General features: G+C 40.0%; 2 protein-coding genes across 3 annotated transcripts in view; one reads left to right on the forward strand and one right to left on the reverse strand.

Moving 5' to 3' along the window:
- The window catches only part of snf8 (SNF8 subunit of ESCRT-II), a 9,200-nt gene extending 8,618 nt beyond the window's left edge, over positions 1 to 582 (reverse strand). For both annotated transcript variants that reach the window (XM_036547717.1, XM_036547709.1), the window contains exons 1-2: positions 414 to 582; positions 275 to 325 (exon numbers count right to left, since the gene is read on the reverse strand). In XM_036547717.1, coding sequence (XP_036403610.1) covers positions 275 to 325; positions 414 to 467 — 105 coding nt within the window. In that variant the 5' untranslated portion in view covers positions 468 to 582. The remainder of the gene's footprint in view (positions 1 to 274; positions 326 to 413) is intronic.
- Positions 583 to 12,563: 11,981 nt separating this feature from the next.
- On the forward strand, positions 12,564 to 59,345 carry LOC118778075 (insulin-like growth factor 2 mRNA-binding protein 1). Its single transcript, XM_036529411.1, has 15 exons — positions 12,564 to 13,123; positions 14,407 to 14,467; positions 46,506 to 46,554; positions 48,624 to 48,675; positions 49,051 to 49,114; positions 50,326 to 50,616; positions 51,401 to 51,535; positions 51,972 to 52,094; positions 52,619 to 52,754; positions 55,955 to 56,077; positions 57,129 to 57,245; positions 57,587 to 57,661; positions 57,986 to 58,117; positions 58,437 to 58,550; positions 58,899 to 59,345. Exons 1-15 carry the CDS (start codon positions 12,949 to 12,951, stop codon positions 59,055 to 59,057), a joined length of 1,806 nt encoding a protein of 601 aa, XP_036385304.1. The 5' UTR covers positions 12,564 to 12,948; the 3' UTR covers positions 59,058 to 59,345.
- The last annotated feature ends 12,744 nt before the right edge of the window (positions 59,346 to 72,089 follow it).

Raw genomic sequence — 72,089 nt, forward strand, 5'->3', positions numbered from 1 at the left:
CAACTAATCTGGCTGGGCGGCATTCAACCTGGTCCTGTTGATTTTACAGGGCACAAACACAAAGCCAACTTGTTAAAACATGAACAGTGACAGGGACCTTGGGCATTCCACAGACATATAAAAACTGGCTTTATCTAAAGTGCAAACATAGAGAGAGAGAGGTAAAGAGAGAGGTAAAGAGAGAGGGAGAGGGAGAGGGAGAGGGAGAGGGAGAGAGAGAGAGAGAGAGAGAGAGAGAAAGAGAGAGAGAGAGAGAGAGTGTATAAGAATTCACCTGCACGATTTGATCCTCTGCAAGAACCGTACCCCTCTCTTTATATTTGGCCTGCAAACCGACACATATCGTTAGCTGCACTGTAAAGCTGAACTCTTAAAATCATTAATTAGCACGCTGGCTAATTCGAGAAAATTACCTCAGCAAGCTTCTTTTTGGCGATCGCCCCGGCTCCAACTCCCCTCCTGTGCATTTTGAGTCCGCGATCGAATATCGTCAAAATTAAAGGCTATATTAAATTTCTAAATGCAATTAATATTCAGCTTCGACCACTAAACAGCTCGGCAGTTAACGAACCTAGCTAACGTTACTTGGGATCGCTAATAACCAATCTAGTCTAGTTAGCCATGTTCACTCCATCATTGAGCTGAAATCTAGTAAGCTACCTAACTAGAGGAGCTCCTAGATAGCAGTTTATCGATTGCTATGTTTTATTAGAAACATCTGTATCAACTTTCCTCTCCAAAGGTAAAAAGCAAGATAAGTTTAAATGCTCATAGCACGGCTTCTAAAACTACATACGATCTCTTCTGATTGTTTCCTGTTCTTCTTCGTTGGTGTTTTAACTCATATCCGGTTATAAGTGTTCCCAGGAAAAGAATGCTTTCCAGTTGTTTTACAATGGCGCCGCCTGCGGTTGAATTACTCATTGCATCGACATTGTGCACCACTCGTCCAGCCAACCCAGCATAAAATGAAGGAATAAGTAGTAAAAATACATATCAAACACCAAATCAAATCCAAAATGGCTAACCAGTGCTGGCCATTTCAATATTAAGGGCACATTCAATAGAAAATAGAAACAAAAAGTACAGCCGACGGTGCAAAACACAAATTAGATAAAAATGAAATTTTATCTGTGATAGCATTATATATTATACTATTGAGCTCAGTTATATCAAAAGTAATGTGGGATAAGCGTTAACCTGCACCATACTGTTTAATAACTTTATGGTGTATTAAAATAGCTATGATTTGCAGCTTTAAGGGGCAGTTTGACAGCCATAGTGTATGATACATTTGTGTAATGATTTCAATGAAATTCACTGGAGTGCAAACCAAATGAGTGGAAACCAAAGCAGTGTACATACAATCATGCATGTATAAATATGTAGTGCAATATAAAATATATGCATACAAATACGTGTGCATCCATATATGCAGAGTAAACACTAAATACAACTATGCATGAATACATACAAAACAAAGGTCTTATATGATAATGTTAATAAACAATTACATGTATCCATTACATGTTACAGAAAGTACCCTTAACAGAAATTACATTGAACAAGTATTCAGAACTTTTGATTCCTGCTGTGCAAAATCCAGTTTGTGCCCCTTATAGTTGTTACAAGTGGCAACATATTGACATGACAATGGCTCTGGTAGCCCCTCTGATAGCAGATATTCCTCTTGCATGTGGGTATAGGGTTTAGAAAAATAAATGTCTATCCAGACTGCTCTTGTTTCACAGTAATCCCAGAGTCTGGATTACCGAGCTAACCATATTTGTCTGTGCCAGCCTTTTTCAATGGCCAGGCTGCATTTGCTGAGATGGTATTTGATAAGGATCTGCCTTTGCTGTGCCTTTCTGACAGTGATGAGCTATTGTGCATGTATGTGACCTCTTTTTGAGGTCTGATAGCTTTCCATTTTTTGTGTATTTTAGTGGTCGAAATAAGAGCGTCTGTGGTATTTTTGTACTTATTACCTAAATTCATAATGCTAATTTTTCGCTAAACTCAGGACCAAGTTACCAATCAAGCAACAGATCATAGGGTTTTTGTAAGCTTAAAATGTTTTTTCTGCTCTATCTAGTTACTAGAGCTCAGTTTCTAGCACTACTATGTCAGCCACCAAACTGTTAGAGTGGAACTTACGGAACCTGCCGTGCACTTGTTAGAGTGACAAATACAAATTAATTTAGATTCCTTAATGCTTAACTAACTACCCATTCATTCACTGCAGGAGGCAAAGTGTAGATTTACTGATCTGTGAACTGAGAACACAGGTGGCCTGATTCAAAATATAGTCAAGAGACAATCAGTCCAGTATACTAAAAACACCCATATTCCTATAGCTCTGCACTGTCTGCCTATTTCAGGGGGGCAGCTAAACACATAGTTAAAACATTCATTTGAGCCTTTGATTCAAATGTATAATTTTTTCACATTGCACCTTGAAAAAAGGAAAATGACAGCACACAGAGAATATTACTTTGCTTAAATCAATTAATGATTTTATTTTGTGAAATGCACTTTAGTTACAGTGAAGTTGATTCAGTAGAAGAGTCAAATGATTGACCTCTGTATGATGATATAGGCAGTAGCGGCTGAGCTCCTGGATTATATACTTTTTAACCAATGATTGACTTCCCTCACCACTTCACCACTGCAGCACAACGTTATTGGGTCCTGTGGGGCATATCAAGAAAGCAATATTAGTTGGCATTTCATCTTATTTTTTTCACTTCTCATAAACCACACACACAGACACACACACACTACAGTATAGCTCAACAGTTGTTAGAATGTTGTACAAAATCTCACCTGGTTCTATCGCCCTTGCTATGGACCCACTGGGTAAACTTCTGTTTTAGAAGTTCATAGAATAGCTGAGTCCCTGCCTCCTCGGGCATCACAGTGGGCCTAAAAAAGAATTTGTTAAAAGCCATCTAGGCTGGTGAGAAAAACTTAAATTTGGGTAGAGCGTATAGATGGGGACATGAAACACTCAGAAACTAGACCTGTAAGGCCATTGACTTAATATGTGCTTAGTAAGATTCAACATTCAACTCTTTCCCTGAGGTTCATTTTCAAATACTTACTGACTTTTTCTGATCAAAGTTCAGTTTAATTTCAAAGTCCAAAAACATGGACATTTTATATGACAATTGTGAAGTAAATTACTGATTCTTTCCAGAAGGAAAAGGGTGAGGTATACATTAATATATTACATGATGAGATGGATTTTCACTCTTTTTCCTCTCCAAACCCCTAACCCAGCCCATTCAAGATATATTTCCATCTGTTACTCACTCGCTCTTCTTCTCCCTCTGGGTGAGCAGGAAGTTGACAAAGTTCTTCTGCACCATGGAGTCCACGATCTTGCTGATGTCACTGGCTATAGTGGACTCTGCATACCGCCGGCTCATCTGTTGTTCATCCTCTGACAGACTGTCCATACACACAACTGTCACGGTACGTAGAACACCCATCTACACCAAGTTTTTTATCATTTTCTGTTGTACACTATATTGTACATATTCTTGAGATACAATGAATTAACAAAAAATGTTAAATATTTTGTAATGATTAGAAAATGCTGAATTAGAATCCTGGCACACTGAAGGGGCCGGCAGTGGATCATAGTAGTTAAGGAGCAGGGCTTGTAACCGAAAGGTTGCTGGTTTGAATCCCCGCTGGAGCACTGTTGCTGTACCCTTGGGCAAAGTACTTAAACCAGAATTGCCTCCCAGCTGTATAAATGGATAACATTGTAAAAAAAAATGCAACCAACGTAAGTCGCTCTGGATAAAAGCGTCAGCTAAATGCCAGTAATGTAATGAAGGTGCTGTACAGTAGCAATTGCACCTGTTTTCTGCAGATTCTCCATTGGCCAACACCACTGGCATGCCAATAAGGCAGGAAAACAGCAGGACACATACCCCTACCTTCATGTTTCTCTGGAGCCTGGACAGAAAGAGGCACAGATGTTAAAGCAAGGGTTTAGGGAAAGAAAGAAGGATCTGAGTGAAGGAGCTGCTTAACACAGCATGGGATTCTTGCACAGTAGGTTACCCTTAACATGCAGAGTGAGCGTAATAACAATACTAACTACCCCTATGAATCGCTCACATTAGCAAAACAAAACTTAACACATACACAAACGTCTGGACATCAAACTCTCATGTAAATGAACTGAAATCGTACTTACCTAAACTTAAGTCAGAAGATGTAGGCTATAGCATTTTTTCGTCAGAACAGCAATGATCTTTTTATACCGTTGTACACCTGTGCTCCTTATCACAACCGGAACAGCAGCGTGGGAAAACACTTTAGTTCTGCTACATTGGTGTTATTAATATGTTTGTCGATATGCATTTGTAAACAGTGATAAGACGGCTCTTCTGCACATTAGAAAGTCTTGTGCTCACGTTGTTTTAACCCTGTTGTAACTTTGACTGCAGATTGACAGCCTCTCGTCTGGGGTAGATGCTCCTGTATTGTAGAAAAAAGAACACCAGCGTCTTAAAATATGGGTAGATGTTACAGACTGATACGAACCTGTCATTAATGTTGAACTGAAGGGCTACCGAAAAATCGGTAGATGGCTCTTTACACTAAACGAACCGAAGAGCTTAGACAGGTTGCCAATGACAAGCAACAGAAACGAAAATAAAAGTCCCTGTAGCGCGCTTGTACATCAAAATGGGTGATGTATAAGAAACTGCACTAGAATGTTACACTGAATTCTTTAAGGTTGTTGAAAATGGTGAACTAAAGTAAATGGCATGGATCACGTTAATATTTGTCTCAATATTTTTCTTTTTTCTTTTCTTTTTTTTTTCCCCAGAGTTTCCGGGCACTACCTCGCGCTTCGTTGTCCAGGAATAGACAGAACGGCTAATGACTCAATCAAAGACCTTAATGGAGCTTTTTATCGCAACGCCAACCAGGCGCAGCACCTGCATGTTCCGTTGATCTCGTAATTGAGCGTATCATTTCTGTTCTAATGAAATTGACTTTAGTAGAGCGATCACATCATGTGGTACACATTTTTGACACATTATAATGTGCAATTTTCGTGGGAGCCCATAAGAAAAGGTGCTGAATATAGTTAAATAGTGACCCAAAGTTAATTTGCAATCTTTCATAATGTATTGTTATTACTGAGACGAAAATTGGACCACAAATGATCAACGTTATTATTATTATTTTTGTTAGCATTTTAAAGTTGTTTTTAATTCGCTGTATAATTAAGTGATAGAGGATGCATTTCATAGTTTTAGAAAGTATTTTATAACTTCGTCTGTTATATATAAATGGTATTTAAGTTGTATATCAAAACGATTTGATAATAACCTACCTTATTGAAATCAATCAATCGGGAGTATGTATATTTGTTTTTGCTTGCATATTTTACATGACATTTGTGACATTTTTTTCATTTGTCGAACGAGTATTGAAACGAATATTGTTACAATACGATGTATGCAAATGCACGGCAGAATTATTATATCCATCAAATGATCATGTCAGCACTGGAAAATTATTTTAAGCTACTTCTTAAGACTGTAATGGAATATAACATTAATCAAATCTGGGGATATTTCGCCGACTGTTAATTCTATGTAAATATTGCATTACTTTTTGAAACACTGAATTGTGTAGCTAGCAATATCTATGAAAGAAAAGCGTGAATCTTTTGGCTTCGTGTACATTAAGCCTTTTTTTATCGCGTGACATTTTTTGTCACCGCCAGGAACATGCATCTTACATGTGTATCTTTTTGGCATTTGAGTAATTACCCTCTGGTTCATGTTTGGTCACCCCTGAACCAAAACTGTTTTGTAAGTTGTTTGTGATGTAGGCCTACTGATTTTTACAAAAGTGATTTAAACTAAGCTGTTGTTAATTAAAAGAAATACCAATTTCTCAACGTCCTCTTCAAAATATTTTGCTTAAAAACAAATACTGATCTATTTAATAAAAGTTGAAATGATATTTGAGCTAATTATTTTTGCAATCATTAATTTTGCTACCTCTCTTTTTATCACGGTCTGAAATTCGATTTAATATTTTGGTCTCTTTACATTCTCTTGTCAATCACTGTCAATCCAGTGCACGTTCTCATAGTTTTGGTTCACATAAATCAATAACAGGCGACCTTATTAAAGGAATTAAAATCTAGAATATGATATATTGAATTATTTAACCATGTTCTTTGGTTCTCTTCTCCCTCCCAAAGGCTCAAATTCCTTCCTACTTAGCATTAAGATAAAAAGTCTACTTGGAACCACTATTTGAGTGAGTCGAGATGAATGTCAGGTTAAACCTATATGAATGTACTAAATACCAAATACTAAAGCTTTAAATCGTGTCAGTCTAATATCACTGAATTCATTATGATGAATGTGGCCGCAGCTATACATTTTCATTTCCAGTCCATAAAATAATCGAACAAACCTGCTCTCAAAAGCTGGGGCGCATTTCCTTCTTTTGTCCACACGGTGGTAGCAGGCGCGAGCACAATGGGGGTTTGTTACTTTGGACGTGTAGCTCACTGGAGTCATTAACGTTTTCACTCATGCAACCATGGAACAAACGGAAATTTGATAAGTACGTAATTGTATTTTTGGATGTGACCACATATCGGTATAAGTTCTAGCTAAAACACGATGGCGCTGAAATCCTTTACTGATCTTTCATTTGCTTATTTATTAAATTATATAATCAATGTACTGTGTCGAAGGCTGGTTTCCCCATTGGGACTTCTTAGAGGAACGAGCCATTCTGAATGAAAACCTCCTAGCGCCCATGCGCGAAACAAGATATTCGTGGTAAAATATTTACAGTGGCGATGGCACGAGCAAAATGGCTTATACAAACTCACAAATGTTTCCAAACCGGTGTTTTAAAAGTTTCCCTTCGTACCAGAGGGTTTCCAAAACGTGTCTATTTAAAAAAAGATGTATCTGCCTTTAAAATGGACGTGCATACATACATACATACATACATACATGCGTCATACTGAAAAGTGCCGACACCCATCTTACATTTAATCTTAAAATGCTAGCAAGTTATGTTCTCCAAGTCACTGTAACAAAAGTTTGACTTGATGAATGTTTGACCAAGCATTTTTGTTGAACTAAATTAAGTGGGGTCACCTGTAGTGAATGACTTACATGCATTTACAAAATTGTTCTTTTGCGTACACAGACTACATCAAAAATAATATACGTATTAGGTACGATATTCTGTTTAATAATATATCATATATTACCATCTTGCCCCCCGTGGAAGCGGTTTTATTTCCCGAAAGGCAAACACAAGGGCAATCTATACGTATTTTAAATTAACCACAGCTGCAGACATCGTAGACATTGACTCATTTACAGGATTCTTTTGAATACGAAAGAAACTTTTGCTGATGTATATGACAGCCTGACTCATTTCATTTTGCTTTGATTTAGCATAACAAAGAACGGACCAAATAATCTGCAACGAGGTCTTCCAAACATAACGCTTCTACTCTCTACAGGCTCCCCTGCTGCGATACTTAGAACAAGACTTGTGCGGGAATTCCGAGGTTTTACAATTTATCCTTTTATTTCCAATGCATCCAAAAGGCAGCCTACTTGATATTTCATTGCAGTTAATCTAAAATAGTCTCTGGAAGTAACTGATTAAACAATGAGCACTGGCACACCATTTCTTTTTCTTCATGTACTTCCTGCTGGAAAACTTAAAAAAAAAAAAAAAACAGGTAGCTATCACTGTGTACAAAAAACACTGGCCACCTTTAAAACAAGTTCCGCAAACTGATTTTGGAACCAGTATAAAGACAGGAGTTTGTGCTGATTGTCAACTATGGCAGTTCCCAAGAAATGTCAGATATCCTGGCCAATGAGTATGAATGTTTAAAAAAAAGTGTCCATTTTGTGGAGACATTAATGAAATGTGTAATTCTGATACATAATTAAGAACAAACAAATATTGTATTAATAAACATCATTCTGTCATTGCGCCCAGCGGATGGGTTTTGCTTGTTTCTCAGTATATTCAGACAGCCATGTTTTTTTAGCCACAGGTCTAAGTTTATCAGTTCCAGCTCCTCCCTGCCAAATAGGTTGAATACCAATCTACAAGGCCATCACTTAAGTCATTTCATTCTTAAACGAAGCCAAATGGCTCCTACTGAGTGGTCATTAACACCTTCATTGTTCTCCATCTTGTGTCTTTGTTTTATCTTTTTATGAGTAGTTTATTAGCCTTTAAACTGTAACGATCAAATATTCTTCATTACAATGTCAACATAGGCATACTGTATAAAATTGTGGATTTTTTTTTAGATATTCTGTAGTCTCAATGTTAAACTTCAGTTCCTTTTTTGTGATTTTTGTTTGGGTCAGACAAATATCCGCTTTGCAAAAAATTTAGCATGTTTCCAATTTGGTCTCATTCAAAGAGAAAATCAAAAACTCACCCATGCTCACTTCTCAAAGTTACACAGTTGTTTCTATACACATTTATTAATATATTATCACAAACCAATATTTTTTCATCTGAAATCCCACATACAAACACATAATATACATATAATAATATAACATACAGACATAATGCACAAAGGTTGTAAAATCTTCTTAACCTACACAAAAGGTGTATTACCAGATATTACCTGTCTTTGTGTGGGCAACCATTCCCATAAAGGTAACTGTATGTTTTAAAGTGAACTTAAGGGTTTAAAAATATATCTTTGTACTTTATTGTTTGTCCTTGTGTTTGCGTTTGATATTAATTTCCTGGAAAAGTTTCCATTCTGAGGCACAATAACCAAAAAGTAGTTGTGTGAATCAAAACATTATTATAATGCACATCTAAGCACCTGTTACAAAATAGCATTCATTTATCTTCTGCCTTACAGACAGACCAATAAATCAGTTAATAAAAGTACTTAAAATGCACACCTTCTGTGAAGGCTTCTCCCCTGTAGTATTAGTTTATTTCATATAATAAAGAGTGTGATGCAACATTTTGAATGACACAGTGATGCCACATACAATATCCATGTACATATCTACAACAGGGTAATCTACCGGAGCAGCACGGGAGTTAAAGTGAACTAAGATTTTAATTAATCTGGATTAAGTATGTTCTTAAAACAGGGCAGATTATGTAATATTCCTGTTGAGACAGCACCAAGCAGCTAATATGCTGACTATCAGGGTTATAGGTTAGCCCCTGAAATGTTCATGTTTCTTAGTGGCTCAAACTGCTGTGGGCATCCTCAAATAAAAATTAAATTTAAGGCAGAGATAATTGCTGATTGGCAAACTTGTACAAAAATTCATTTTAAAAACCATACAAACCTACAGTTTCTTGAGATTTGGGGGGGAAAAAAACAAAAACAAAACAGTTTACTAAACACCTTCCAATACAAGATCCACTTTTGGTAAAGTGCAAGGCCCAAAGTGTTAATTGCCATTTAAAGGAGGAGATTGTGGGCTGTAAGTCTAATATCTAAATGCTAGTGGAATTGAAATTTTACATGAGAAACAAATGCTTTCATCTATATCCCCATCTTGATACTTCTAAAATGGTAATATCTTGTGACTTCAATATCTTTTTTTCCTATCCATGATTTGTAACTAAGTGCTTGTATCCACAATTATTTGCTGTCTTTGTCTTTCTCTCCCAGTGATGTAGAGTATTGCATTGATGTCTGAGGACTTCACTCAGATTTTTTCCATACAACGGTTAGAGCTAGGATTAGGAACAGGGTCTATTCAGTTCTGGGAAGATACTGTATCTGTTGGTGGAATCTGAAAGGGGTTCTGATTACCTGATGTAATGCATTCTGTTCAAATTTGTGGACATAGAAGTCTTCAGCCATGCTCCTTCTATTACTATATTGATGAGATGGTTTTATCACCCTTCCTTCACAGCATGAGCAATATTTGAGTTCTCAACAACATGTTTGCTCCACTCTTAAAAGATTTAGTTATTTCTGAGAATTACACAACTCCATAAAATGGGTCTCTAACGGAATGTTGCAGGTGGAAATTGAAGTCCTTATTCTACATATTATCTAAGTTATAGTTAGTATTAAGTTAGTATTAAGAAGAATACCATTTAGCATCAGCAAGTAGACTACTAACACACATCTTGGAAGTGTAATAGCAAAATCACCAATTTGCTTAACCAGTGTACAATGAATTTGGTTACATACCTGCCTATATGTGATAAATACTTGTTACCACTGGCGTAAATATCGACGGTGGAACCAGTGCAGCACACCAGGGCCCAAAAGCTGTCAGGGGCCTGTGTAGGAAGGTGATATTTTACTGCTTTACTATTATAGGTGGGCCCTCTCGTGCATTGACCGTTTCACGCAGTCTTCAAAGTAACTATTCAACGATATTACTAAAATTACTTGTAATTGTGATAGCTATATATACACCACCTTCCAACCTTGTGTATAACACTCTCCATGGTAACATAGCAATTGTCTGCTTTACAATTGTCTGGAGTGGTTGTGTGTGTGTCCATGCGTGTGTGTGCGCACTAGCGACTTGAACCATGACAGATGAAACATTAAGTGCCAAAAGATTATGTAGTTATGCTGCTTTCAACAATTTTGTGTCCCAGTGAGTAACTTAGATGATGATAATGCATGCTGTTCCATACATAAAGTGTGTAGTGAGCTTTCAAAATGGAGTTAAACTTCCAGCAATTATTGCTTAAACTATGTTTTTGAGACCTAGTTGGCCATAAAAAGGTGTGTGTGTATGTTAACGTAAAACTCATTATTTAGTTTCACAACAGTAACAGTTTAATCACTATTTGACCAGCAATATGGTTTCTTTATCGTAAGATATCAAAAATATCGGCATTAAATCATGACGTAATTATTTAGTATTGTGATTCACGCATGTGGGTATTTTTTCAGTCGCCGAACAATTTCGTTACAGAACAGTGGATAGCTATTTAACAAGAACTGTAACATAAGATACTTACCATTAATTTAAAAATGCGAACATATTTGTATTAGAGGCATTTGCGACGTGCAAGGGCCAGTAATGCTAGGTCTACCTCGGTCTACGTTTTCTTTAAATCACTATCTCTTTGCACACAGCTATACAGATCTATTACAATCTTTATGTAATATCCGGCAACGTTGTCTCACGAATCAAATCACAAATCTGTGTTTTTCCCCAGCAATGTTTCTCATGAATGCACTAGTCTACGAACAAGAAACGACCTGTTGGAAGGATTCACCCTAAATGGGCTGTAAAAACAAAAGAACGAACATATTTAGTTCGCTTCAACACGATCTAGTACCCCATCTTAATCCATGTAGTTTAACCACACGGGCAAAAAGGTTAAAATTTAAACGCTGAGCACTGTCTGTGTTCCTCAAAAACATGAACATGTGTTTGTTTTCTTACATGAGCTGGTAACCTTGCATACAGTAGGCTACTTCGAGGCCTAATGCGTTACGTATGATTATTTTGAATTACATAAACATGCGAAACGCATCGGACCACTTTATTCAGATGTTACTGAGCTATTAATGGCGTTAGGCCGTGTGTTTGAAATCCAAACGAAAGAGGGGGCGAAGGGGAAGAAATCGAGCTCTCCTAACCCGCAGTACCTCTCCGAATGCCGCATATCCCTGTACCTTGATCGGCAGGCCTATGTAGCAGGCTTTTAGCCTGGTGGTAACAGTGTGTCTTTAGAAGTGGGGAAGTGGGAGAGGCCATTTAAGAGGACCGAGTGGGAGCGTGTTCTCAGATGACCAACTGCACACAGTCAGACGTGAAAGCCACCATGTTTCAAAGATAAAAATAGTCTGCGCACCGCCAACCTCCGTTTTCAAAATTTCGAAAAATGCAGCGCTTCCTAATAAATGTCTCTGTTACCACCTATTTCAGTGTGTTTCAGTACATTAATCACTTACGTTTTAACGCATTGTGCCAACTGTTGGTAAATATTACATTGACAGTATGGCTTAACTTCCCTAACGACCTATACTCTCAACCATGTACTTCAAACCCAAAACAGTATCAGTGGTGGCAGCAGTCGACCGGAGATGGGTCGTATATGTGCACAGGATATGATCCTCAGCCATTTAGTGTTTTGTACGTGGAAGGTAATTGATTCTGATAGACCCCACCATGTAACCCTGAATCTCCCCCACCCCCCGTTTTTTCAAAGCCAACACATGATTCGGCGTTTTCTAAATGAAAAGCCACACAGCCCACTGCACTAGAATACTCAGCGCGCATGAGAACGCACCCTCGTATGTGTAGGCTACGTACGCAGTATATACCCTATCTTCATACATTCACTTCAGTCGTGAAGCCTGGCTTGTCTTTGGGCTCCCATCCGCTCCTCAGCTTCAGCGGGCCGCCCCTCTTTCTCGGTTTCGCTACTCCAAGACCACGTGGTTTCCTCTTTGCAAACAAAAAAAGAGTCAATTTTTTCCAGGTCGGTTTAGAGGCGGTGCCATCATCAGGCAGAAGGATCTGTGACAGTGCTGGGTACAAGTCGAGGTTTGGGGCAGAGAGAGGAACATTTTTTTTTCACCCGATCCCGCCATAGTACCACTACTCCAACCACCATCACCGTCGGATTAATCCAAGTTTAAAAATATTGATACAGTGTGTGATCATTAACTGGGGTTGTTGCAGTGTCGATTTCTTCGCTTCTAACTCTACGATCTCATTTAATCACAGTACACTATCAGCAACACAACTTTCTTCATCTTCATTTTCAGTTTTAAATTTTATTTTCGTTACGATTGTTCACCGCAATTTTCAACTGCTTTTTGGCTTGGGCAAGCACCCCATTTTCAGTTTTGGTGCGTTTTAAAAATAAGTTTTTTTTTTTTGTACTTCTTTTTTATTTTATTGCCGGACCTTCATAGCGCTGTCATTCTTCACCATGAACAAGTTATATATTGGAAATCTAAGTGAAAATGTGACTCCAGAAGACTTAGTAAAAGTCTTTGAAGATTGTAAGATTCCTTTCTCTGGGCAATTTCTATTGAAAACTGGCTATGCGTTTGTTGACTGTCCGGATGACCAATGGGCTATGAAAGCTATTGAAACATTTTCTGGTGAGTAACTGAATATTAATAGATTTCGGTCTTGCGTGCAGTTTTAATTTTATTCTATTTAGTGGGAAAGCCGTAAAACGCCTTTGCTAACTTTCTCTAGTAGCTTACCCTAAGTGGAATTTCCACTTTGTTTTTTGAAGATGATGGGATGGATGGATGAAAATTTAGAGAAAATGTATTTCAGTTAAGAGCTGCGTGTGTAAAATCTACGAATGACCTGGGCAACGAGAAACTCAACTTTTAAAGGGAGAGGGGGCGTACCGAGTGATCGAATCCCTCTGTAAATATGAAGATATCGCATACATCGAATAAATGCCTTCATCATTTGGATGTTTGCACGATGGTACTGAAGTATCTTAGTGGGCTGTTACCATATTGCACAACCAAATCCATACATTTTGGTCGAATATTTGCGCTTTAACTGTAGCTGTACACGCTGAATCAACTCTGAGGCATTGCAAGACTAGCTTCTGTATATTCTCCTTTGCTCTTATAGCGTTAAGAGAATACCCCTCCCCCTTGAGGGTAACAGGCCATTAGCTATAGATAAGAACTGCATTAGCTATATACTAGGTTTGTTTTCCAAATTCCGCAGATCATGTTGATGTTTCGTGTTTATTTTAATTTGTGCTTTAGGTACCTGTCAATTCAGAGGTGAGGTATACGTTGCAACAAGGGGTATGACTTCATAATATGTACTTCCATCATTTTCAGCATGTATAGACTCTAGCATAGGATAAGTGTTCCTTATAGCGCGAAGGTCGCCATGCTGTTTGTGTGTTACCATACAGCTCACTGCCAGAATTCAGGGTCAAGCAGCTGTATTACATATTGCTGTAATAAAGATATTGTCACATTGTATTTTCCTGGGAGTAAGCTCGCGAGACAACACTTCTGTAAATACATCACCAACACTAAAGCATTCAAAAGTTCTTCCTCTCGATGTGTCTTCGTGGATTATTACACGACAACAATTCGAAGACAGTAGTGTAGGAAAGGCATTCTATATGTGAATTTCCGCCTTCTAAAGGTTAGTCAGAGGTTACAGTTATTGTACGTTCAGTCGATAATTTAGAGTAAAGCTTTCCATAAACTGTATTCAACGTGCCACATGGGATTTGGTTAATGTTAAACATAATTCAACAATACAATAAACATACGTACAACAGCAATATGCACTTATAAACTTGAACTTTATTGGAAGTTTTATGTCATACCTCGACGATCGTTGTTTTCAAACGAATGGATTGTGTAAGTTAAATCTATAACATTTGCCTTTTCAGGTAAAGTGGAACTGCATGGCAAACGTATTGAAGTCGAACATTCTGTCCCCAAGAAGCAAAGGTACTGGCCATGAGTTTCATTATATTTTCTGCACTTAAATTTTTGCTCTATGCGTTGGTGTTTTGCGGTAGGCCTATGTAAGTTTTAAAAGCGCCAGTTGTTCCTTACTTTGTATAGTTTAGGTCCCAGACCAATCAGTTGTAAAATATATATTTATATCCAGTACACAGTTACCTTTTAATAAAGACAGTCAGCTGCTTAATTGATTTTAATGGTGTGTTCATCCTTTATGTAAGCTACGGTGGCTGTATTTACGGTGGAGGTATTTTTCTATGTTAAATCTTAGCACACTTCAAATTTACATACATTTAAAACGAATAAAAACGCAACTTCACCAGCTGTGTGTAGATCAGACTGATAGAATCGCTTATCAGTTACATGTCCATGTTGTTGCAGAGGCCTAGTTAGGAAGGTTTGTGGCGCTGGTAGTTTTTCGCTTTAAAATTCTTACATCTTAAGGCGTTTCCTCTCGCTGAAAGTCTAAAGAAGATTTAACCTATGGTAAAGTTCAGATGCTGTCCTACAGCACACTTTCTAAAGTTGGTCCTACTTTAATTTAAAATGATATATTGAAAAATGTAGTCCAAAACGAGTTGTCCATATGGCACATTCCACATTCTACTGTTTTGACCTAAACGCTCGTTTTCAAATTTGTTATTTTTGCCATTGTTATGGGAATTCGCGCTTAAAATGATCTTGCAGATATAAACCTTTTCTGGTCTTGTGACCACTTAAGTCACGGCTCACGGTGCGAAAAGTACTTAAGTAAATCTTTACAAACTTAAATTATCAGGTAGACATACATTTTGCCTCTTACTCGCACATGGTTTATTGAAACGAATAAGCTTAAAACTATGATACCACTAATACCGTAGAATTTGGTACTTAGTATGTTCTGAAACAATCGTGTTTTTATGGAATAACGTCAGATCGATGGCAAATGTAAAAGTCTTAAATATTTAATATAACAACTAAGTTATGGCCTCCCCCTCAATTATTTGTACTGTTCCCTCCTCTTACTGCTCTCCCCCACCCCCTCCCTGTTGCTCTTCCCTGATGATTTTTGTTGAAAAAGTTAATGGAGAATGGGAACCCTAACTGCATACGAACACCGTACTGATATATGCCCACATTGCCCTTTTCTGTGTGCCCATGACATCTTGCCTGACGGGGAAGAAAAAGGATCATTACAATAATAGATCAGAGTGCCGATGGCCTTAATGCTATTCAAACAATTTATGGAACGTAGGCCGCCATTTTTGAATGACAACAATATGCTCTGCCCCAAAATATAGGCCTAATAATCACTCGATTACAATTTCAACGATCGCAGCTATTTAGATGCCCTTTAATAGTAGAGGTTAGTGCAAAACGTTTTTATCACATTTTTTTTGGATAGTTTAGTTTATCACTGATTTCGACCACACAATTAATTTTTGTAAATGAAATAAACCACAGGGTAGCAGAGTTTGCTTATGTTTGTCTGAAAATAGATTGACCGTGACAATGGATCGGATGGACGATGTTTAATTTGGGAGGTAAAAATGGAAGAAATTGCTTGCTGTTTACCACTTACCTTGCATAGCTTGGGCACTATACATCTGAATTCGTTGAACAAGGTATGCACATTTGAAATTGATTTTAAATTCCATTTCTCTACAGTTTGGGTAGTCATTACAATCAAATGGGCTTTGACATAATCAGCCCAGTATTAAATGCCTAAACGTAGAATTTTATACTTTTACAAAAGTGGATTGTTTCATTATGCAGACTACTTTAAATGTAAGTTATTCAACGAGCTCCACGTGTTTGCCTCTGAGTCGAGGAGTCAGATAACGTCACTTATGGAAAAAAAATGGCGTATTTACGTTTTGCCGTGGACCTGGGTTTTCTTTGACACATATACACTAAAAGCCTGTCTTGTGGTAATTGTACACAGATAATTGTTGTGATATGTTTTATTCTCAATTGCACTGGTATTATAACGTTAAATATTTAAATGCTGAAATCAGTATAAACCCCTACCATTCTAATTATATGACTGGTGTAAAATAGCTTCATTTTTAAAGGAACCATATCAATAACATTTGGCACATTATCAGTTTATAACAATGTGACCTATAGGTAACTTTTAAAGGCTAATTTCATATATTTAGAAACACAGAATGGATCATGTTATTGAGAGTTTAATGTTTTAAAACAAGTTATTTCATAGAGTGTGTAAGGCACAAGGTAGCTAGAATGTCTTGTTGTATTGTTGTGAATAACCTGTCCAGCTGTCCTTGTTTTTTACTATCCTGCCACTCATTTAAAATCTACCTTTGCTGTCCATGTTGTGATGTTGTCTCCTGTTTGAATGATATGAGATTTCTTTGCTGTTGTGTTGGAATTAATTTTTGAAGATAATGCGTAATGTTTAAGCTTGCACATTGATTGTGTAAATAATATAATTGCTGATTTGTGTTGCATGGGCTGCCTTGCTCCAATATTTCTGCTGATTGTGGCAGAAAGTGTTGCCCCACAACTTCAGCCTCTTTACATAAACATGATGGAGTGCATATGGCTGCCCACAGACTGATACTGTACCAAGTGAACTCTGACCTGCTTCAGAGGAGACGGTTAGATATAAGGAAAGACATGACAATACGGTGGAGTCAGAGAGCCTCTCTTCCTGTACAAGCCCTGTATATTAAAACCATTCCTCCTCACATAACTAGATGTATTGGAAGGGAAAAAAATCTGAGTTTGTACTGACAAGAGCATCAGTATCAGGAGGCATTGCATATGTGAGTCCTCATCTTGGACATAAAATTTACATTTTTACTGAGGATGGGGACGTGCTGAGAGTAAAAGTGTAAGTTGTCAACTTACTGTTTTAGGTTGCGCACCAGCAATTTGTTAAATATAGAATGCAGGTTAAGTGAAAAACAGTAGACTGTACTGTCAACGGTTGTGAGATTGTTAGTTAGTGGAAATTGATTTTATGTGGTCTCAGGGTGATCCACATTTGACTCTTCAAAGACAAGCAAAGTCTCCATTTTTCAAAGTCTCTGCCAGCAGTAAACCTGCATGTAGTGTTGGTAGGATGACTGTCTGAGAGTTAGTATCATCTATGTTAAATTAGCACATTTTCTTGCAGTTGTGACTCTGTAACCTGACATTGCTTGCTGTTTGACTTTGAGTATGACTGAACTCATAAGGATGACAGGATTTCTATTAGGTATAGCCCCCATTCCCATTTGTCAAAAGTCAAAATCAAGTTTTTTTTTTTTTTTTTTTGCATGTGATTGGATAGAAGGATATGACTTGGGACTGTGAAGCCAGGTAGACAGGCATAAATCCATTCCCAACTCCCTGTTTCCAGTGTCTACATATTTTGTCTACAGGAGTGATCTAAATAGCCAGGGTTTTCACACACGTTGAAGTCTTCAGAGAGATGACAAAGAAAGTGCTAAGTTTTACTGTCTGCCTTTTTAACCACCTTTTAATTTTTTTTTAATTTGGGCACAGCATTACTTGTTGATTTTAACAGGTGGTCTCTAGAATTAGTTTGTGACTGTCTAATGTCAGCTGGAATTCTTCAGAACCTATTGACACATCTTCAGTACTGGGGGGTGGGATGTTTGCAAAGCAAATCAGACAATGGGAGAATGCTCTTGCCTTGTTAGCTGTTCATTACTGTAATTGTGTTTGTCTTTTTAAACTCTGCAGTAACTGCAGAAGTTTGTCTCCCAGCCATCACGTATGATTTTAGTTGGTGGGCTCTCAGCAAGGGCATGTAAGTCACAAACTGGTGGAAACTATTATGTGCTGTAGAACAAGGCCAAATGGGAGATCTTGATGATTGGAAAGGCGATAACTCGGCATTTGTTGTGTAAGCAGGAATGGACAAGTATCTTTTACACTGACTTTTCTCACCAGTCTCATTGCTTCTGCTTGCACTAGTAAATTGCTCTCTATTTTAATTGTAGATGTGTAAAAGATGTATGTCCAGCTATTAAAAAAAAGGAATGGCTAAGGAGACACTGAACGCCATGTATGAAACAAATAAGGTGAAAAGCAAAACTGTGTCATACATGTGCTGCTTGATGCATTCAGATTTGAAGTCTGGTTGGCCTGCAAAATGTGATGAAATGCACAATTACACACCAGACAGGCTTTCAAGTATGCACACACACATAAAATTATATGACTGGCCTCATGCAGGGCAGATGATGTGTCATTGTTGACTTGAAGCTGTGGTGTTGCATGGGAGTGCCTCCTGGTACACTTTGCCATTGTTGTGGAGGAAATTCTGAGACAGACTCTGCATGCACACGCACACCTATCAAGAGTGGGTGCTGAGGAAAAGTGCTCTGTCTCTTTAAGAAACCCCCAGCCCTCACAATGTGCCTTCTTCCTTCTCTCTGGTTTGAACCATCTGTCCTGTTTTTAAAGGGGCTCAGTCCTAGATCCCCAGCCCCTCTTCTCATGTAGGGAGGCGGCCTAGCTTCTGGCCATGCCATTGCCACAACCACCCCACCTCCCCCCGCTCCGCTCTTATGAGAAGGGCAGTGGCATGGCGACATGTCTCATGAAATTTTGTAGACATTTATGCGCTGACCTGGAAAAAAGAAAGAGTAAAAATATCTTTGGTTGGGTCTTGAATGGAGGGGTCTTGGTGGCTGAGTTGAGTAATATGAATTTGCCAAACAAATGCAAACTGAACAGAACCATGTCCCTTTCACTGCTTACCCAGATTAAAGAATTGAATATCTCTAGAATTGGTAGAGATATTCAGTCCAGAAAAATGTAAACTACCACTGACATCTAGTAGCCTGCTACAAAGCATATTGAGAATTGTCTTTCTACACAAAAGGGGAACGAAAGCATTTTAATCCCAAAGCCTTTTGGGGAGCACTGATTATATGAATGTATGCTCATACTGAGAAGAAATTCTGTCTTTGAAGTTTGGAATATCTTTGGTATAGCTATATGTCACTCAAGAAAAGGAGTATCACTTCCAAATGAAGCTAGAGTTGGCTTTGTTGTGGCGGCAGGCTAATGAAGGAATTCTGAGAATATGAGGCTTGATGGATTATTCAGGCTGCTGTATGATCAAGTGATGGCGTTTTCATGTGTATACCAGCTGCATTTGGAATTTATGTATTTATGTAATAGAAAAAAGTAGGGTTTTCAGAAGGTTTCCAGACCAAAGCAGCTTTACACTGGTTAAACACCATTTTTTATGTGTATGGAAGTGTGTTTTCAGTAGGACTTCTCAAAGTGTTTGCTGGTAGGAAGCAGTGCAAAATTTTCATGTATTTTGTGATTGTTTTTTTACATACTCATGCATGCAAGTGAGAGATTGTAAATCAGAGAATTTTTTCATCTCTTAACAGTCTCTATGGGAAGACCCCATTGTAATTCATTAGTCTGCCAGGTAAAAGGTTTTAGACATATCTAATCTTGCATAAATTTAGTATTAGTATCTCTCAAATGCAGTATTTCATTATTTGATCAAAATTGTGTAATGTTTGGAAGGGTAAGAAGTTGATTCTGTATTTTCAGAAGCATCCAGAACAGCATCCACTTAAATTAGTTGGAGCTGATCTACCAGGGAGCGCAACCCTTACCTTGCTCCAATATACAGTAATCTTGTACAGTACAGTATCTTGCCTAAAAAGGAGGTATTGATGAAATAAAGTAAAACTTGTCTGTTTTGAAGCAGTCTTCTTGTTTGGAAGACTGGAGTGGTTTGTCTTCTAGACAGACCCAGAATATTTAAGTGAAAACTGGGTTTACTCAAGATGTAGTATTTTTAGTTAAAATGAAAATTGTTTTTGAAGTGACTAATATTGCAAGTTAACTGCTCCCTAAATGTGAAGGAATTAAGAGGAAATACTTAATCACAGCCCCAGAAAAAAAAATGTCTGAATCACCCCATAATATATCACTGTGAAATTACACTTCCTGAAACAGTGTGATGGAAACTGAAAAGCTCTAAAGCTTTGCCAGACTGGCAGGGAATGTGTTAAGTTTTCATTAGATGAATGAGTTATTTGTATGAAAGTGAATAACTGCCTGGTCTTGATAAATTATAATTTGAATTTTTTGATATGGTCCTCTCTTCACTTGTTTTTTAGGTTCTAAGTGTCTACTCAGAATGGAAAGAGTTAAATGCATTTTTTTTTTTTTGTAATTTCACATGTGGGATGTGTAAAGATGCAAACAATTCTTAGCAGTTAATGTATGGGCAAGCTAATGTCAGAAAAGTGATGGCAAAGCTTACAGACTCATGGTGGTCAGCTGAGGTATTGTGGATTTCTTCTGTCAGTACTGCAGGAACACTTACATTCCTTTTTATATGTTTTAGCTTTGGGGTGAAGCATTGATTGAAGCGTGAGGCAAAATCAAATCATGTCTAAGTTTTTCATACATTTATTATTAATTATCCACCTGAATACTTTAAACATTAATTTTGATTGTCTTGAGCTGGTATTTTACAAAGGATCAGTTCTTCAGTTCAGTTCCCAGTGAAAAGTGTATCTTTGTGTATGTGTGTGTGTGTGTGTAAGGTATTTTTCAGAATAGTGTTTTACCTTTTCTCTGCTGTTGTGGCAGATCAGTTGTACAAAGACAGTGGGGTCTTTAAGTAGCAGAAAAGGACAGCAAGGTTTCCCCTATGGCAGAGGGGAAAAGTAGAGGTGTAACACTTGGACCCAAAAGGATGAAGCAGAGGTGTAGTGTAAGACCGAGAACTCTGCGGTACCTTGTGCCCTTAATCCCAGCATGCTAAAGCTGGATTCTGTGGCACTAAGTACATGAGGCGTGTCAGTGAACCAGCATGGACAAACAGTCCCTTCAGGGTCACAGAGGGGGATAAGAGGCACTCCTTGGCCGGAGCAGGCTGTCCCACTCCACTTGCCTGTCCCCATCCCCCTTCAGCCACTCCCAAGTGTGAGGTGCCTGCTTCAGGAAACCAGGGTTGGGGGGAGGGGAAGACAACAATGGTTCCGCTCTCTCTGTTTTACTATCAAACGAATTCCACGGCTGCATTTTGGAGACTTATGAGGTAGCCTTCAAGGGAGCCTACACTGCAGTGCCACGGCTTTGAGAATTTGAGTTTTCAGAGGCCTCTGGTCAATCTGGTCAATTCTGGTCAATCGCATTTAAGATTGTATTCTTGAAGGGTACTTAAAAAGACAGAAACAAATTTAAAATTAAAAAGTAAATTCCAAGAAATGAGGATGATCAAAAGCCAAACACCATGCCATGGTTTCCTTGCCCACAAAGACACTTCACTGTGGAAAAGGAGAGAGAGAGAGAGAGAGAGAGAGAGAGAGAGAGAGAGAGAGAGAGAGAGTGTATGTGTTTTAACTCTGAGTCACGTGTTCTGACCTGCACATCTCTGGGAATTGTTAGGGGGAATATCTGAGAAAATATCTGCAACAGAAATCGTGGAACCTGTTTGTGACCAAGAAGTGTTTCTTGCTACACATTTTCAGAAAGACTGCCACATTTCCAAATTTTAAATTATCAAAAGTGTTCAGTTGCATCAGTTAGGTTTTGATTACAAGTTTAAAAGCTGATTTAGATTTTAACAAATTTTTGTTCTACTTCACCATATTGTTGGGAGAGTTGGAAAAAGAATGCCTTAAGAGAAGGCAATAGATATTTGAAGGAGAGATTGTAGTGGTTTTGTTGCATAATAGGTTGTGGGTGACATTGATGAGAGTTTGAAATAAAAAGGTGGAATGTGTTATCAAAGCGCGATCATTTCTTTCCCGTCCGCCCTCCCTCTTTTGAAAATCACCTTTTAATTTTTTGCTTGTGTGTGAAGTCAGCATTTTCAAATCGAAAGTTTAATTATTCTGCCTGGGCAGATCGCATGATGGTTTGCATCATCATTCTAGCTGTGCCGATTGGTTAGTTAAAGAAGCGTTTATCTTATAAGTTCAGAACTCGGTAAACTTTACAGCACTCCTGTGGTGATGTGAAAAAATACTGCACTGAAGCAGCTGGTGCTTTCCATTTGGAAGGAGCATTCCACATGTTTTCCTTTCATCTGTTGATTACCGGTAAATGGTGCGCTCAGTAATGTCCAATTAATATTGAAGCATACTGTTTGATGGTGAATATACTGTTTCTTCCCAAGATGTTCAGTTTTCATTGGAACTTGTCCTCCTCCTGTCAAGGTATTCCTATTTATTTTATTTCCCACTAAATGGGAGTACCTTGCACGTGCTGTTTGAGTCGTAGCTGTGTTAAATGCGCGTTCATGGTGTATGGGGCTGTTAAGAGGTAGCTGAGGAAAAAAGCATTGCCCTTTGTTGAAATGTATGCAACAACCATTGTAGGTTGCAGTAGCGTTTTAACTAGAGTACTGCATGCTTGCACTTAACAGTCTTGTATGGCCTACTGACCACAGAACAGAGATTCAATAAGTGTTATGTCTACATATTTAGACTTTGTTCAGATTAAACATGGTTTTTCAGAAAGTTTGTCTCTTTTTCAATGACTCAAAAAGCTGAAGTCGGTTTAGGGCAGGATTCAGTTGAACCAAAAAGAGCTTTGCTTTTTACTTGGTTTGATATTCAAGAAATATAGCATAAACATGTTTTGATTATTGAAACTAACCAAACATGTTGTGTGAATAAAAAACCTTACTCTTGCTTCTATCTGTTACTCAAAGGCAAGAACAAAGTGAATGGTATCACATATCGAGTGAGCCTCCATTCATTGTTTTAAGTTAGACTGACATTAAAAGTCAAACTGTTAAGTTGTGTATCTTGAGAGTGTGACCATAATACACCCCAAGAATGTTCCATTGCGATGGCTGTAATGACCTGCTGTAGCAATAATGTGGCAAGAATAACTCACATTTTATTTAATGGGTTAAATCAAATAAATCAATAAAAGGTTTTTGTCTATTCATTACATGAAAACCTAAAACTCAGAAATTAAACTCTGAAAATAAAAATGAGTCATTTATTATGTAATGCTAATCAATCGTTAATGATACTATACCATGTCATTTATATATGCACTAAAATAAGTTTGATGGGTAAAATCAGCATTCTGGGGACACTTTTTACATTTTGAAAATCATTTCCATTGAAAATGGTTTTGCCCCTGAATCTCCTCTTTTCTGTTTGCCAGTAATAGTGTGTTGGTCCCAGTAGTGTAGGTTGCTGTGGGATCCTGTAGTTTCTTCAAATAGCAGCCTCTGCTCCTCCAGGCCCCAACCCCTCACAAACAAATCAAACCAGGGCCCCTCTCCCACCCTCTACCACCTTGCTCCAAACTCCACAGTGAAGCCAGGCTGTGTCCGGTGACCCCCCCCCCCCCCCCCCCCCAAATCCCCAAGCACTCTCAACTCTCATGAGAAACTCACAGGTTGCCCAGCCAAAAACCCTGTGCTTGTAATCCAATCAGGTCAAAGACAATGCAGCAGTTTGTCACTGTGGTTTTATATGGTCACAAAAAAGGGGAAATATTGTTTAACAGGAAGCAGAGTGACTAAAAAGCTTGATGCAATAAAGCACACCACATTTTCTTAAAGAATACAACAGGGCTAGTGCCTCTGCCAGTCGGTCTCCCTGAAATCACTGGAGAAAGTGTGCTGTGTGGTCTGTCAAAGCAAGCTGATGGGGGGGGGGGGGGGGGGGGGAGACCAGGCTCTTTACCCTCGTGCACATGGTCTACTTTTAATTTTGTTATATCAGATAAAGCACAGAGTTTTTTGATTATTTGTTTTTTTTTGTCTGCCTAAAACTGGTCACTTACGTTTCCCTGTTTTCTGCTTAAGCTATCTGTACTTGACTGTAAGACCTGAATCTGTGTGGTGTGCATTGATGAAGCTGAGACTTCATCTGCATGTGCCAGACCATGTGTCACAGAGGTGAAGTATGGTTTGTTGGATTAGGCTATGACCAGGACAGTCTCAGGCAACAGGTTATAAGGAGTGTTGTGCCCTGGACTCAGGCTTCTGCTTATTAAGGAAATGGAGACTTCTATGTTTGTGTCTTTGGACCTGTTTCTTTGCAGCCACTGAGCATGTATGTCTTTAACATTGCATAAGGTTTTAATAGACTGTTAAAGTCTTAACAAATGTTTTTATATATACATTTACAGTCACTGTAGTTCAATAACTGAATTTAACAAAAATGTTTTGTAAAAAAATGAAAGTAATCATTGTTTAATGACAAAGAGGAGTAGTGTTACATTTAATCTGTGTTATTGTCTACACTGAGTTTTATATTAAATATGCAAATGTATATCAAATAAGGGAAATGAACATGGATTGAAAGGAAGGGGTTAGATTCACTCTGAAAACCTGAAACGCATTGTTGTGAATGATTATGTGAAAATGGCTCTCATGTAGAACGCTAATTAAATATGATTGAAAAGACACAAAAACAGAGTGAGTCAATTCCAAGTCTAAGTGAGTACTGACCATTAAAACCAGCACAAAAGACTACAGAGACCTTAAAAAATGAATATGGATTAAGATAATTTGCCATTCAAATGGAAAACAGGCTCTTTTGTCAATCCCATGAAAGCAATGGGAAATGCTTGTTGTGGCGTAGGTTTAGGTGACTGTCGTGGGGGTAAATCACAGGGGTCTGTGTGTGCGTGCATGCGCATGCGCTGGGGCCGTTCGGGAGGCAGTGCTGGTTAAAATGGAGCCTCTGGGTCACATGTCTGCCAAACAGACATGTGCGGTGGTATGGCCACACCACCTTGCACACACTACACGCCAGAGAAAGAGGGAAAGAGAGTCGCCCCACCCCCATTCCAACCCTCCATCCGTTACCACGTGAACCCCTGTTCCTCTCCCTACATTTCGACCAAGCCTTGCACAGCGCACCCCTCATGGTAAAGCTGGCCTTGTGAGTTGTTGGTAGCCGGTTGTCGGTCACTCATTTGTGTGTGTGTGTGAGAGGGAGAGGCAGGGAGAGTGAGCCTTTGTGAGCGGGTGGATGAGTGAGTGGAAGGGAGAGAGAGACAGAACATGTCTTCTGTTCTTCACTTTTGGCCTCTCATTCCTTTTCTCTCTAAGTTTATTGTTATGTTCATTGTTCAATTTTTTCTCATGTTCGCACATGACTGTACTGTCTGTGGGTAAAGCCAAAAAAGATGTAAATAAGCTAAATATAAGTATGAATAAATGAAATAGATTGGGTGAAAATAAGCAATCTCTTTAAAGTGACTTTTATTTGTCTCTCATCAAGGTAGAACCACCATTTCCATTAACTTGGCCTGAAATGCATCTCATTTCAGTGACCTTTTATCACCATTGTATTAAGTATTGTAAATCACTGCTATAGCACTAAGTAGAGTGATTACAAAGTGGATTTTTCAATAACAAACAGGAACACTTTCAAGAGCTTTGCTGTGTGGATTTTAAGTATCAGAATCCACTAGTGGTGGTCTTTGGTCATCGTTCACGCAATACTCCATATATATGTAATATAAAATAAATATATGTGTGTATATAGATATATATAAATGAACATTTTATACCTGTATAATTATATAAATATAAAAAATTCTTTTGTACATAATAACTCTGGTACAAGTTAACCAACTTACTGATTCAGAAAAACATATTCTAGAAATGTGAATTATTAACAATTCAACTCAGTCATTGGAAAATTATTTGTAGTTAAATTATCACATTATCACAACAATCAAATAAGGGAAATGGCCTGCATCATACAGTAATTAATGTAGCAACATAAGCATTTTATTGTTTAGTATTTTCGGACTCAGGACACAGTGAGTTTGTATTTTTTAAATGAATGGCTGTGCAGAGTTTATTGTAAAATTGTAACTTACAACTTACAGTCTTGTTTAATGTTTGTTAAAATGTCCTAAAATGAATATTTGGTTCACATTAATCAAGGCAGAAGATGTTGTGAGGGTTATATTCAAGCAATGAATATCAGGCTGTAACAATCATTATAGTTTGCATGTACAAACATTAGCATCAATATTTGTTTGTGTACAGCTAAGCATTTAAGTATTTTGCTAAAAAAATATTTTTGGCTTTAAACATAGTATTAAATGAACTTAATGCTGGAAAAAAATCCAGAAGCTTAAATGTATGGTAACAATTTTTGAACTGATGAAATAAAGGAAGTTTACTGAGATCATTTGACAATGCAGTCCTTTACATTTTTTTCCTCTTCTGAAGACAATTTTATTTAATATCTTCATCTACATTGTAATTTATTTGTTTTAAATGAAACTGTTTCGATGAAATTGGAGATTCTGCACACTCCTAAGAGCAGGCGCTCTACTTAGTTTTCAGCTGAATTAGTACCATATTAATATTTGGAGCTGGATGTTAAGAGAGTTTGTCAGTCAGGTCTGTGCCATTAAAAGTATCAGTAGCCAATTACCATACAGTGAAGCACTATATTCTGGATATTCTATGGCTCCTTGGGGTCATTCATCCAATCAGGTCTAACAGTGACATCATTTCCACAGAGGAGGAGTGGAATACAATTCAACTGAATATTCACGCTCAGCAATGTTAGAAAAGGGGATGTTGAGAGATTTATTCTCAACAGATTAATTTTGTGTTGGAAAGACTTCAGTTTTTCATTATTGGGGGGGGGGTGTTTTAGAAATGTATTATTAAATCTAATCTTTAAAATCTTTATTGTTCAACCTGTTTTAAGACCTTTTTATGTCACTGGATGTAGCTGGTAGTACAATGTGCTTTTAAAATGCATTCTATAATGAATAGAATTTGTTTTTAAAACAATATTTTTGATAAAGCTGCTGTACAAAACAGCCTGAAGGGTTGATCTTGATAACATAGATAAATAGATCTTTGTCACTTTAACCTGTCAGTGTATACTTATCAGGTCTGGTGAGTTGGGTCTGCATGCATCCCGAGTATGTTTGCTTGGATGTGTGATGTCATGCAAACATATAAGGTTTCATTATAATTACTGTTGGATTATATATAACCTTGGATTATAAGATGTATGTTAAATCAGAAAAGAGTTGTAAAAACACAGAACTGGTGAAACCAAAAGTTGGCAGTTGTAAATTCTGTTGCAGAATTTAGAAAATCACATTAGCCTAAACTGAGGAAAATAGTTTTAGAGGACACACTTATTTACTAATACTGAAAACCTGAATGCAATAACCACTTTAGAAGTAATTAATAATCATATACATAGGCTTACATTTCAAGATGTTTTTTAAAAAAAAAAAATTCATTGAAATGCATGGGTTATGGCATTCTAGGGCAAATATTCAAATAATCAAATCTACCCCCAAGCAATAAGTAAGATTAATGTTTTTTTTTGTTTTTTTGCCATTAGTTAGTGCAGTGTTTTAGGGTCTCCTTTGTAAATATAGGGAAAGAATCAAGTTGGCTGAAAAGTTTAAGAATAAAAAAATGAAATTAATGCATATATGTAGTTATAATTAGTACAGTTAGACTAACAGTAGTCTTAATTCCAATTTACATGAAACACACTTCAATTATCTTCATACGATAATTGTTCAATACAGTTTACACAGAGTCTATGCATCAACACTTGCATATGTAATACATGGAGAACTGTACATATGTATTGTAAGTGCAATAAGATTATATGTTCTTTGACCATGTAAAAAGTTACATCAGATTCATACCCCATACATTATAGAATGTTTGACTGTGTTTTTTTCTTGAATTTAGAAATTGTATTTTCAGTTAGGGGTTTATAAGAACTGTAATCCCATATTTTGAATATCAGATGTTGTTTTCTTACTGTCATACTCATTGTGGTTGATACAGTTTTACTTAATGATTCCCACAATGGTTGCCTTGCCCTGTATCCAAATCACAAATCTCATATCAAATTTCAGTGTGACAGGAATAAATTAGTCTGCTCTGCCACACGCTGGGTACAATGTAGGGTTAAAAGATTGAAGGCGTGCTGGTACATTAAAATTTGTATAAATGCACATATGAACATATGGTGTCTAAGATTACTGAGTTTTCATTAAGACAATAGTAAGTTTGGTGGTGTCTAGAAGTCTTTGAATATGTGGCTATTCAGGTCCTTTTCCATTGAATTTATTGGGGTCTGGCAGGACTCAATGCTTATGTAAGTCCTATGAAACCAGTGGAAGTAGACCTGTTCAGTTAGCATTCTGTGGAAAGATCTCTGGACTCTGCAAATAACTATTCAGTTGTCCTTTGGCTGTATGGTTTTATTTAATAATTTAAGAAAGCAGAAAAGGCCAAGGATTAGTCTTTTTATATTTTTAATATATTTGCTGTGCGGGTAAAGAGAATCTCATTCAGGTCGTATTTAGATTCTAAGGCTTTGTTTTCAGATCACGACAGCACATGCCATTTGTTACGATGTAGCTGTACATAAAAACGTAAAAGAAAGGGGGTGTGAACAAGTTAATGTAGCAGGCATTCACATTATTTGCTGAAGTTACCTTAACCCTTGAAATTGCCTGAACTGTTAGTATTTACCAGATTCATTCAATCAAAATTAAGGCAAATATAGCCTTGCACTTGAAAAGCTTGAAGTTATTATATGTTATTTTGTTATCAGCTGTCAAAGTTATTTTGTCAGTGAAATAAGAACATGGATTGTTAAAACTGCTGGTTAATATTTAAATTTGCAGTGAAAATTGTATATATATATAACAGCTAAAACAGCACTTGCAGTGATAAGATTTGCAAAGTTTACGCATATTAGGGGGGAGTGAGGAACAACTTTTTCATTTTAAAATTATAAGCAGGTTATGTAAATAAACATCCTGCATACTGTGTGTGTGTGTATAAAATTATCTCTTTATATTAACTGATCTATATTTTGTATATTAATATTGAAATAAGTTTTCCTTTCAGTGTACTTTACTTTCCTTTCCTTTCATGTGTACTTTATCTCTTTAGAAATGTTCCTTATGAACTTCTTTTTGAGTTCCTGTCATACGTTTTGATTAGACAGCCTTGCTTGACACGTTAAAGAGGTTCTTTGTTATGTTTTTTCCTTGGTTTTCTGATTCGTAAGGGATTCTGCATAGAATAGTCAAACACTAAAGGTCTTTCGCTAGTTAAATTTCCCCAAACAAGTGTGGCAATATCTTTCAATTCTAATGATCTTTAAAAACACATAGAATCACTGAGTGCATTGTCATTTTATATGATATTGTATTTTCCCCTTTAGCTACAACTTTACAAAGATGAATGAGGGCTGTCTTTACACAGCACGGTACGACAGTGGATACACAATGTCAATAACATATTTCATTCCTTGTGAAAATTTGTGATTACTGTGTCCCTCAGCATATACGTTTGATTGAATTCGATTTATGTCTCGAAACGGTCAATGTCTGTTTTAAAAGTAAAGGAATCGGTGCCGATTTGCGTTTTGTTACCATTGGGAAATCATGTCTATTGAGTTTGGCATTTTAACGTTCGATTACGTTACAGTTTGGGAGTTGCACGCTCATTTCAACTAACCATTGAACGCATTTTAAAAGACACTTTCAAACCATAACACCGTGAAAAATGCATGTTATTTCTCTGTGCTGTTGTTTTCTATAAAAATGTGAACAACATTTTGTAGACAAATTCTGTTCATTTCCCCTGTTGCTGCCATCACCAGTATTCTTGCGCTTCAAGGATGTCTACTCGTTTTCTTCTCACACACCCCTCCCCCCCTTCATTCTCTCAGTCTCTCTCTTGGGTAGGCGGTGCAAAATCTCTGGGCTCCGCCTATTTTACGTTGCTGTAGTAGTCTCCAGTAGTTTACTGACTTTGTGAATGAAAGCAGGTTTTCCCTCGTGGGCAATGTAGGGCAGGAGCGATCCGCTTGCGAAGGATTGCAGATCGGTGGGGGGAAGTTGCAGGGGCAGCCACAGTGCTGCACGACTGGGAAAACAAGTACGGGGCTCTCATGTATGATCATGCCCCATCCCTCCGCGTTTCACAATCTCTGAGAGAGAGGGGAAATGAAACTAATTACTAAACCCGAAATTCCATCCCTCGAATATCGTTATTCTACGTATATTATCGTAATTCTTTATGTGTCAAATCGTATTATAAATATTCCACAGAGAAATTGTTGAATCACCCTTTTTGCGCAGATTATCTCTGTAACATGCGATTGTATACCACCTTGAAGACTTGGGGCTGGCATTACCAAAGCGGGGAACTGTAGACGCCATTCGCTGGTTGCCCGTCAATTTGTGTTGTTTCTTATGGAAATTTGAGTCCGCACAGGTTTCACAGCGACATATGAACATATGCGTGCCTGTTTGAGCCGCTGCTTTGTCAGCCTTAAAAAGTAGCATACGTAGGCCTAATTGTGGGTTAAATAATGCCTTTTAACGGCATACAGCATGCATATGTGCCAACTACATTTTAAATGCCCCTTTTCTCTTACAGGAAATTTCACTACAAGCATGGGCTACTAAGTTTTTATTTCTTCACAATATCTCGTGTCCACGATACGTTGTGCGAGTACTGTGCAGAACAGCGCGTGACTTAGTGATTCATTGCGGCAATTGGGCGTAGTCAAATCAACATGGCTGCTCGCCTTGCTGTATGTGTGTGGCATGCCAGGGGTCGCGTATCATGCGTTGTTTGAAACCATCTTTGTAAGATTCATGCATAGGGAATCGTCGTTTCCCAAGATCTCTGAAATGGGGGCATACGCTGTTTTGTTTATCAAATGTCTATCTATGGTCCTATCCGTAATAAGTGAAAAATGAATGAGAACACCAGTCATAGGAATATCAGATTTGAAGTTAACTTAAAGTTAAAACTTGCGGCCGACGGGTGGGGGGAGATATGCCGGTCTACTTTGTGGGTTAATTTATTTTATTATTAATCATATAATTACATATGTTTGACATTTTGCGTCATTTTAATGGCCACGTACGGTTTTTCTGTTAAGAAGACTTCAGATAAGTCTACACATATTAGCTATTTTTTAATGTTGGCTGCTGTGTGGTACTGACTTTGCATTAAAATAAACAATAATTTCTGAGGCAAAACACCCTTCATTCGTCTAAACAAATAAGAATATAGAAAATGTATTATACTCTTGGAAATCATTAATATTAAGTGGATTTTTAAAGTATAGCCTTAGAGGGACGTTCTACATCTAACTTAAGTTTGCTGAATAAAAGTTTATAGAATAAACAATAATTAACAAACAAAGCGAGATATGACGACGCCTAAATGATATACACGCACAAGGAACCTAATGACAATAATTTAATGATATCATTGCTCCCAATGTGACTTTTTGGCTATAATTCCTTTATCGAGTTGATTCCAGAAAATGCTTGCAAGTAAATTATTAATATATTTGAGTTTTGACTCTATATTTAAAATAATTTTAGAACGGATTCTCCGAAGTGTATGTTAGACTACTTCTCTTCATTTCTGTTGTAGGCTACTTCTCCGTAATTAATTATGACCGGGGAACGTTTGGTACGTAATGGTATCCTTTATTTCTGTCTTACGTGGGATTCATACCTTTGGAAAGCGACGTATCATAGACCATTTCATTACATGTTTCGCTAAACCAACATTTAGTTTTTTAATATATCCCAAGCCTTTATTTTTTTCGCTCCTCTCCCACCCATGTCTAACCATATGACTGCAGCATGCTACTCTCATGACGTTGACATAACACACAAAATGGAGGCTCTGCTGTCTGCCATCTTCCCATTTCAGGGAGGTCATTGAGAGCAGCCTGAACTTAAACTACGGCGACGGCATATCCCCACCACCCTGCTTAAATGGAATGTAGAGCTGTTGTGTTCGCCATGTCTTCCTTCTCCACACCGACCAACCTCGCCCAGGATTTCTGGGCGAACAACATTCGCGTGCATGCCTTTAAAGCTCTCTCTCTCGCTCTCTCTCTTTCTCTCTCTCTCTCTCTCTCTACTGAAAAAATGTCCGCGTAGCTACAAAGACACGGGCTTCAAATACGCCACAGACGCAAAGAAGCACAGAGCAGTTATGTAAAGTCTGACGTCAGGAAGGGTTTAAAGTACTGATCCTGCTGTGTTTTTGGACGTGCTGAAACGAACGTTACCCACTAACGGGCAAATGTACATGCATTTTAAATATCGCTTGTGTGTGCCAGAATTCTTGAAAGCAAACATTTTTAGAGGTTCAGTTTATTTAAGAAAACATGATTATACGATAAGAAATACGATAATGTAATTATGTGTGTGTGTGGATTGTATTTACTCACCATAAAGATACTATGAAATACTTAGGCTTGGATAGCCAGGGCCACATCCAGGGTAAAATGGGTATCAGTAGTACAATGTATCCAAAATGTTTGCACTGGAGTTCTTATTGATACTTTGGACATAATCAGAAACTTTTTCAAGTAAGGGAGAGCCCTCCCCCCAACACAGCCCTCATACTTCTGCCAAAGCCATAGGCCCTTTGAAAGTCCAGTTGTTTGCCACCTTGACTGCCCCAGGGCCTTTTTAAGCTTAATACAGTAACCAGAGCATTCCAAATCCAGTGAGGGGTCAGGGGTTGATGGGAAGGTTGGGATATTATCAGCTTGTGTGATGGGAAAATAGGAGGGAAATACTGTCACAGTTTGTGGGCAGCAGCTAGCTTTTTCTTCTTGTTTCCTCTCGGTAGTTGTGGAATTTGGTATGCAGGAAAACAAGTAAAAGATAGCAAGAGGAGTCAGGATGGGGTTACTGACGTGACACTGCAAGGAAGAGAACCTGTGTTTCTCTTCCACTGTGACTGTTGCAGAAGCATATTTCCCTTTGTAGATCTGTCTGTGGAAGGGACAGAGAGGATACTGAGTGCCTTAGCAGCCAGCTGTGTTAAAATTCCCAAATGCTGCTCATCCTGATCACCTCCACACGTGAGCAGAAATGTGGAAAGTGAAAGCACTTGGATGTGTTGTCACAAGGGAATCTCCATATTTGGACAATTGATGTTGTATTCCTAGTCAGTGTCATGTTGTCCTCCTATAGTGGAGGAGACATAAGATGAATGTATGCATGTACATCTTAATATTACAACCTGGAGTCAATCCTTAAGATCCCCTTTAGTTGTGTTACCCAATGTTGGTAATGGAAAAGTGGGTTTTACTCATTTAGTTGTATTCTCCACAGAGTTGCTGTTTTGACTAGAGTAAAACATAATGTGTTGATGGGATGGGAGCAGATTGGCTTTAAGATGCGTATAGTTGAAGTTGGATGTGTCATTTTCCTATACTAATCTTGCAAAAATACTGAATACAAGGCAAGTGGCAGATATATTGCAGAGCAGCTAATTCCACTGTTGGACAAGTTAATATAAGAGGAGCAAGTGTGATCTATCAGTGGTTTTCACTTCCTGTTTCTGTCAGTCATCCAAGGAAGCTGATCAATGATTGCGTATAATTGTGTCAATATCGTGCTGCTTCTCATTACAAGTGATTAATAGAAGAGATGTTCACTCTGTGTTTGTCCAGTGCTGGAAATATTTGATCAGTGTAGCTGAGCTGTGTTTTGATTTCACTTAGATCCAAGATGTAAAGAAAATTGGTAGTGGGTATAAATTTTGGGTTCAGATGGGCTATCGTTATATGCAGTTGTCCAATGTGTATGGTTACACAGCCCAGCTTTGTTTTGAAATGCCTTTCTCCTCTGTGAACCACCCTTAACATTTCATTAAGTGCTCATTGTAGTCTGCAGTACTTTTTCCCCTGTTGGCATTTGCTACGTGCTATTGTTGCTGGCAGCAAGTCCTGGCAGTGGTGTGCAAGTTATGTAAAGTTACATAATCAAATGTAAACCATCCTTTCTGAGCTGATAATTGCACTCGAAGTACATTCAGTGCATTGTGCCACCATACTTTGCAGTCATGTATGTGAGCATGGCTAAAGGCTGCCTTTACAGTTTGGCTCATGTGACACATTGGAGGCATTAGCAGATGACATTATGATTCATTTGAAGATTGTTACTAGGTGTTGTTTTGTAATGTGACTTATGTGCTGTGTGTCTTGGCTAATCTCATTCCCTCCCTGTCCGCCATCTCCCTTTCCAGTCAAAAGTGTAGTGTATTTTCCTTCCACTCTTCTCCCCTCACTTGTTTTCCCATCACCTCTTCATGACTTCAAGCTGTTTAAGCACAGGATATTACCTCCAACAGTGTCAACAAAGATCACATGTGGAAAAGAAATCTTTTATAGCCGTAGGGTTGTATCATGATAACCATTTTGGGCCTTTGCACTTACACACTTAGTTTCAGATTACAAGTTTATTGGTGCCTGGATCACCCCCATTAAAAATTAACCAGCCCCTTTTTAATTGCTAGGTTTTTAGCACCTAGTGTTTCATTATCTTTTGACTGTGAACTTCAGTGGTGCGTAGGTTTACTTCTTGTAAATTAAGCCTATGTTATTATGTATTTATCAGTCAACACTCTTACGCCATCAGTTTGTTGCTTGGGCGTTGGTTTAGTATTTCCAACACACCCCTATGACCTCCTCCAGTATGATCAGCATGCTAAATAATGTTAGTAAATCCAAATGTTACTGCTTTTGATGTCAGTCCTCAATGAAGTTGGCACCTTTGGATCCATGGGTGGGTCACATTTCTCAAGACCTCAGCTCTAGTGTTCATACAAGGTTTTGAACCTGTAGCCCTTCGGGGTTGTGCTCCAGTGCTACAACTTCCCTCCCAACTGCTACGCTCTGCTACTGAATGGCGTCTGGTGGTCCCGTTGCATCGTGGCGCAAAATCACTATCCAGAACTTTCTCTGCTGTTGTCCCCCTATGAGTCCCTGCCTGTCTTCAAGAAACATCTGAAGACACAGCTCTTCCGCTATCACCTGAACACCTGAAACACTGCCACCTAAAAGAATTTCTCATTTCTCAACACTTTCCCTATTTAAAAAAGGAACAGAAAGTGTAATCTAATGCTGTAATGCACTCGTTGTCTCTACCAGCTAGCTTGTACCTTGTCTGGTCAACCATTGAAACCTGGTTATGCAGCGCTTCTAATATTGTTGACTCTAGGGTTTTTTTGCTTGTGTTGTACTCTGCCTCAATTCTAAGTCACTTTGGATAAAAGCATCTGCTAAATGAATAAATGTAAATGTACAACTGCAGATTCCAGCTTCCCAGCACTTACATTCACATTTGTGATTCAAGGCATTTGCAGAAATTCACCTTCTCAACCAAAATGGCAATCCTCATTATTATGGTTGTGGCTTGGGATGCACTTTTGGAATTATGTCTGAAATACACAGACATACACCCCCCCCCCCCCCCCCAAGACCTGTCATTGATCATTTCAGATGATTAGTTTGGTACATTACATTAAATGACATTATTGGCATTTAGCAGACACTCTCATCCAGAGTGACTTACATCGATTACAGTCGATTACAGTTTTTTTTTTTTACAATGTTTTCCATTTATACTTATATTTGTATTATTCTTATGTTATGGACCATGCTGCCCCTCACTTTTGATTTTGGGGAATTGCAGTTTGCCTTGCTATCATGGTAAATGTATTCCTTGAAACAACATTTCTGAGATCCTTTTTCTGTAGCAGAAATTAGATGGGAAACATGCACAACATTCTTTGCTTCTGTGTTGGATTGCAGTCATAGACCTCTGTTAAAGCTGGGGATGAATTTTTAACCACTAGCTATGGTAATTAATCATTTCAAGCACAGTATTCATTGTAGCTCTCTTTGAGCAAATGCGTAATCTGGTATTATTGATGTTAGTGTTTTTGGTTGATCTACACCATGCTGGACCTGGCGATACTAAAGACTTGAGAGTTACACCTGCTATATATAGTTATCTCCAGTGTTCATGCTCTTTGAAATCTTTATTTGGATAAAGTTAATATTGTTCCTTGGTAACACATTCAGGATATTGATGCTGACGAACTGGCTAATCCAGATGACATAGCCCCTACTTAGCTCATTATTAATTTTTTTTGTTTTCTGAATATAGTATACTTACAGTGGACTGTCTTTGATGAAAAACAACATTCCAGCCCAGTATTTAATATGTATTAATCTTTTCAGCCAGTCATTGTAAGGTTATGGGCAATTTACATTGTAGCTAACACCACCGTTTTTACCTAGAACAAAAAGGAGGGAATCTGTTTTTTTTTCTTTTCCCTTGAAAAGGGATTGAAGAAAGCAATCATTCAGCTCTGTGTTTGTGTGTTTGTAGGTAGACATAAATAGCCTCCAAGGGTAATGCCATTATATTCTCATTCTGATTCTCTACCCCACACTGTAACGCACACAAAAGGAGACAGACTCTTGATTCTTCTTCTTCTTCTTCTTTTTTTTATGTTAGCCAATGAACTCATGCAGCAGAATCCAGCTACTCTCTGACTTTACCCTGAGATGGTGGCAAGGATGAATGTAGCATGAATGTAAAGCATGTAGATAGGATGTCTCTTGTTTAGAGGCATGGCAGATCCTTCTTTTAGTGAACTCAGAAGTTAGGCAGGGAATGGAATCTCTGTCACTCCTGCAATATTCCACATTCATATTCAAGGGAGGTAATTCGACCCTTATACCTAGGCAGAGCAATATGTAGTGGCTCGTGTCAGTTCTCTTCCATTACTTTAGTTCTGTTGTGACTCTAGGTCACAATGCAAACTTTTCACATACGTGAAGTAAACATTCTTCGTTTAAACAGCAGTTTGGATGGTCCTCAGTGGTTTCAAATTGGTCAATTTTGCTGAAATCAGGACGAGTGAAGTAGAAGGTAGTAGTATTCTTCCGTTCAAGAAACCATCTTTGACCAAGTAACAGTAAATCAGATGCAGAGATGAATGTAACAGCTACAGGCCTTCCATACAATGAAAAGTTGCTCTTTCCACAGCATCCCTGTTGTCCTCATAAATGGACACGTGTTTGATTATCAGTTAGTTTAGGCTTTGTTTGGATTGAAGGATTTAACGGGAGCCATGTGAAGATCAAATGGAAATTTTTATGTTTGCATTCAGTTGTTTCCTGCCCTCCCAGTTTTGATTTGCATGCAATCAGACGACAGTCTATAGCGAACAACTTGTGAATTACTCAACTCCTCTACCGGTGTTGAGAAAAAGTGTTTTTCTTTGACTTCAGGATCCTGATCACAAGCTGTCCTCTAAAGTCTAATTAGTTTAGGGTGTCAGTGGTGGGCCTCTGTTGTCTCTGTTGTCCCCTGTTGTGGTTAGAAAAGAAACATTTTAAGCACTGTCACACCACCTTCTCTTGGAGATATTGGCAGCTGGCCCATGGTCAACGTGGGCAGCCTTATGTGGGAATTGGCCTCTTCCTCCTCTGGACAGCAGTACCTGCTCACACACTGTCATAGCACATACATTTAGCATGTTCCATGATACATTTCTCCACATTCACTCCTCCACACTACAGATAGCTTGCACAGCTGTCAGCAATCGAAATAAATACTGTTCTGCTAATTGTCTGATCGTGTTTGTTGTCAATGGGCTGATCTGTGAGACCTCTGAGATCCCCACTGCTGACACCATCTTACAGCTGATATGTTCCCTGTCTGCTCTTCATGGCACTTTTGTTACTTTTGCCAGCTGACCTGAACCCCTTTCCTCACTCCCCTCTGAACTGTGCTCTGCAAATGCTCATACCCTCAAGAGTGGTTATTGTATAAATCAATTAGTTATCATATTTTTATGTTTCATATTGGCTAAAAGGGTTTGCTTCTGAAATGCAGCTTTTTTAATAAGATCTGCCCTACAAGTAGTTTGCAAACTATTATTTACACAAGCAGAAGCAAAGGTTTTTTTTTCTTCTCCCTGTCATTCCTTTGTCTTTAGTAAATATTGCCCAGTTACAATGTTTTTTCCATATACTCACTTTTGTGTGGCTCTAGTTCACACAGTCTTACTAATACTTTTGGGTTGCTGTGGTCTGCACCACAAGGGGATATGAGGTAGTAGTGGAGAGGTGGAGCAGCATTTGGCATGGCTCATTCTCTTTGGTCTCTTTAATCTTACTTCAGGAAACATGAACAACTGCCTGTTTTAAGAGTTGACTAACTTATACTTAAGACAAGCGTAGCAATTAAATACTCATGTTTTTTACACAACAGCAAATATAGGAGTAGCACTAGCTATTGGTAATTCTACTGAGGTTATGGATAGAAATATGTGTGTTGTACCTGAGTGTGTACCATTTTCATCAGTGTGTCCTTGCAGTTGTAGTCTAGAGGTTATGGTCATGTTTAATTTTGTTCACCTCACAAATGCCTTGGAATTTGTCACAAGATCCATGAGTGTAGAAATCCAACTGTGAGCTGTAGTTAATGGACTTTCCTCTTTATGAAATAGGACAAACAGGACATGGCACTCTTAAGAGCCATGTGGGAGGGGGCTGGTAATGGGGTAATGGGGAGTGTATCTGCTTCCTGCCCATTCAGTGTGTATCGTACTTGTTTTTAGAGGCTCATATTGCGTTACCCAGTTGGTGGAGATTCGAATAAGTCCCCACTACTCTCAGCTGGCACAGATGGGACAAACCGTTGGTGCCAATGGTTGGAGGCGTGGTTTGGTTTTGATATGGAGGGGGATGGGAGCTTTGAATGGAAGCTGCCACAACTACACACTCCCCCACGACCCATGCATACTCCTAGGATTTGTGTCCTCAATAGGAGAGGAGAAATGAGGGTTAGCAACAACAAAACAAAAATGCATTCCTGCTCTCACACACCTTTGCCTATGAGCCATATTGACACAAATGTGGCAATGGTTGTGTTCATGTATTTCCTCCAAAGTTATAGTCATAAAAACTACTTGGAGTGGGCTTGCTGTGGACTTGTTACCCAGGGTGTGAATTAGCAGCACACATCTGAACTGTGACTTGGAAGCACTAGCAGTATGAAGGAACAGGATATCACATGTGAGCAATGCAGGTGGCTGCGTGTAAGTGACTTCTGCTAAGCAGAGGAGTGCTTATGCCGCGCATGGAGAGAAAGAAATAGAGGTGGTGGATTTGGGAACCAGGTGAAGCCTGGGATAGGGCAAGCTGCTGAGGAAGGAGCTGTTGCGTTTTGGGGCAGGGAGGGAAGCTCGCTGTGCTTCAGAGGCAAGGCGGTGAAATGTGCTGAGCTGGCCTCCAACCACTCTCATTTGGAATGCTCCCACTTGCCTTTCCTGAAGGTGGCACCTTTTTTGTTTTTGAAGGCCCTTTTTTGCCTCACATACTACAGTTGGGGGGGTAAACTGGTGGTAGGAGGAGTCAGGCCTGTTGAAATCTGCTTGTGTGTGGTGGGGGGAGGGGCTCACCATCACAATTGTGCAAGCTTATTATCTTTTTCCTCACTTAGTGTTGCTCCTCCCCCCCCCCCCCCCCCACCAATGTTCTCATGTTCTCAAAAGCTGATTGGGTTGGGTGTTTGGTAGCGGAAGAGCTAAGAGCTTAGACAGGGGGTTGTTGAGGGTGGTATAATGACCCCTGTGATAACTTCCTGTGAGCGCTGTTTCCAGATTGACCTTTCACCTCTGCGGGCCTCATAATGGTTAATAGAATGAAGAAGGAGGCTCTTTGTTGTTCTCTGGGTTCCAGTCTCCACATTGTTCTGCTACCAGTCGCATATTTTTGGTTCATCCGACAGTTGCAATGTCATTTAAATTGGTTGTTTACTTCATCTGAAAACCATATGCAGTAAGAAGAGTATGATACAATGAATTTCAAGTACAACGAAGAAACAAGTATAAAGTGACATAAGAACGTGGTACACTTTCAATACATATCACCTTTTGCAAAATACTAAGGACACACAGAAAGTTACATCAGCACAGAAACTGATTTCCTATTTATCTATGTTACATTAAAAATCAAAATGTATGCTTTTGAGTCATTTCAATCAATGACCGAGGATTCATGATAAAATCCAACAAACATACATGCAATGAAGCTCAGGGCAGCCATTTAAGTGGCACCGAAATCAGGGACTGAAATCTGCGTTGCGATTCGGTCCGGGAGATCCCGATTGGATATGGCACCAGGTTTCGGTACGCAACCCTAGCGCTCAGAGACCCCTTTTCTCATGCAAAGTAGACATTTTCCTGTCTTTCCTGGCAAAATTAGTATTATCCTCCTGTGCAGAGAGGAGCAGAAGGCAATAGGAACTTCTGAGGGCCAAGTTTTGTTCTGTGGCTACCAGTGAATTCCACCTTCTCAGTGGTATTCCCTATTGTGTGTGTGTTGGGGTGGGGAAGAGTGGGTGGGGTCACTAGTCAGTGTGCTAGAAAGGGCACACACACTGTTGAGTGTGGCAGAAAGGGGAGACATGAGTGGAATAGTGTGTGTGTGTCTATGTCTCTGTGTGTATGTTCGGGGGGTGGGGGGGGGGTAATGTCTTCACTACTGAGAAAATGGGTGGAGTTGTTGAAGTTCCTGTGTACTTTATTCAATATACTTTCACTAACATCAGCATGATGTTGACAACAGGGCCCTTGAAGAGAGGCAAAGGAATGAAAGAGCTGAAGGATGTAGCAAGCATATTACGTGGATGTGGGGATGAAGCAGGAGGCTAGCGTGCTTTTTGGAGGTGGTCGACTCCGCCTTTTGTTTGCCTGCTCTCCACACTCAAGTCCAGCTCTCGTGATCCAGGCACATACAGCAGTCTCACCTCACTTCCAAAGCAGAGGGAGCATGGCTGCAATCAGTTCACTGCTCAGACATCTCTGATGTGTGCAAGGTACCCACTGGGTGTTGAGGAATGAGTCCTGCAACTAAATGCAAAGCCTCACATACAATTTGCGTCACCATACCGGTTTCCATTGGTGCCGTCAGTCTAGAGTTCTCAGCAAATGTGCTAAGATCACTCAGGATTGACCCCCCCCCCCTTTTTTTAATTGGGCACAGCATGTGATGTTGGTGTGAACCCCTGTATACGTTTGCAGGGCACAGTTTTGACCCCCATCCCATGCTCTTCCACCCTTCTTTCAAGCTTAATTTCTTTCACCATTGTATTCAAAAAGCTTTGAAATGCATGCTAGCCCCCTCCCCCAACACACACACACACACACACTAACCAGTCTCATCAATGACCCCACCCCTAGGCACAATGAGTGGACTCTCCCCACCATCCCGCCCATCCCCTTGTCTGGGGCCTGTAACCTTTGACCTTTTCAGGGGTAAAATTGCAACTTGCTGAATGACTGGATTGCCCAGGGGGCATTGCATCCCCTTCTTCCATACCCCACCACATATTTTCTTGTTTAAAATCACAGGAGGCCTGCTGTTTGCAAGGCTTTGTCAGTTATTTTCAGTTATCCTGCTCATTGCAGGTGCCCTGAACGTCAAGGAAGGAGAACGGCATTTTGTGGGGAAGCATCTTGCAATTATAGACACAAAGGTATATAGGGAAATTGCACACTGTTCTAAACTTTGATAGTAAGGCTCTTAGTTAAATAGGTAGGCCATAGTTAAATAAATAAATAGCTGATCAATGACTTTTTTTTTAAAAAAGTGAAGTTTCAAATATATTTTGGTGCATGATTTTGCTGAATGAAAAGCTAGATAAAATACATAGTGATGAATAGACATGTGAAATTATAGTACCTTATGTCTTCATAGTGATGATTCTTCTTCCTTGGTTTAAGGTTGATAAGACAACTTTCTTTTAAACACAAACCCTCATGAATCATGAATTTATTAATACACCCCATTGGAAATGAACAGATTTCCACTTTGTTGATTACTTTACTCAGCATGTGGTTTTGAACACATGGCGACCCTGTTAATATCACTGCTTTTACCAAATGTTTAAAGTAAATTGACAGAGATGTGTATCTATCAACAAATGCCAAAAATGTTTAAAAATGGAGTGATGTTCTCGGCCTACAGGCTGACATATTTTCAATTACGCATATACCCCTGAGTAGAATGATGAGATATGGTCATAGAAAATACTATAATATAAGCATTTTCTGGGTTGTGCTTTTATTTTTGAAGGGGTTTTTGTTTTCAAGCGAGCTTTTGAAAGCCCAACTGGCATGACAAGGAAGCGATCAGCCCCAGCTGCTGGGGGGGTGTCTCTTGTGGGCAGCCATGTATATCTTTCTGCATAGTCATGCCTGTCTGAGCTCTATGAGCCAAGGGCTTTCAGAGCCCTTCAGAATATGATCGGTGGGTTAGTGGCAGACTCCACATTCAGATGCTCCTGTTATCCCTCTAACGGCTTAAAGGCATGCAGTTGGACCCCCACCCCTGGGGAGCTGGGCCAAGCCCTTTCAGAGACTCAGGCCACTGCTGGAGGTGGAGGTTGAGCTTTGCAACAGGGCATTTCCATTAGCACATTAAGAGATGGGGGAAGCTGTTTTTGACCAGGAAAGGAAGCAGCGGTGGCGTTGTGACCTCTAATGTTTGTTTAGGTGGCTATCCGGTCTAGGAGTGGCCCCTTTGGAATGCGTATTTTGTCCATACTGTAGTAAATTTATTATATATTTTGGTGCTCGACTTATGGTAAATATAATTATTATCTGTGAAGTGACTCTGTTGGAGTGTAGGCAGTGTAACATCATTAATTATGGTGAAAGCTTGAACGATGGGGAAAGCAGGCAGGAAGAGGATCCTGTCACGTTTTCCTCAGTATTTCCATCTTGTTTCATTATGTGATTGCTTAGCAAACATGCGGGCAGCTTACAATTTCCACAGTTTTGCATGAACAATGATCTGTTCTTGTAGCTTTTCATTTTTACACATTCACACGTGCAACATAATGATTCTACTGGATTCAAACTCAGGGTTCTTATGTCCTGAATGTGTTACTCTGACCACAACACATGGCACCACCCTAATACGGTATATATGGCACAATATTACCAGAGCCCCAGATGAAAAGGTTAGAGAGGTGAGTATAAGGTGTGGGCTTGCCCGTTCTTTGTCCACTGTCCCTCTATGCGTGTTTGTGGATCACTTCTCTCTTCAGTTAACCTTTAAATTGTAAGCAAAAGATCCCAGACGGGGAGAGCAGGGCTTTGTTTTATTACAGTCGCGGCGGGAGCGTAGGGCAGTGTGCTTAGGAATGGACAAGGTTGCACTGAGCCTTTGCTGGTCTTGAGCAGGCTCTCTAGCCCCGATCGTTCTGCCTCTCTCCGCGGTGGAGAACATGCAAGGCCCTCACCCTGTGAACATAATGTAAAGAGAGAGAGAATGGGAGGGAGAGAGAATGTTCCATCTCCTCCACAAGGAGGTGTGGCCTGCAGAGTTCAGAGGTTGCCAGGGATTAAAGTGTATCCACATACCATGCATTCCTGTTTAACCCTTTAGCAGCTGCTCGAGCGAGGCAAGTCGATTCTGGAGGGCTGCGGTCCTGCTTGCTTTCTTCCACTCGCAAGCGCCTTTGCAGATGCCTGCCAGCTCTTACAGTTGTCACTCCTCGCCCCTCTCCCCTGTGGTCACTAGTGGTTGGGATGATCAAAACCAGGTCATCACAGCTGTCCCACCCTCCCATCCTCACTTTTCTTGCATCACCAGCACCCACGCCCCACTCCTGGCTTTTGGTCTCTTTCCCCCATTGTCCTTCTTTTTCTCTGCTTCAGTCCCATTGGTGTAAATGTCCTAAATCCTCCGGTGGGCTCACTTGATTTCCCCTGCTGCACAGGGGTGTGGGTGACGTGTGGGTGAGGCCCCAGTCCTGCTCCACAGCCTCCAGTGCTGCTGCTGGGCATAATGCGCTCCCCACCCTGCCCCCTCCACCCACCGACTCATTCACATAGCCACACAATGCGGCCAGTACACACACTTGAATCTATTTTAAGAGTGGCCTTTGACGGCCTGCTCCTCCCCCTTTGTGTCACCTGACTTTTTTGCCAAAGCTGATAGGAGGAGGAACGGATCAGCCTCCCGCATGCATCTTCATACAGTCTTTCCTTCTTTTTTTTTTTAACTTCAACCCCATGTTGAGCTCCTCCCACTATGCTGCAGTAAAAGGTTTCCCACAATGCATCTCAGACTCCATGTGCACTTTACAACTGCAAGGTTCGCATCTGACCTTTTGCATACTAGAGCACTTGCTAAATGTCCTATAACAAGTTGCAAGGCTGCATGTCCAGCTAATGCATATATTCTGTTAACACATATGTAACATTGCTGTGGTGTAACTGACCTGTCACACTTAAGGCAGTTCATTTCTAGCTCGGAGCGAGATGTTGGGGGGTGGTGTGTAGTCTATGGTGGCTATGGGTTGTAGCCCTCATTGGTAATAATGATTCAAAGTCCAGTTCAGAACAAAGAATTCTCTCATTTTTTCCTTACAAGAAAAGTATATTTAAAAATGGGCATTTGAATTATTTCATATTTTTAGATTTGAAGCTCTAATAATATTTCCTGGAATTAGATTTTTAATGTCTAAATTGTTTAAGGAATGTGATTTCCATTGTAATAAGAAATTGCATTTGGAGAAAACATGAAAGGTTGCACTTTAGCAGTTCTGCATTTTAATAAGAACTAGATTGTCTGACTCACCAGATAAATGAAGGGTTATCAAAAACTCTTGTTGGGTCCCTGACCCTGCCTGGTTTGTGCTTGTGTAATGTCAGCTTGCATTTAATCACAATTTGTGAATTGCCAGTTCCCCTCCCATAGAGACGGGTGTTTCTTGGCTCGTGTGAGTTTTCTCATGTGCTTATGAGAGAGGAGCATGCAGGAGAGATGGGAATACACATTTATGTTACTACTTGACAGCGCTGGTTGTGCTTTGTCCAAAAGAATTTGGAAATGTATTAGCACTAGAACAGAGCAGGGGAACCACCTGCTCTTTATAGTTGATTTATATGCTGCAGCATGTCTTGAGTCCACCAACATGCAGAGGGACTTTTTTTAAATCACAATTCCAACTTCTTACTTTTATGAAGTTCACCATTCTTCTACTTCTACTGGCATGTCTGCTGGCCCTGTGTGTGCTAGTGCAGCATTCTGGAGTTTTCTTAAAGAAAGGAAAAGTCAACAATGTAGGCTGTAGTCATCTCTTTCCAGGAATTTGTTTGAAAGGGCCAGTCCGAGTCATAAACTCGGCCTCCTTCCTTCTGTCTTTCTATCCCTTCCCCTCTCTGTTACACGAAGAGCAATTTAGGTTGTCATGTCCATACTAATTGCTAATTGAGGTCTTGGCAGCAGTTACCACTTTAGCCGGTCCAAATATCCAGGTCTATGCTCCCCTGCCCTTCCGGTCCTGCCTTTGACAATATCTCTCTCTTGCTCACTGTGTGACTTCTTCTCTGGCCTACCCTCTCTGTTTCTCTCCCTTCCCACCTTTCTCCATCTCTGTCTCTCTTTCACTCTCCGTGTCTCTCTCTTTTCCCTGCTCTCTCGCTAATAAAAAGGCCACTGGTGCCCATAGTTTGGGCTGCTGCCAGGGCAGCTGGTTGAGCAGTACAGCAGCCATCAGTGTTGTCCGGTTTCAATACACCCATTCTTTCCTCTCTCAGTCCATTCTCACACTCCTGACACATACTAAACCAATTCCACCTAGTAACCTAGAGCCCAAGTTGTAAACATATAATTCAGTGGAATGGTCGTCATTCTCGTAGTGCTCCTATCTGTGTGTGTGTATTGCCAGGTCAAATGAGTTCTAACGTGTTGTGGTCGACACTGCAGATGTCGTGGCCTTTGTGAGTGGCCATTTTACGCTCTACTTTTCCTAGTCACAACTGCTATTAAGGCCAGCTTCCTCTGAACAAGATGGAGGCTCACCTCAACCCGAAGGGTTGTTTGTGCATTTGTAGGCATGACACTCTTTTATGGGCTTGGTGTCCTTGTGGTTATTATGGGGGAGAGAGGCTCCAAAGTTTTGAAGGCTGGCAAAGTAAGTCACATCCTGTTGAGTAGACAGAGCACTAAAAGGGACAGGTGATGTCGTTGTGCTGCACCTCTGTGGACAGCATGTAGGCTCCACTCTGCTGCATTTGGAACACACCAAGTGGTCCTCTTAGCCCTGCTTTTGGTATCTGTTGTGCCCACCCTGTCACAGTGTGTCTGACTATACTGGTCTTCATTAATTAACCAAAGACCCTCTCTCTTTCTCTCTTTCTTCTTCGCAGGACCAGGAAAGTCCAGATTCGAAACATTCCACCGCACTTGCAGTGGGAGGTCAGTGTGTTGGGTTTCTCAGAATTTGATGTTTGTGTGTCATTGTATACCTGTGTAAATAGGACATCAATTACTCAATTGTATTAATGGCAAGGCAGTTCAAGGATACAGAGCCAAAAATGGTATGAGGCCAAAAAATTCTACTAGGTGGGCAAACTTTTTCCACTTTCTGTTTACAAAGCAGTGTAGGAATTAGAAGTGTGTATATGTGTATACATATCACAGACACGTTGTTAAAACACATAGCTATTACATATCATGGTCAGAATCACTGTTACTTTTACTATGTTTCTCATTTGTAGAAAATGATCAATTCAGAAGTGGTATACATTCATTAAACAGATAGAATACTGAAAACATATTTCAGGTCTCCAATTAAGAACAAGTAGGAAACTGAACCAACAGGAATGGCACGGCATATTGATAAGTAAAGGGGAGATTATGGCACCTTACAAAGATTTGACCTCAGTCATCTTAGTCTGAATTGAAGTGAAAATTTAAAATTCATTGTTACTTTTGAGCAGGAAGCCTAAAACATATCTTCAGTTTAACACCTGTTAAATCGCATGGAGCATAGTCCATTTTCTCTGGCAATCCAGCATATTGTTTTTCTAATCCTCCCTTTGCATTTCTATGGTGAGAGGTTTCATTTGACTTTGTATTTTTATTTCATGTCTGTGAACTAAATTTCTGTAAGCCATCCATGCTTTGGTATTGCTTTATTTAAGCTCTGATACACTGATTTGTAGCCTTGGATGTCTTTTGTACGGATGCTTTCATACAGGACTAAAGAAAGTGTGGGATAGTATGATCGTCTTTAAACAGTTTTTAAAGTGGATTTTAGCCAGTCTGGTGTCTTTTCTGGTGGTCTGAGGTCCTTTCTCTCTCATTTAACTTCAAGCTCAACAACGCCATCAGTCTAATCACATCAAAATGCAGGGTCATGTTATATATTCATTCAATTCATTTAATTCAGCATTGATTGAAATTGAGGCAATTTTCAATTTACAAATTGAATTTAAAATCTTTCACTCAACTGACTGAATTGAAATTGAATTCACCCCAAACTCTGCTCTCTTGTCTTATCACTGTGAGCCTCATGAAAGCCTTTTTATTTAGCACAAATCCTCATGCCAGCCACTGTTAGTTCAACAGTCCTCGTGCACAGGCTGGCCCAACCACTGTGCCTGTATTCGTGACCGGCGCTCCCATTGATTTAAGCTTGATAGTGACGTTGTGCTGGCAGTGAGGTGTGAGCATCACCCAGGCTTTAGCACTATGCCCTCCTCGGACTCCTCAGAAGCACAGGAAATGTTGCAGCCTGGTTCCATATCAGCAGAGGCCATCAAATGCAGGGACTCTGAGAAACCCTAGCATGTTTTGTTTGTTTTTTTTCATCGGTGTGCATCGCTCCCATTTCCTGTCCGGACAGTGGAGATTCCTGCTGACTCAGTGAGGCTGCTGCGGTGGTGTGCACAAGCTGCTCTGGCTGGCTGTGGGAGCTCTGGCAGAGTGGCGGAATGGAGGGGGGTGTGGATCAGCGCTGCCTCTGACAGGCTGCTGCTCAGCTGAGGCGTGGCTCAGCTGGGCCGTCTCATATCTTTACGTCGTAATCTTTTTGGCCACCAGAGGGCACCCCTCACCACCACTGCCGTCTCCAGTGCTTAAGCATGGACTGGCAATAGCCAGCAGGACTCTTCTGTTTACAGAGCAGTGAAATCTCAGCCACATGCAAAAAAAAAAAAAGATGAAAAAAAGGAGTGGAGAACTCTAGGCCTTCAGGAAACCATTCTTCAGGGCCTTCTGCGCATTCCATAGGCAGCCTCTTACATGGTGCACTGTACATTGGCCCAGTGGCAATATTTGGTCCTGCTCTGATTTCTTATGAAGATTTTGAAGCACTGCTTGTCTGATGAGCGGTTCTCCCTGTGGTGTGTGGAGGTGTCATTAAGTAATATGGAGAAGCCATTTTTGCCTACCCTCTCAGAGTGCTGTGGTGCTCAGAGTAAATTCTAGTCACAAATGTATACTCATTTCTAGAAGTATCAATATATGTGTCTGTTCCTTAGGTACTTGATGGTCTGCTGGCTCAGTTTGGAACTGTGGAAAACTGTGAACAAGGTAGAATTTCTGTTGTTTTCTCCTACTTGTCCTGTATCATAAATGTTGGCTGTGGTTGTGACCAAAAGCTGTTATGTACTAGAAGATAGTCAGAATTATGGAAGGCAGACTTCTGATGAGGTCAGGTAGATGTCTGTGAAGAATTTGTGTTTAAGGTGTGAATGAGAGTAGTGTTTCTCTTCTCCTGACTCTTTCCCTCTCTTCAGTACCATTTCTTCCACTCACATTGTAAAATGAACTCACCATTTCATATCTTTAAAGTTTATTTTTTATTGATAAAATGTGGCATGAAAAATTGTGAAGAAACTGGGATTTTTCTGGTGTGTATGCATGTGTGTGTGTTGAACAAATATTAAGCCATACTCTCTTCTCCAGTGAACACAGACAGTGAAACGGCAGTGGTGAATGTTACATATGGAACACGAGAACAGGCTCGACAGTGAGTGAAAAATGTCCTTCTCTCCTTGGAATCAGCCTCTTAGTCACTTCCATTATATTATTGTGTGTAGTACATTGCTCAAACCTAATATAACAGTGTTATAATTGTAGACCAGGCGATGCTTTTAATACTTGCTTTGCTTATGTTTCCTGAGTTCATCTTTTTCTTTGGGGGAATGAATGAAATGAAATAATTTGTGCTGTTGATAGCGCAGGACATCACTTTACTATAATCACAGTGCTTCAAGTTTGTGCCTGATCAGTTGTTGGCATGGCTGTGCTCACATTAATAGTTAGGGTATCACTGACCTCTAGAGGTTTCTCACCAATATTGCAGCCACTTTGTAGTTCTGTAACACTTTTCACCTTGTATTGCACAACAAAAATAGACTATTTCCTTATCCTGTGTGTAGAGCTCACCCACTGCAATGAAGCAAACTGTGAGATAGACTAGTTTTTTCCATGGCTGTCACTCTTCACAGACAGAGTGCCACTAAATCTGTTGTCAAAGTGGCTGTTAATCTTACCCGGTATCTGATGATCCAAGGCACACATTTACATTTGTATAGCATGGAAGTTGACTGTTCATCTAAAATACATTTGTGTTAAAAGCATTAAATCTGACACAACTACCACAAATTTTCTCTCCTCGCGATGTATTCTGTGAACACGAAAGGACAGGAAAAGGGTCTGTGCGGTGTAGTGCTGACCCTCTTGCGTGCCCTCAGGTCTTGAGTGGGGGCATGAAACATGGGGCCAGCCTGTGATGAATATCATGCCTGACATCAGGATTACACATAGTACATTGGTAACTCATTTTTATTTTCGTTTGCCCCGTAAAAATCGACAGGTAGGGAGACAAAGGACTCCGTATAGGAGTGGTATAATTATTCCCAGTGTGCCTCGGGTCCCCAGGTAACAACACCCTCAACACACTTGATCAGGAGCACATGCATTGTCATGGATTTTGAGTTACCTTTCCTGAGTTTAGTAGAGAAGAATAAAGAGAACAGTAGAGAAGGTAAAGCTATGTATTTTCGTGTAGTTTAGCTGAAGCTGAGTAGTGATGTAATCTGTTTTAAAAAAAGCACTCAAAAATTACTGCACACACCGGTGCTTGTTTGTTAAATCCAGAAGGATCGTGATGTCATAAGTGGACAGGGTCGTTTGCGTGCTGACCCCTTAGCTCCTGCTGCCTGTCTATCTTTGTAGAGCCATCCAGAAGCTGAATGGTCACCAGTTTGAGAACAATGCCTTGCGCGTTTCCTACATCCCAGATGAGACGTCCACTTCTGAAGGAAGCCAGGGGCCTGACAATGGGCGCCGCTCAGGATATGGGGCTCGCGGTGGCCCCAGGCAGGGCTCGCCCAACTCTGGGGGACCCCCAAAGCACCAGCACACTGACATCCCCTTGCGCCTCCTGGTGCCCACTCAGTACGTGGGAGCCATCATTGGCAAGGAAGGGGCCACCATTCGCAATATCACCAAGCAGACCCAGAGCAAGTGAGTTCCAGCCTCTCAAAGGGATCCAAGGGCTTGGTGAACCACAGGGTGCAGCACAGCTGTCCAGCCTTTTCCCTAGGAGCTACAGCCCAGGACTTTTTAGCTCCACCTGAGTGTCAGCTATCAAATTTCCCAGTCAAACCAGTGGGAATTCTATTAACAGTTTGGAAAGGTTGTAGTGGTGTTAGATAGATTTGTAATTATGTGAAGAGATAGCTGCTGGGGGTGTCATGTTATCAATCCAGAACACTGAAATGCATATTGTGAGAGGGGAAATTGGGCCTTGGTCTGTGAAAAAAATTCATCCTCTGATGTCCAGTGATCTAATTTTAACCATTCTAAAACCAGCTCTTAACCTCTGTGTTGTTCTTCCCTTAACCCAATCTGCACATCACTCTTCCACAGTGGCTCAGTTTGTTGAATATCATAATCCATTTCTCATAAATCCAAGGGCATCCCAACTCTCAGAATGTCTATCTTGTCAACGAATACCTGTTAAAATGACTTATGTGTGCTTAGCAGGCATTTTTATCCAGAGCAATTCATGTTGCTTACCATTTTTTTATGTATCCATTACATAGAGGCATGTAGGGTTAGGCTTTTGGTTTCAAACCACCCTCCTTACCACTGCAACACACTGCTGCCCTGTGTGTACCCTTTGTATATGCAGATTTTCCATCTGTAACTGCCCGAAGTTACCTGGTGGGTCTATTCTTGGGCATGATTTTATGTTTGTCTGCATCCTGTTGATGGTCTTGTTGTCTCCCTACCCCATCCCTCAAAGGATTGACGTCCACCGTAAGGAGAACACAGGTGCTGCTGAGAAGCCCATCAGCATCCACTCTACCCCTGAGGGCTGCTCGGCCGCCTGCCGCATGATCCTGGAGATCATGCACCAGGAAGCTAAGGACACTAAGACGTGAGTATGAACACCCCACCACTAAGACAGCCCCATAGAGCTCTGACGAAGCTAGAGGTAATCGATGCTCTGGCTGGTGGGTTTCACTGTTGCTTTTCTACTAAAGTGAAATGTTTTGGGGAAGGGTGAGCCAGGATGGAACTAGGCCAAATAGTTCTCTGGGGATTTTGATGAATCCACAAACGCCCATCTGTCACGCTCCAAACAACGTTAATGGTGGGTGTGGGACTATGTTAATATAGTCCAATGCTAAATTACATACAATTCACATTCACGTACATTCAGCACCTGGTTCTGTGTTTTACACAATGATGATGTTTATAAGCCTTTTGTTTCTGTTTTTTGGGCAGTATTGTCTTTGGTTATGTTTGTGTATTCTGTCTTCTCCATTGCCCACACCCATTGCCCATTGTGTGTGTGTGTGTGTTTGTCCTAGGGCTGAGGAGGTGCCCTTGAAGATACTGGCTCACAACAACTTTGTGGGGCGACTGATTGGGAAGGAAGGGCGCAATCTGAAGAAGGTGGAGCAGGACACGGACACAAAGATCACCATCTCCCCGTAAGTCACTGCCACATGCACATACACACATACACATACACATACACTCACATTCACAAAAACCAGCAGTATTTTCTGCTAGTGTGCTAGTCTTACGTGCGTTTTTTTCAGAAATCAGACAGAGATGGACAGGAGTTGCTCTGTGAGGGAGATCACTTGGGGTTCTACTGTATATGGACAGTGCACTCATTGTCCATTAACATAGTTACTGGGCATGCATGCTTCCACATGCTCCCGGCATTAGTACTCTTAAACCAGTGGCGGGAGGCCCCGATCCTCATTTGGCTCACAGTTCAGTAGATGGCACATGTGACTCTCAATCCTGTAGGTAGCTCATAAACACTAGACATTAGAGGTGATTTCATTTCCTGTCCAGTCCTTACCCCCAACTGATTAATCCCCAGACCTGAGACAGAATGAAAATGTGAACCCTCCTTGGTCCTTGGGGGACCTGCCTTGATCATCACCGCTCTAAGCCTTGTCTTCCTTTTCTCCTTTCTTCCTCGCCTCTTCCTCCTCTCCAGGTTGCAGGACCTGACCTTGTATAACCCAGAGAGAACTATTACAGTAAAGGGGCCCATTGAGGCCTGCTGCCTTGCAGAGCAAGAGATCATGAAGAAAGTGCGCGAGGCATATGATAACGATGTCGCCGCCATGAACGTGAGTATGGCCTGCGTCACAAGTCCCTGCAGTGCTCTGCTGTTTGGCTGTGTGTTGCTGTCCGCTCCTGCCAAATCTCTGTGTACCCCTCAGTGCCAGCTCAAGTTCCTTCAGTTAGGGGGGACAGCCTGCATACTGGAAAGGTTAAATTTACTTTAAAGGGATACTCCAACATTTTTGGAATTCACTTATTTGCCTTCAACCCCAGAGTCTGATAAGAGGGTATATACCGTTCTCTTCTCTGTGCATCTAATAACCCAGTCTGACGGCGCTACCGCTAGCCTAGCTTAGCATAGTCGCTGTAAGCGCATTGGATACGTTGGATGGTGTGACTTACACCAGACCCTGGCCTCCCCTGTCTATTATCACAAGTTTTTACAACACACCGACCCATGATCGCTAAGTTTTTGTTCCATTTGAAAGGCTACACAGAATCTGACTGTGAACTGTGCGCTAGCCAGCTGATAGTTTATCGACTTCTCAAGCTCTCTCAAACTCTCTGATTGCGCATCACCTGGCAAATAGTGCAGGCAATCACTGCGCCTCTGCCTAGGTAGTGGTGCTTCGCCAAAATATAGTTCCTTATATGCATCTGCTTATAAGACTGTTGTGTCTCATTTCATACAGATATTTCTATATAAGGTAAATGCACAAGTCACACCATGAAAATAGGAACACTTTGGAGTTGTTAGGAAGTTTATTTTGTCACTGAGGCGAAATGTATCCAATGCACTTACAGCGACTATGCTAACGTAGGCTAGCGGTAGCGCCGTCACACTGGGTTATTGGATGCACAGAGAAGAGAACGGTATATACCCTCTTATCAGACTCTGGGGTTGAAGGCAAATATGTGAATTCCAAAAATGTTGGAGTATCCCTTTAATAAGTACAATCAGTCAGAAGTTGTTGCCATGTTGCCAAATGCTTGGTGGGGTAAGATGAAATTATTGGTGGGCTAGGTCCTGTAGAACCAAGCCTTAGAACTCCCTCCCCCATCACTGCCCAAGTTACTTTAACAATTAAAATCTACACTATGGTTACTGCATTCAAGGCCTAATGGTCAGGTATAGGTGCTCGTTAGTAAGCTTTTTCCTGTTTGTTTTTAACACAAGTGAACTAACATGAGCAAAAAACAATAAAGAGAAACCCAAAGAAATGAAAATCTATTGTCATAGTTTATCGTAAGCAGCTTGTCCAACAGGTTCACAACACTTTCACTGTTGCTGTTAAATGCAGCATGAATGTGTTCATCAAGTATCCCCACATAATAATACCAACAGTTCCCTTTGGTCTCTTACTCAAGGCCATTTACAAATGTATGTCTGTATGACCATGAAAACAGTATTATTGTTTTCAGTTTTAAAATGTAACATTTGTGTCTGGTTCATTGTTAAAATATTTACACATGCCCGCAGGCTGAACAGTTAATAAACTGTACTTGTCATTGCTTGTATAATGAACATTTTAACTGTAGTAGCAACAATTGTGCATCTTAGCCACATTCTATCTGTTGTAAATAGAAAATGATGACACTTTCAGGACCTCCCTGCCAAACACAGAAGTTACCAATCCCCCTAACAATATAGAAAAATGAAGCCGATAATGCAAACAAATAAAGTGACGTTAAGGCTGGCAAGCCTACTCAGTCTTGGGTTGCATCCAGGGTTTCAGTAAGTGTGTAAACCTCGAGCAGGTAGTGCTAAAAGTCCTTTCCATATTTAAAAGACAGTACTTTCAGATCCATTCTATGCATTATGTACTCTATCTTTGGCGAAAGCTGTTATCCTGTCTGATGTGAATCTGCCCCTCTGAAGCCAAAGAAGAGGGTGGAAGGCTGTTGCCATGGAGCTGGTGTGGAAAGAGGCCATCTTGTTTGTCCTCTAGAGAACTGGGAGTGTGTGCTCCCCCTATTGTCCTACCACCAGACCCCACCATGTTCCCACACAGGCTTGAACCATCAGAATGGTCTTAAATGGTCTTAAATCCATCCATCTCTTTTCCCACTTCATATTTTTCTTGTGCAGTGAAAGACACTAGAAAGATGTTTGATCAGGCTGCTTCAGGCATCTTAAATGCGGCATTGGTTTTATTATATTCAGTCAAGTACAGAAATTGTTTGAGAATAATTGTAAATATGCACTTTAAAGACAGTACCTCAAGTTATTGAATAATCTATCTGACACAGTAAAATAGCTGTATCTTATATCTATCTGTATCTTATATCTATTGATATAAACTAACAAAGTAAGCTGTGGCATCTCCCTGCTGGGAGAGAGCTGCGCAAATGTTATCTAAAGACCGACAGAGATGTGTGTGCACACACAGGGCAAGCATGGTTTGCATGCAGTGCTTGAGTGAAGGGAACCAATGTACCTTGTGTATTGCTGTTTTAAAGAAGAATGTAACTTCAAATAAGTGGCTCACGGCTAAAGGGATGAATGCCTCATGTGGAAAATTAGGTTAGGGCATTGTAGCCTGAATTCTGCGTTGAGGATGGTGACTCAACACGGAAGTGGTACCGCCATGTGTAGCATGAGAAACAGTAAGTTAAAAGGAAAGCAAGCTAGCACGTGTTTGCATGTTGATTTAGGTGGGTGATGAGACGTCATTCATACTTAAGACTTTAAGTTATGGCTTGATGACTTTGCTGTTGTTAAAAAAAGATTTTGACTCTAAAATTTAACTGGTGGGAAATGGACGAATCGCTATAGGCGGTGTTGGACAAACTGAACAGAGTGGCAAGCTGCTAGCGTCTGAGTCTGCTTCTGGCTAAGTTACCTCTGGCAGATGCTTTTTAAACTGCAGCAAAGTGAGGAGTGAGAAATGCACCGCAGTGCTCTGTTAGTGTCTGACAAAGCACATGAAAGAATAAGCCTTGTGTTGGAATATCTCATCCAAAAAATGAAAGTAGCATTTTTAATGTTCAATAATGTGAACGTCCTTTTACTGTGATGTTGTGTGCATATTCATTTTCTCATTGGGGCTGAACTCAAAGCAATTAAACATCAGGATAATAATTTAGTGGCTGGGTTTTGTGACATGATAAAAATATGTGCTTGAAAGTAAATAGTGATTTGTGCACTTGCAAAATAAGTAATTGCTTCAGCTTTACTGTTTAAACCTGTTTAACTTTAACTAATCTGACTGGATTTTTTTTTCTCTCCTTTCTCTCTCCCATGTCTATCTCCCTCTTTCACCAGCAACAGACTCATCTGATCCCAGGGCTCAACCTCGGTGCACTGGGGCTGTTCCCACCCTCCTCCTCCCTGCCCCCACCACCCCTTGGCAATTCTGCTGCTGGTGCCCCCTATGGATCATTTGGAGTAAGTACATTTCAGAGCAGGCAGATGAGATCAGTGGCTAATATGGTACATCACCCCTATATTCAAAATGAACATGCATTTTACATGTGCTCACTGCTGTCTTTTTATTCAAGACTTAATAAAGTCTTGATTTGAACTAATAAGACAATACACTAGATGCTGTTATTTCTCACCCTTATTTCGTATCAGCTAATCAGCAGTGTGATTGTCCTTCTAACATGTATGGAAGGATAAACAACTTAAATGTCAGTGGATCTTGTACTTATCACTGGAGATTGAGGACAACACTACACTATAGCTGTACAGAATTCAAGTCCATCATTTCATGGCCAGAGGGTTGAGAGTGATACTACTTCCTCTCTTCAAAGACCAGCTGTGTGGTTTTAGAATCAGGACAGGTTATATTATTGTGAAAAAAACTTGTTGTTTTGTAACTTAATAACTTTTATAAAGTTGTTTTATAACTTTAACTGAATTTTAAGGTTGCTTCTTAATAGCATTTCAGTGAGCAACATTCCATATGTACACACATTTCCACCAAGTATAAGTATAAGAACGTTTGAATAAAATCTATCATGGAAGTTTCTAGACCTTGGTTCAGTGCTCTTACCCTTTTGACCACAGCTGTTATGTCTGTCTGCAACACTCTGCTACAACCTAAGTATGACCCCAGATGGAACAGGTTCCAGATGTCCAAACGATTTGCAGGCACATTGTGGAAATGCACCCTGGGGTCCTGCCATTGAGGAAAGACCGTGCACTACGCTAAACACAGTGGTGCACTCTGATCACAGCACTGATCCCCTGCTGGTCATCAGCGCCCACAGTCGCCCTCTCAGCTCCTGAGCAAAGCGCCGCTCAGCCCAACGCTCCGCGTGGAACACTGTCTGTTTTTGGTCCTTTATTAGGCAAGGCACAGTTTGGAGCAGTCGTGCCTGATTATGAACGTGACATGATCTGAAATTAGAGGCGTTTCTCCTGTTGTTTCTGTGACGGCGCCAAAGAAGCGTGACTTCCACCTGCCTCATAAGGCTCCCTTTACTCCTCCCAGGCTCCAGAACAGGAGACAGTCCACGTGTACATCCCTGCCCAGGCTGTGGGTGCCATCATCGGCAAGAAGGGCCAACACATCAAACAACTGAGCCGCTTTGCTGGGGCCTCGATCAAGGTGAGGCTTGGGCCGAAAGCTGGGTAAATTGCAGGGACGCATCCATTGCATGTTAAATGCACTTAGTAATGCAGGAGCACCACTGAAACTCCTCTTGGTCCTCAATTCTCACTCTGGCAGCAAACACGCTACCACTCTAGGGGTGATCCCTGAGGACAGCAAATTCATTGAGAGTTTGGCTTGACATACCAATCATTTATAAATTAGTGTGGTAAAGGCATCTTATGTAGATGGAGCACTTTTACATAGATCCTCCAGACATGGTCATAGAAATGTGAGCTCTTCAGTCTAGACCTTGGTTTTCAGGAATTCTTATTGAAAGTTATCAAATCTTTCCCCAGATTGCTCCAGCTGAGGCTCCAGACTCCAAGATGCGCATGGTCATCGTAACTGGTCCCCCTGAGGCTCAGTTCAAGGTGCTGTTCTCAGTGAACCCAACATACCTGTACTCAACCATGAGAGCTCAGTCTACTGTCTAATGTATGCTGTTACTGCCATAAGACTGTCATGCTTCCTGTGTTAGTTGGTCTTACGTTGTATATACAGACAAGTTCACTGTCTCATATGCTCACATACCTGATGGTGTCGGTCACTGAGGGAAGATCATACACCACACTCACCCCAATGATGCGCTCTGATCACAATGCTGAGACCGATTCCCCTGTTCATGTGCCTGTTCTTGCTCATCTGTCAGTCTCTGCTGCGCATGTGCTGACTGGCTCTTTGTTGCCGTCCTACAGGCCCAGGGTAGGATCTACGGCAAGCTGAAGGAAGAGAACTTCTTTGGGCCCAAGGAGGAGGTGAAGCTGGAGACCCACATCAAGGTGGCGGCCACAGCGGCTGGCCGCGTCATTGGAAAGGGTGGAAAAACGGTGAGACAGCTGTCATGCGAGTATAGATGTGCAGATATGTTTACTCATATGTGAACAGCCACATGAATGTTATATGATTGTGTCAAACCCTTTCGTCATTGTAAAAATTGGACTGAATTGATTGAGGACGATTCCATTTTCCAAAATACCAACGCTACTGGTACAATTAATATACGCCCTCTCTCCTTTCCCAGTTGTCTTTTTCTAACCACCCTAAAAAGTGAATGCCATTGGCCAGTGTGATGGCACTCAGAGTAAATGTCTTGTGGAAGCATTTTACCATGTTCACCGTGATGGTTAATGAAGTTCTACCTCTCAGGTAAACGAGCTGCAGAACCTGACTGCAGCAGAGGTGGTGGTCCCGCGCGAACAAACTCCCGATGAGAATGACCAGGTCATTGTAAAGATCATCGGACACTTCTATGCAAGCCAGGTGAGATGTCTCCGCTGCAGCATCCATCAGAAGGCTGCTTATAAAATAGTGTAGCTCACACGATAGTGACATAAATTGTGAATATTTGACCTTGCTTGCAAGTTAAGACATTGTGGTTGCATTGACTACCCTCCCAAGCTCATATTCTACTGTTTTATGCTGTGTTGTTTGCACCATTAGCGTGTGCTAATGACACATCATATATTGCCTTAATATTGGGAGCACTTTGTATTGGCTGCATTCACAGAGAAAAGCAGCCACAATTATTGACTTCAGATTACAACTGTGCCTTTGGGCACCACTGTCTGTGTGTTCGTCTGTCTCACTCCCTTTCTGTCTGTCTCTCAGCTGGCACAGAGGAAGATCAGGGACATTCTGATGCAGGTCAAGATGCAGCAGCAAAAAGGCGGCTTGGGGGGACCCCAGGGGCCACACCAGCTGCCCCCCGCCGAGCCTGGCAACTCTCAAGGACTGGCACAGGGACCCCAGCCTGCCCGCAGGAAGTGAAGGGGGGGCGGCACTTTTTCTGGACCACCGTCACTGAGTGGAGAGACAGACAGACAGACAGACAGCGACCCGAGTAGGGAGGGGGTGCTTGTGAGATGGGGAATGAGAAATTGAGAGTGAGAAACATAAAAAGAAAAAAAAAACGGAGAACATAGAATTGAAAACGGAGACCAGATGCCAGGTCAGCGAGTGACCAGAAATGGAGTGAGACGTAGGGATAGCTTCTACAGGGCAGACGGGAAGACTCGTGCTCCTGGGCAGAAGAGTGTCCCCTGTTTGTGTGCTTCAGACAGAGCAGCTTTTCTGATGTTGGGTTATTTATGGTTGCGCTGAGAAACTGCTCAGCACATACTGTGTTCACAACATTGCTGTGATACTGTAGGGATATAAATGCCATGAGACAATTGCAGAAAGGTTGTGAGGATGATATGTGCTTTGGGGGATGGGTGGGGGGAGTCCTTTGGTCTAAGGGTTCCCTCTGAAATGCACTCCCACGGGTTCCTGGGTGAAAGCTGCCATTCATTTCCAGTCACTCTTATGCTTAAAGGAGGTTTTCTAAAAGATATAAATATTAAATAGGTTTGCATGTGTGTGGCTATGATATATTTTATATAGAATACACACACATACACACATTTATTGATTACATATATATATGTCTATATGTGTGTATGTATGTATATATATATATATATATATATATATATATATATATATATATATATATATATATATATATATATATACACACATACATACATACATACATACATACACACACACACACACACACACACACACACACACACACACACACTATTCTATACAAATTGCAGTCCAGGGTGGCAAGGGGAGAGAGACTGGGAAACCATTTCCTGCGCTGGGCTTGAAATGGATGACCCAGCCTATCAGCAGCAAGGGGCAGGGCCACTGTTGTTAACACTTCTCTGGAATTCCCTTGTGGGAAGGCTGCAAGGAAAAAATAAAATAATTGCATGAGAAAAAAGGTTGTAAATATAATCTTCATGAATTTGAAAAGTGCTGCTGCAGGTGACCATTCATCCTTACGTGCAGTGCGGCTGAGACCCAGGCAGGTGGAAATAGGAGGGGAACATTGTTCCCCTTCACCCCTGTCCTGTCCAGGGATTTCAACATCCTTTGGTGATCTTAGCAGTGAAAGTACAGTGAGCATGCAGGTAACAACTGGCCTTGCAGTTCTATTGCAGGAGCTAGTTCCAGAAGAAGTGATTCAAAGTAAACCAGCCATTATTGCTGGTGAGAGGCCTGCACGCAAACGGCATATTTTATATATATTATATATATTGTACGTGAGTTAACCCTGGCCCTGCTCTTTGGTTGTGTGAACCAGTTGGAGGGAATGAAGTCTCTGAAGTGAGGTTGGATTTTCCTGGCTGCTGACCATGTTCTAAGGGAGGAAGTCTGTGCTGAATTGCCACGGCACTGTGTGTCGGGCCCCAGCTATACTGTTAAACTGGGAATCTGAGGAGAACCAAGGTGTGGTGCATCAGGAGTCTTTGACACCACCACTGCCACCTGTGCCAGTCATTTACTGTAACTCTGCACTGTGGAAAAATTCAATCATGGAGCTTCACATCCAAAAACAGTGGAGTCAAACGACTAGTTTCTGCACCACTGCATGTAATAACAGGTAAAAGGAAGTAAGCTCCTTTAATATTTTACCTTTTTCTCTGTCGAGAAGATTAGGTAGAGACATTTATGGAGACGCTCCATTGACAGGTCTCATACGTTTCTGCCTCCATGTACCACTATGAGGCCTGCACAACAACTCTAATCTATGTTTATTGCACCTGTGCATTGAGACACAACTATTTCTCTTAAGGTGGGCGTGGTCCATAACAAACCAACCTTTATCCTCAAAAGTTATGTGAAGCCATGAATGTGTTGATGCCACCCCCTTTTTTATCCTTGCCCACTTCAGAGTATCCACCCCTTGAGTTGCGGAAGGGATCTGTAGAGAAATGGTTTCTTCCTTTCTCCTCTTTCCCGAAGTTCTGCCAGTAAGCTCCTGCACAGAGAAAGGAGAGAAAACAGGAGTTCTCACTATTATGAAATATAGGAAAGATATTAAATAAAAAAAACCTACCTCAGGGTATTGTTACCTCAGTGTTTGTTCCTTTTTTGGCTTGCTGGTGTTTTATATAAAAGCTGATAGTCTTGAATATTTTATTTTTTTTTAAGGAAAGTATTTTTTTTAGGTTCTGTCTTGTTGCTTTCATGTTTTTTTGGGTTTTTTGATGCATGTTTGATTTTTTTTAATCAGAGAGAACCTGGGATTATACTAAAAGTTGAAATACAAATATTTGGTGGAGAGTGACTGAAAACACTGTCATTATGATTTTAGGATAGTCTCCGGGTGTCTCTGAAGCATTAAGATTTTGAAATGCTTTTGTCAATGAGGAGTGGAGTTGTCTTTGGCAATCAATCATTCCATTTGAGCTGACTACAGATGGAATTGTCACATCCTTGTGGGGTAAGTTTCGGTGTTGTTACACATCTGAGCATCACACATGCATTCATTAATGTTTTTTCTTAAAAAAAAAAATGATATCAGTCTTGATGAGAGCACCCCTTGCCACCCGACTCCATCCTTAGCGCTGTATGAGGTCTGGTTTCTCTAAACCTAAATCTGATCTGTTAGAGTCTGGTGAGGTTCATACACTGTAACATTTGCATAGTATACAGCACACTGAGCATCCTGAGAGAACATGAGTAACTCAACAGCCCATTCCCACAGGGCACAAATCCAGCTTGGTGTTGACGCTCTCAGCATTGACCAACACCGTGATCACATCACCAGAACGTGCTGAGAAAATTGCGTCATTGCTCATAATTGAAAACCAACTCCGTGTCCCACCTCAAACGACTGATTCATACTTCATGATGGACTCCCATCACCTTTGAGACTCAAACTGGTGTCAGCTTTCAGTGTGTTTACATGAGAATTTTTTGAGCTCTGTTTTGAATGTGAATATTTATAGAAGTGAAATGCCTGCAGAACACTTCTCCTCATTGACTGTGCTGTTTGCGAGCAAATGTAACACTGTGCGTGTTTTTATAATTCATTAATGAAAAGGGTTTTAAAATGGATTTGGGTGGGGGATGTTAAAAAGAAGGGGGGGGGGGGCAGAAAAAAGTAGAAAGAGAACCTATGGCCTCATTTTATTGTTGAAAATGTTTGTGAAATTTTTGTACATGAATCAGGGGTGCTTGGAATGTTTTGAAATGGGAGCAACTAAAAAAAAAAATCTTAAAAATAAGTACATAAATAGATTTAACCTGTACATAAGATGTAAAAGAGCAGCTAAAAGATTAATTTTTGTATTTTTTAAATGATTTTAAAAAGAGACAAAAAATGTAAAATGGATGGAAAGTTACTGAAACAAAATTCAAAAGACCAGAGCAAGACTTTGTCAGATTGCATCTTTTGCAGCCTACTTTATCACAAAAAGGACATTGGAGGCTAACAACTTTTTACATGCTCACTTACTATTAACAGGTGAAAGTCTATTCTATTATTTGTGCTTCCATTTATAAAGACAGCAAGTTCTTGTCAGGAGCTTTTGTTGTAATTGGAAAGGTGGTTGAAATTCTCTCCATTCTAGGATATGCGTTTGATATAAGAATTTGATTGGTTGTGTTTCTTAGTGCTCACAACTGATTGGATGTGAATGTTGGTGAAAAGCCTTTGCATTTTGTTGCTCCATAAAGCAGCGAATGAAAAGAAAGAGGTAATTACTCACGGAACACCAAATTTGTGAAAATTCAACAAAAGTCTATAAGAAGTCTGTCTTTTCAAAACCATAGAGCTCTGTTCATTGACATCAAGACATTGGTTTGTTAAGAATGCAGCCTTTTTGTTTTTTACTTTTTTCATTGTTTTTGTCATTTAACAGCAAGCTTTATTTGGACAGGATATCTGGTTACTTACTGTGTCACCACACAGAAATTGAAATATCAGAAAGAAAAATGATTGGGAGGAATATTTCTGGAAAAAAATGGTCCTGAGAGTTTAACTGATGCAAACAAAAAGGAAGAGGGTTTTTTCAGACAGGGAAAAAGGTGGTAAAGGGGGAATGGTCACTGTGATATTGCTAATGGGATATCGAGGATGCTCAGTCTCTGAGGGTGTTGCATTCACTGTGATGCAAAGAGAGAGAGAGACCTGGATTGACTCAGCATTTAGCTAGCTGCTCAGGTGTGCTGTGTCTAGGAGGTGGAGTTGAAGCTGTCAGTTTGCTGCTGCTCGAGGGAAGGTTTCTTGTGTGAGGTTGGGAGCTAGTGCAGTCAGTCTGAATGATGCATCTCTCCAAAGAGTTAATTCCACTCCTTTTTTCTCTCCATCTCTGTCTGCAGAATCCAGGATTATCCCTCTTTCTCCTTCTCTCCTGCTCCTTTCCTTCACAAACCGAGCCTCCCTTTTTTTCCACTCACTACCTTTTTTTAATATTTAAACAACATGAAGACATTTTTTCATTGAAATTTTGAGCCAGAGTTGTTTCAGGAGTGTAGTGGATTACTACTGAGTTCTCACCCTCTACCTGGCCTTGTTTGTGCCTGTTGACTCAGTTTCCTGTATTTTTTTTTTAGGTTAGATTTATTCATTTGCCTTTTTTTCTTCCCAGTTTTTTCCTGTTGCTTTTGTTTGGAAAAAGTAGTTTTCATTCAGATTTTTAAATGCACAAATATAGCTAGCTTATATATATATATATATATATATATATATAGCTAGCTTATATAGCAAAAGATAGCTTATAAAAATGGCAGTATGTGTAATTTAATGACATGCGAGACAAAATAACTGTGCCAAACTTGTTTAAGCAAATGAAGAGTAACTTTTTCACCTGAAGCAGATGAACTGGTGATTGAAGGTGCCGCAGTGGCCGGTTTATTTAACATGGTGACACATTAATGTAGGGACTAAGTACAGTTTGGAGTTTCACGTTAGCCACGTTCAGCAGGTTCAATAGCCCGTTTATCAGCACTCTGATGTAATGTCCCTCTGCTAACAAAATAAAATTCCTCTGAAATGGGTCTTTTGTCTTTCACATGTATGAATGGCAGCCACAGTAATATTGGCGTCATCTCTCCTGTTTACAGTTGGTGTTGGTCTGGATTTGCTGGTTTAATGTGGCAGTATCGGACACACCACTCCCAGACTCACAGCACATGCCTTTTTTGGTCCCGTAAAAGGCACCCCCATGTTTTAGCAGTCAACATATTTAATTTTATGTACTGTATATACCAGGGCAAACTAACTTGGAAAAAGCAGGGTAAATCAGATTTCATATTAAGAAGACATACATCATGATATTTTTATTCTGTTCAGAAATGCTTACAGCACCGGTGCTACAAAGAAACAAACCTCATGCTGACCTAGGAACGCTACCTCAAGACTTAGCCATATGATTGTTTATTTAACCAGACAATAACCAGTGACAGTGCATGTACTAGTAATTTTCAACTCATTCTGAGTTTTCATTTATTTATTTTATGTTTTCTGTTTTAATTTCCCTTCCTCTTGGTTTTAAATTACTTCTCTGACAGAGAGTTGGGACTGTAACAGGTAAAGAAGGTGGAGAGTTTGGGGAGGGGGAGAGGAAGCGTTTGTTTCAAGAGGGGTCAGAGCAAAGCCTTTGCAGTGTGAACAGGATCTTTTTAGGAGCTATAATGTTTTTAAAAGCTTGGCAATGTCTTTCTGAGTGGAGGATTTTCTAATTTGAGAAGTAAAATGTCTCACGGTCATTTCAGAGGTTGTGTGTTATGGGTCTTCAGGCTATTTGCTGTCACCTAGAGCAGAACATTTTTCACTGAAAGGACAGCAAATGACTCTGCAGGTAGCCATCAACCTGGGCCTAATGCATGTGCTGAAAAGTTGCAAAAACAGGAAGAATTGTATACCTCAATGTTACCATGCTCCAAGTGTTAAACACTTTAATGATTTACCACAAACTGTCCTAACCCTCAACTGCCATACTTCGGCCCTGCCCCCTTCCTCCAATCCCTCTGTCTCTCTTCATGTCCTTAATCAAGGGGCACAATACCTGTAACCATTTCATTTTTTTGTTGATCTACCTCTTAGGAAGCATAACAAAATAAAAAACAGCATAAAATGGGTTTTTAAAAATAAAAATGAGAACTGAAGAACTGGGTAGTGGCATAGCCATATACTGTAGTTATTATTATAAAAAAATAAATACTTGTACTTTTTCCAAAGATGATTTTTTCCAGCTAGCAATTTTGAAAAGACTTCAAAAACAACACAAAAAAACTAAATTGGAAGACATGAAATTGGCAAGCTTTCAGAAAGGGAAAGGCCTGTTATATTTCATTTTCCAATTGCATTATGTTGTTCAGTTAAACTCATAAGTTTTAACCTCAGATCCTTCATTTTCTGTTTGTTTCTGATTTCTTTTTAAAATGACCTGGGATTGTATTGTGTTTGATGCATTAGAACTCATGCTCTGAACTGCAGCGTTAACTAATAATGCAAGAGGTGTCAGAGTGGCATGGTATTTTAACGATCTGTGAACAAAGATGCATTTCGCTCATGGTGTCATTTGAGGGGGAAGGGTGAGATCTGAACCACACTGTTTCTTTGTTTCATGGTACCTCTACACCCTCTTCCTGTTTTTTTTTTTAGCTCTCAACACTTGTTTTAACTCCTTGTAAACAAACAGCATAGAAATGAATGTGTTATTAAAAGATGAGAAACCAGAGTCCTTGTATACCGTATAATTGCCTGTCCTATTCATTGACACCATTCTTGTCTATTGTGATGCTGTTCGCCACGTTGTTCCTGCTGAGATGGATCATGTCTGAGCTTGCTTGACTTTTTTTAAACAAAGTTTGTATTCTTAAGAGTTCTTTAAAAGTTACAAACCAAGTTGTAGATATCGACTTTATGTAAGACTTGGGCAAATGCTGGCTGCAGTGCTCTGAATGTTTGATACATTTTTAGTTGCGGTTTTCCAGCTCAGGTCAATTGATTTTGGAATTTTGTTCCTGCACTTCCTATAAAGTCCTGCTAGATGGGGATGTAGGATAAATGTGCATAACTACATGGAACATGGTATTAAGCATTCATTCCCAAGTGGGGGCAGAGATGCTTGCGTCTCATTATCTTATTAATTATGCACTGATCACCTAAAATGACATATATTGCCCAGTTCACTCAAGGGAATTCAGCCAAGCTGCAAAGAGACTACAAGAGTTAATCACTGCCCTCCACTGGCAAACTGGATTGCACAGCTCCACAGGATACACACGCCCAGCCCCTGCTCTAGATAAGCACTTTTGTTACTCCTGTAGCAATTCCTAAGGATCTTTGCAACAAGAGAATTTGCTCCAGAAATGAGGAAATAAGTACTTGATCATTCCTTTAGGATGGTTAGGGGAGGAATTTAATACTGATCAATCATTACACTTTCCAAAAGGGGTTGTAGGGTGATTGTCTTATCCATATCGTTAATATGAAATGAAATATACAAAACGTTTTATGTAATTATGTAATCAATGTTTTTCAGTTTTGTTGTCCTCACCCGGCTCAGGCAGGAGCCCAGAGCCGGGTGAGGAAAACAAAATTGAAAAACATTGATTTGTGGACGATAAGAATAGCAGGAATGTACAGCAAAGAAGCAGGAGAGGAGGGGCAGGGAAAAAGATGGCAGCGTACCTAGGGGACGGGAGGCAAGGGACTGGCATAATCATGAGGGCGACCCTAAGGCAGTCAACACCAGATCACGGCACAGAGTCCATGCCATGATAAAGTGACAGCAATGATCACTTAGTCCACTAGAGACTCTATGATCCATACCAGCACCAGGCCATGTTCCTCAGATGAAGGATTTACTGTATAGACACTGTGTATTAGACACATTGTGTAAGTCACTCTGATAACATCTGCTAAATGACAATGATGTAATATAATGTATTCTCAAACTGTGTCTGTCATCATACATGTCTTGCAAGTGTGGACAACAGTTAAATTACAGGTTGGGCTAAATGTTTAAATAATGTAATTTATCACTCAAATCATCTTTCTTTTCAAGTATTAATCCCAGGCAACTTTCTAGATCCTGTCCTTGGTTGCTATCTTTCATAGCTGTTCTGATCAGTACTCAACTGGTGTCAAATGCAAATCAGTTCAGAGGTATGTATGACCAGATGACACTTTTGAATCCATTTACATCACATTTGTTGTAAGCATTTATCAGGGGCAGGTAGTTTGAGGTGGGAAACTGCCACAACCGTGAATGGTTTAATAGATTCTTGAGATGCATTGGTAGGTATGGTGAGAACCTTAAAAGACTGCTTTAGCCTGGGACTTTGACTTCCATGTGTTGGGTGACACATGTAGTTCAGCTAAGTCATCTTAGTCATGATGATTTGAGGGCACCACAAGAAAAAATAATCCATTACACATTTGCATGCGGTCCTCAAGGATGTCACAGCATTTTTTTTCAAGGATTTTGTGGATGCAGAAGGGAATGGAATTTACACAAGGGCTATTTTCATCAGGCTGCAGACTTGCCTGTACAATGTTGACTCACTATAGTGAGGCCCTCTCTACATCTGTCTGTATCTGTCAGCTTAAATGAAGCACTGCTGTGAAAGAGACTGTTGGCATGTCTGTCTTTTAACATGACTTTTATGTTCTCTGCATTCTTTTCTGGCTCAGCTCAGGTATCTTGATTATTAGTGAAGTTATTGAGGACTAAGGAATTCTGGTGGACCATATAGTGGCAGGGACTGAATTAAATGTAGGGTATACAGAATTACACATATTGTCCCTCCAGGATTAGCTACAAGCAATGCATCTTCTGCTGCTACTCTAGAATTCCATCTTACATAGCAGACTGATCTTGTTTCACATAACTGTGGGGAGGATCCAATATGATGGGACCAAGCATGGCACTGTGTGTATCTCTGAATAGTGTTTCAAATTGAGCACAGCTCCAAAATCCTTTCTCTGGTGAAGACAATGCTGTGTTGGTAGAAGTTGAGGCAACTAAAACCTCTTCTATAAATACTTTTTAATGACAGCACCTGTGCCATCAAAGGATGTTATGAGTCACATCACTGTTAAGTAACAGTAAGTCAGGCATTTCACAGTAGCCACCACGTTTCAAAAGAACAACAACCCTTCCAAACCAAATACAGGAAATCACAGAATGAGACAGAACAGTTTTTGTAATATCTTTGGCATAAAATACATGTGAAGTATGTATGTTCACACCTTTATACTGATATCCTCTCCTAGATTTTTAAATATCCCCTAAGACACAAAGTGGTAAAATATATGCCCCATTAGATTATCTTAGCAAAAAATATAAATATGTATATGTTGTATTCATATGTAAGGAAATAGTATAGGAGTATAGCACTTAATTTGACTCAATACTCAGTATTCAGTAAAAATATACAGACAATATACATTGTTTATGCACTCCTACCTACTAAAGAACAATATTATAACTAAAGCAGCCTCCAGTAAAGAAAACCCCCCACTTGAATGGATGGAGGGGACCGAACCCCACTGCAGTTTTTTCATCATGTTTATTAACGACAACAAGGATTCTGCATGGGAGTGTATGCCCCTTGATCTTTATGAACAGATTCACCTAGTATGAAACGATATGTAATAGCTTTCCTCGCTTTTGAAATATACCTAGATGTGTTATGCCCTACCCCCACAACGTTTTCTAAAGATTTCCGGTTATCGCGGTTTCGTGCGTCATCCATGTGCCTTACACGCGGACGTTACAACGAAAGATTATGCAATGAGGTAGGAAGCCAAACATGGAAATCTTACGATCTGAATACGCACAAAACGCAATTCCGAGATCCATGTGGATTGCTCAGACACACGAGCTCTGCCGGACAGGGTTGGCAAGGTTCGTACCCCCGACATTTACCTGTCTACTAATCTCGGCAATGAAGCTCATCAATTCGGTTATACTTTTGCGTATCGTTTGAATCGCCCGGACCCTGCCACTAACAGTTAATATGTGCTCCACAATTTCACACATGACTTTGGATTTAAATGAATGAGACCAGTTGTTGTCAGCGCTATTAGCAAAATAATAATCTGAATTAAAATTATTATTATCCGTGTATATAACACCACAACACAAATCACTTACGGGACAATATTGCTATACATGCTGTGTACTTAGGTGCTTTTGCAGAACATTGTTCAACGTATCTATGTAGTTTGTACCGGTATCAAGGATTGTAGATTAGCAACATCTGGGCTACTTAAGCAAAGTCCCACCGGACTTTTTCATGTTTACAGTGGAACAGACAATGCCAGCAATCCAGTGCTGCACACTAATAACTAATGCCGCTCAAGTTATGCAAACATTAAATATGTAAGTATATTTAGGCATATCTACTACAAACAGCGTAATTAACCTTGCAAACACACATTAAATGAGAATGTGAATAACAGAACAAATTGTTTACCAATCAACCCAAGCAGCATGATCGTCACTTAAAAATTACTTGCGTTGTTCATGCCCATGGTTGTGATCTTGATACCCAATCGCGCCATGTAGGTATCCTGAAAGTATGATACGCCTGACTTTTCATAGAACCATAACAGGTGTGTTTCCCTTACTTCAACCTCCAATTTCAAAATGTACTTAATACATATTAACACAATTATTTTTGTGTCCATACATTTGATTTTCTATACGAAGACAATAATGCAAGGTCGAATTATGCATTGTTAAAGTTGATAAATGCAATATAATCTTCCAGCCATCTGCAGAATATACGGAATACTTAATAAGCTGTATCAGTGCAAAGAAAGCAGTAGGTTCGGCGTGCTGTCCTGCCACTGCCTCTGCCTATGCTGCTCTGACAGCTACTATCCAGCGTCGGCTCCGCCAGCTCTTAGAGTTGAGCACTAGAGCGCATGCGTGCGGATGGTTCCGGCATGAGGCAGAAAATGGTACCACTAGAGCTGGGTGTGTGCGTTGTTCCCTTGTGACTTTTTCCACGTATTTACTTCATGCAACATTAACTTGACAATCAGGTTGCAGGGTTGGACACACTACTTGTACTCAATGTTTTTAGCCATTGTTTTTTTTTTACATTTTCTACATTGCAATAATTATTTTAAGGGTAAGTACTTCAAGAGAAAACACTCCTGGTGAAAATTTCAAGAAAATGATCTGGTTTCTGTGTTTAAAGAACTATAAAACTCTGGATACTTTCAGTCTTCTTCCACTTCCCAGTCTGAATCATAACCCCTATGGAAAAATATTAACACTGATTCAGGGTAAATGTTTGAAGGAAGAATCTAAACACCTGGCAGCTCTATCCATAGACCCCCATGAACAATAGGTTCAGAAAGAGATTACAGATATAGAAGCTGCTTTTCACGAGAGATACTAAACATTAAATGTGATGTGACCTCAGTTAAGCTCTGGATAAAAATGCCTGCTAAGCACACATAAAGTGACTCATAAAGTGATTTTAACAGGTGGGCTGCAGTGTAGCATAGTGATTAAGGAGCAGGACTTGTGAGCAAGAGGTTGCTGGTTTGATTCCCTGCTGGGGCACTGCACACAGCACCTTAGGCAAGGTACTTAACTCTAAATTGTGTCAGTAAATATCCAGCTGTATAAATGGATAACATTGTAACTTCTGTGAGTCCCTCTGGGTAAGAGCATCTGCTAAATATCAATAATGTTAAGCTAAATATTACTGCTGTATTTTATCACCTCTGTATAAAATCAAGCTTACACAACACCGGTCATGTGCATAAGAGCACTATCAGAGAAAGGGTTTTAAATAACATAAATTTCCCTTGGTTGGACTGTGTCTTTAGTGCAGCATTTGGGCTCAAATTAAATCTACATCAATGTGTTTGGCTGAGAAGGCCAGCCCTTTCTTTCTGCTGATTTGTTTTGGAAAAGAACCAATTAATGTTTAAAACACACAGACTTCACTCATCGAGCATATGACTGTTCATACAGTTTTGAAAAGAAGAAACAGTGGGCTTTACAACGATTGTGTGCATACTGTAGTTTCAGGAATTAGATGTATATGTAACCATGTTTCTTGTCCAAAAAAAAAACTGTGGTATGGTTCTGAAAAATGTATAAACATTATAGTATAGTATAGTAATTCATTAAACTATGAGCTAAAATAGGTCAATATGTAAAGATACCAGAGTTGTGGATAATTCTGTTTACTGTATGAAAAAAGTGAATCAAACAGTCAAACTAATTACAAGTGAAAGTACAACAAGAAAGTATAACGTTTATAACCACACATTTCATCCGATCTTTCTTTGTTTACAGGAATTTTTGTTTTCCTCCACATAATTACTGTCCCTTGATTGAGATGAATGGCACCCTTTTTGGCGGCACTGTGCTTTCTTATGCGAGTACTAATGGAATTTTCTCTCTTTGCATAGAGAACATAGGTGGACATACATTTTTATGAATATGTTTTGGGAGATAGACAAAACATTTTCGGTTGTGAAATTTGAAATGCACAAATAAACGGCACCATTTAACAAATTTCGTGCAGTCACCTGAACAGCGTCTGCCCGCACAACGAGCTCACGGTTTCAGGCATGAAAAGCTTGCCAGCGTCAGAGAAAACGTGAGACGTGAGAAAATCCTCGCGCTGAAATCGTGCCTTGGGTTACGAGTTAGTTTCGTACGTAAAAGAGCTTCGTAAAGTTCGTTTATGTAATTTGTTTTGTCTTGTATCAATAACATAGGTGGCTTGAATTGTAGTTCCACTGATAGCAAGGATTACTCACTAAATCATAAAGCATTTGGCTAAAATATCTATTTTTGACTTTTTTTTTTAGTTTAGGGGTGCCGTGCCGTATTAAATTTGTAGACGTGTTCTTCATAAACATGATAAACAGAGATGCATTATTCTTTAATTGTGATATAAAATGTAGTTTGTAGGGAAATTACATGTTTAATTACATGAAATACAATTAAATTTACGTCACGTTAGTTA

Source organism: Megalops cyprinoides, chromosome 1 (genome assembly GCF_013368585.1).
Source record: "Megalops cyprinoides isolate fMegCyp1 chromosome 1, fMegCyp1.pri, whole genome shotgun sequence".
NCBI classification, from domain to species: domain Eukaryota; kingdom Metazoa; phylum Chordata; class Actinopteri; order Elopiformes; family Megalopidae; genus Megalops; species Megalops cyprinoides.

Coding starts and splice junctions, on each gene's coding strand:
- LOC118778075 (XM_036529411.1), top strand. CDS start 12,949: ATGAACAAGTTATATATTGGAAATCTAAGTGAAAATGTGACTCCAGAA. Junction 52,095..52,618: donor ACAAAGATCACCATCTCCCC/GTAAGTCACTGC, acceptor CCTCCTCTCCAG/GTTGCAGGACCTGACCTTGT. Junction 58,118..58,436: donor TTGGAAAGGGTGGAAAAACG/GTGAGACAGCTG, acceptor TCTACCTCTCAG/GTAAACGAGCTGCAGAACCT.